Source organism: Stenella coeruleoalba (genome assembly GCF_951394435.1).
Source record: "Stenella coeruleoalba genome assembly, chromosome: 15".
NCBI lineage: Eukaryota > Metazoa > Chordata > Mammalia > Artiodactyla > Delphinidae > Stenella > Stenella coeruleoalba.
In genome coordinates, this window is record NC_137161.1 from 55,646,761 (window position 1) to 55,718,849 (window position 72,089).

Sequence of the window (72,089 nt, forward strand, 5' to 3'; positions counted from 1 at the left end):
AGCAGAGGGTTTAGAAAGGGATGAGAATGAAGCAGCCAGGTCTCAGAGAGCCTTGATTGTCAGGTGAAAAGATTGTATTTTATCTTCATAGAAATGGGAACAATGGGAGTTTGGGGGACAGGATGGTGTTTTAGAAATACAAAAACAGCAGTCAGAAGAATGTATTGGGAGGAAACATATACATTCCTTCCTAATTTCAGAAATTGTTTAAGGTTGCTCACAAGGATTGGTTAAACCCATAAACCAGCAAGAATTAAGAGTTGAGTAGGGCTTCCTGGTGGCGCAGTGGTTAAGAATCCGCCTGCCAATGCAGGGGACATGGGTTCAAGCCCCGGTCCGGGAAGATCCCACATGCCACGGAGCAACTAAGCCCACGCGCTACAACTACTTAGCCTGCGCTCTAGAGCCCACGAGCCACAGCTACTGAGCTCGCGCTCCTAGAGCCCGTGCTCCACAACAAGAGAAGGCACTGCAATAAGAAACCTGCTCGCTGCAACTAGAGAAAGCCTGCTCAGAGCAACGAAGACCCAACACAGCTAAAAATGAAATAAATAAAATAAATAAATTTATTAAAAAAGAGTTGGGTAAAAGTATAGATAATATCAATAGGCTATATAGATATTATGTAGATATATAGAATATATATGGAAGATATATACATACACACATATATATATGACAGAAGATATCAGTTGATAAAAATGTGTCTCTATGAAAACTGGCTTCAGAATGCCTTCCCCCTCCAACCCCCTGGGGGTTTCTGGTCCCCTTGAACCTGCTTTGATCAAGAAATAATAAGAAAAATAATAATAAATCATATAAGCACCAGGCTAACTGCTGCAGTGACAAACGAACCCAGAATCCCAGTAGCCTAACAGCAAAGACTTATTTCCTACTCATGCTCTGTGTCCCACATGGTCAGTGGGGGGACACCTCTCTACAGAATCCCTCAGAAACCAGACTCGTGGAGACTCTACTATCTTGTGATGCCACCACAGCAACACGGCTCTCACACCAGGAGAGGAGAGGGCTTCAGAAACCCACACGCACTCCTACCTGGCTCTGCCTGGACTCACATCATTTCTGCTGGCAGCCCATTGTCCAGAATGGGTCACATGGCCCAGACCTATCTGCAAAGGACACTGGGAAACACAGAGGAGCACCTGGGATGTTCGATGATCATTGCTGTCTCTGCCAATAGTACACGGCTGCTACGACTACTACTAATGGAATAGTTCATCTTTATGGAGTGGATGCCATGCCCAAGGCACTGTGCTTTACACATGCTGTTTAATTTAATCTTCCCCAAAGGCTCTGAGAGCTAAGCAACGATTCCTACTTGGCTAGCAACTAGAGTTAAAGAATGTGCCTGCAAGGAAATGAGTGAACAGGGAGTGAATCCCAGTGTCTGGCTCCCAAGCCAACACTCTCCCTGTTCTCCAACCCTATCCCTACCTCCCTGCAGCCCAATTTCCTGACAAGACAAAAAATTGCTACAGATCTTGTACAAGACCCCAAGGCCCCTGCTCTGCCCCTCACCACCCTCTCTTGGGAAGGACGGGATCAGACCGCTCCAGTGGGTCCAATCTTTTCTTTCCCCTGGACATCTAGACGTTCTTCAAGAAGACAGTACTTAGCTGCTTCATTTTTTCACTTGAAAAACATGCATTATTTAATAGCAGAGTTTCAGAAACATGGAAATGACCCTTGTAAACACGGTTAAAACGTTTTCCTTTCAAAACACCCTGCTTCCTTTTGTAGTGGTGGGATTTCAGCCTGTAGAAGTAGCTTTCTCTTTTTTTCCTTTGGTGCCAGATAAATCTTGATTTTGTTTGGCATGTAGTAAATATTTAGCTTTACTCTCCCAGTGCTGAAAGACATTTATACAAGCTTTGGGGTTATTTGGAAATTGTCTTGATAATTGGCTATGTTTTCATAGAGATCAAGAGGGCTTTACATTTCTTCTTCAATTAAATTTGTTTCTTTTTAGTGAGTATTTAAAAATGATCAAAGGTGGGATGCTTTCCTTACTCAAATGTTTTAGGTGTCTAGACTAAAGCAAAATTTCATCTAAAGGAGAGAAAGACTGGCTAGATGGTAACTTCAAATGCCGTGGCTTTTCTCCTTAGGTGTTCATCCTAAAGATATGAACGTGTTGTTGGTAAACAAACAGAGGAAGCAGTGTTTGTGTGCAGAGTGAGAACCTAAGGTATCCATCCTTTCTTTCAAAGATGGCTTTGGGTGTGGGATAGAGGACGGACTGGAATGAGAGACATCTCTCTTGTATAAGTTTCAAAGATTTGTAGAAAAAGCCAAGGGCAACAAAGCTCAAGTTGATATAACAAAGAAAATATCTAGCGGAGGGTAGAAGCCAGAGGAATGGTTGGCTTACTTTCAGTGCAGAAAGTAGAAATATTATTTCAGGAAACCTTCATCCACGTAAGCATGATAACCAACAAGGCAGTGAGTGATCATAGGAAAAGGCAGAGGCTGTAGAGTCAAACAGACATGAGTTAAATCTTGGCTCTCCTTCACTTGCTGTGTGCCTTTGGGCATGCCAGTTAACCTCTCTGTGCCTCAGCTGCTTCCTCCAAACAAAGAAGAGTTGGTGATCACTAAAGTTCCCCTTCTTCCCTCCCTCCCTCCCTTCCTTTCTTTTCTCAGCATATGTCAAGTATTGTTCTAGGTACCAGCAATGACCATGAAAACAATTACAGAGGTTACAAGGAAAGGAGTAAGCCAGGGAACAAATTGACAACAGAATAAAGGAGGTAATTTCAGATAATGATCCGTGCTATGAAAAAACATAAAATAGGTTAATGGGCTACTGAGTAACGGAGAGGGGGAGTTACTGTTGATCAGATGTCTCGGGAAGACCTCTAGGAAGATGTGATATTTCAACCAAGAGCTGGGGGATGAGAGGAACCAGCGATGCCAAGATCTGAAGGAAGAGCATGGCGAGAACAGCGACAAGGGTCCTTGAGGTTGCCACTGGCTGGTGACGCTGCTCGGCTGTGACCGTCTCTGATCCAGGCACAGAACTGGGCTTGGAATGCAGCTTTCCTGCCCTGTGTTCTTTCTGTTCTCCCAGCAGCGTCTCACTCAAAGGTCTCTGCGGCCAATGGAATTGTCCACTTTCCCGGGATGGCCGCCCCTTGGGCACTCCCCAGCGCTTAGCTGTGCTCTTGTCTCTGTTCACTATTGGAGCCTCCAGAGCAATCCATGAAGGATGGGCATCTTGTTTTGCTCCTCACTCATTGGGATGGATGGGAAATCTTTCTGCCAGCTGACTGCAGCAGGGCAGCTTCTACCCTCCTTGGGTGTTGCTGGCAATGTGTACCAAGGACACCAGGAACAATAAATATTTCTCTCTACAAAGTGTTAGACTCTAAGGCATGTGAACGTAGGAGCAAGAACCCATGATACCCTGGACTGTACTCTACCTTGGAGGCACCTATAGCCTAGTTCCTAGGGACATAGTCACTGGATGTGGAATCCCTGAGTTCAAATCCTGGCTCTGTTCATTGCCACCTGGGTGGCCCTGAGCCAGTTAATCAATGTCCTGTGCTTCAGTTTCCTCTTACTCAAAATAGGAATGATAATAGTTAAATAGTGCCTACAGCCTATAGGAGATCTTTACAGTCAATGAGACAATGAGAGTTAAGTGCTTTGCACAGAATATAGTAAGGACTCTATAAGTATTAGCTATTGGTATCATTTTATTCATCTTAAGAAACAATATTGGGTCCCAAATTTAATCTTGTTTTTTGGTTTCTTGCTTCCCACCCTCCCTCCCTCATTACCATCAACTGTTCATTATTAAATAACTTTTGACATCTCCCATTCCCTGGGCCCTCTGTTTGATGCAGAGAAGGCAGAGGCCATGGAGAAATAGTCCAGGAGCGTGGAAGAGTGAAGAAAGATGGATTGAATGTACAACTTTTTGGTTCCGGTCTGAGTGTCTTTGAATCGCTTATTTTTTTCTTTTTAACATCTTTATTGGAGTATAATTGCTTTACAATGGTGTGTTAGTTTCTGCTTTATAACAAAGTGAATCAGCTATACATATACGTATATCCCCATATCTCCTCCCTCTTGAGTCTCCCTCCTACCCTCCCTATCCCACCCCTCTAGGTGGTCACAAAGCACCGAGCTGATCTCCCTGTGCTATGTGGCTGCTTCCCACTAGCTATCTATTTTACATTTGGTAGTGTATATATGTCAGTGCCACTCTCTCACTTCGTCCCAGCTTACCCTTTCCCCTCCTCATGTCCTCAAGTCCATTCTTGACGTCTGTGTCTTTATTCTTGTCCTGCCCCTAGGTTCTTCAGAACCATTTTTTTTTTTTTTTAGATTCCATATATATGTGTTAGCCTACAGTATCTGTTTTTCTCTTTCTGTCTTGCTTCACTCTATGTGACAGACTCTAGGTCCGTCCACCTCACTACAAATAACTCAATTTCGTTTCCTTTTATGGCTGAGTAATATTCCATTGCATATATGTGCCACATCTTCTTTATCCATTCATCTGTCAATGGACACTTAGGTTGCTTCCATGTCCTGGCTATTGTAAATAGAGCTGCAATGAACACTGTGGTCCATGACATTTTTTCAATTATGATTTTCTCAGGGTATATGTCCAGTAGTGGGATAGCTGGGTTGTATGGTAATTCTATTTTTAGTTTTTTAAGGAACCTCCATACAGTTCTCCATAGTGGCGGTATCAATTTACATTCCCACCAACAGTGCAAGACGGTTCCCTTTTCTCCACACCCTCTCCAGCATTTATTGTTTGTAGATTTTTTGATGATGGCCATTCTGACTGGTGTGAGGTGATATCTCATTGTAGTTGTGATTTGCATTTCTCTAATGATCAGTGATGTTGAGCATCCTTTCATGTGTTTGTTGGCAATCTGTATATCTTCTTTGGAGAAATGTCTATTTAGCTCTTCTGCCCATTTTTGGATTGGGTTGTTTGATTTTTTGATATTGAGCTGCATGAGCTGCTTGTAAATTCTGGAGATTAATCCTTTGTCCGTTGATTTGTTTGCAAATAATTTCTCCCATTATAAGGGTTGTCTTTTCGTCTTGTTTATGTTTTCCTTTGCTGTGCAAAAGCTTTTAAGTATCGTTAGGTCCTATTTGTTTATTCTTGCTTTTATTTCCATTTCTCTAGGAGGTGGGTCAAAAAGGACCTTGCTGTGATTTATGTCATTGAGTGTTCTCCCTATGTTTCCCTCTGAGAGTTTTATGGTGTCTCACCTTACATTTAGGTCTTTAATCCATTTTAAGTTTATTTTTGTGTATGGTGTTAGGAAGTGTTCTAATTTCATTCTTCTACATGTAGCTGTCCAGTTTTCTGATCACCATTTATTGAAGAGACTGTCTTTTCTCCATTGCATCTCCTTGCCTCCTTTATCAAAAATAAGGTGACCATATGTGCATGGGTTTATCTCTGGGCTTTCTATCCTGTTCCATTGATCTATATTTCTGTTTTTGTGCCAGTACCATACTGTCTTGATTACTGTAGCTTTGTAGTATAGTCAGAAGTCTGGGATCCTGATTCCTCCAGCTCCATTTTTCTTTCTCAAAATTGCTTTGGCTATTCGGGGTCTTTTGTGTTTCCATACAAATTGTGAAATTTTTTGTTCTGTTTCTATGAAACATGCCATTGGTAGTTTGATAGGGATTGCACTGAATCTGTAGATTGCTTTGGGTAGTATAGTCATTTTCATAATGTTGATTCTTCCAATCCAAGAACATGGTATATCTCTCCATTTGTTGGTATCCACTTTAATTTCTTTCATCAGTATCTTATAGTTTTCTGCATAAAGGTCTTTAGTCTCCTTAGGTAGGTTTATTCCTAGCTATTTTATTCTTTTTGTTGCAATGGTAAATAGGAGTGTTTCCTTAATTTCTCTTTCAGATTTTTCATCATTAGTGTATAGGAATGCAAGAGATTTCTGTGCATTAATTTTGTATCCTGATACTTTACCAAATTCATTGATTAGCTCTAGCAGTTTTCTGGTAGCATCTTTAGGACTCTCTATGTATAGTATCATGTCATCTGCAAACACTGAAAGCTTTACTTCTTCTTTTCCAATTTGGATTCTTTTTATTTTTTTTCTTCTCTGATTGCTGTGGCTAAAACTTTAAAACTGTTGAATAACAGTGGTGTGAGTGGACAACTTTGTCTTGTTCCTAATCTTAGAGGAAATGGTTTCAGTTTTTCACCTTCAGAACAATGTTGGCTGGGGGTTTGTCATATATGGCCTGTATTATGTTGAGGTAAGTTCCCTCTGTGCCAACTTTCTGGAGGGTTTTTATCATAAATGGGTGTTGAATTTTGTTGAAAGCTTTTTCTGCATGTATTGAGATGATCATATGGTTTTTCTCCTTCAACTTGTTAATATGGTGTATCACATTGATTGATTTGTGTGTATTGAAGAATCACTGCATTCCTGGGATAAACCCCACTTGATCATGGTGTATGATCCGTTTAATGTGCTGTTGGATTCTGTTTGCTAGTATTTTGTTGAGGATTTTTGCATCTATGTTCATCAGTGATATTGGCCTGTAGTTTTCTTTCTTTGTGACATCTTTGGTTTTGGTATTAGGGTGATGGTGGCTTCATAGAATGAGTTTGGGAGTGTTCCTCCCTCTGCTATATTTTGCAAGAGTTTGAGAAGGATGGGTATTAGCTCTTCTCTAAATGCTTGATAGAATTCACCTGTGAAGCCATCTGGTCCTGGGCTTTTGTTTGTTGGAAGAGTTTTCATCACAGTCTCAATTTCAGTGCTTGTGATTGGTCTGTTTATATTTTCTATATCTTCCTGTTTAAGTCTCAGAAGATTGTGCTTTTCTAAGAATTTGTCCATTTCTTCCAGGTCGTCCATTTTATTGGCATATATTGTTTGTAGTAATCTCTCATGATCCGTTGTGTTTCTGCAGTGTCAGTTGTCACTTCTCCTTTTTCATTTCTGATTCTATTGATTTGAGTCTTCTCCCTTTTTTTATTGATGAGTCTGGCTAATGGTTTATCAATTTTGTTTTTCTTCACAAAGAACCAGCTTTTAGTTTTATTGATCTTTGCTATTGTTTCCTTCATTTCTTTTTCATTTATTTCTGATCTGATCTTTATGATTTCTTTCCTTCTGCTAACTTTGGGGGTTTTTTGTTCTTCTTTCTCTAATTGCTTTAGGTGTGAGGTTAGGTTGTTTATCTGAGATGTTTCTTGTTTCTTGAGGTAGGACTGTATTGCTATAAACTTCCCTCTTAGAGCTGCTTTTGCTGCATCCCATAGGTTTTGGGTCGTCATGTTTTCATTGTCATTTGTTTGCAGGTACATTTTGATTTCTTTAGTGATTGATCTCTTGGTTATTTAGTAGTGTATTGTTTAGCCTCCATGTGTTTGAATTTTTTACAGATTTTTTCCTGTAATTAATATCTAGTCTGATAGCATTGTTGTCGGAATAGATACTTGATATGGTTTCAATTTTCTTAAATTTACCAAGGTTTGATTTGTGTCCCAAGATATGATCTATCCTGGAGAACGTTTCATGTGCACTTGAGAAGAAAGTGTATTCTGTTGTTTTTGGATGGAATGTCCTATAAATATCAATTAAAACCATCTGGTCTAATGTGTCATTTAAAGCTTGTGTTTCCTTATTTATTTTCATTTTGGATGATCTGTCCATTGGTGAAAGTGGGGTGTTAAAGCCCCCTACTATGATTGTGTTACTGTCGATCTCCCCTGTTAGCATTTGCCTTATGTACTGAGGTGCTCCTATGTTGGGTGCACAAATATTTACAATTGTTATATCTTCTTCTTGGATTGATCCCTTGATCATTATGTAGTGTCCTTTGTCTCTTGTAATAGTCTTTATTTTAAAGTGAATTTTGTCTGATATGAGAATTTCTACTCCAGCTTTCTTTTGATTTCCATTTGCATGGAATATCTTTTTCCATCCCCTCACTTTCAGTCTGTATGTGTCCCCAAGTCTGAAATAGGTTTCTTGTAGACAGCATATATACAGGTCTTGTTTCTGTATCCATTCAGCCAGTCTATGTCTTTTGGTTGGAGCATTTAATCCATTTACATTTAAGGTAGTTATTGATATGCATGTTCCTATTATCATTTTCTTAATTGCTTTGGGTTTGTTATTGTAGGTTTTTCCTTCTCTTGTGTTTCCTGCCTAGAGAAATTTCTTTAGCATTTGTTGTAAAGCTGGTTTGGTGGTGCTGGATTCTCTTAGCTTTTGCTTGTCTGTAAAGGTTTTAATTTCTCTGTCAAATCTGAATGAAATCCTTCCTGGGTAGAGTAATCTTGGTTGTAGGTTTTTCCGTTTCATCACTTTAAATATGTCCTGCCACTCCCTTCTGGCTTGCGGAGTTTCTGATGAAAGATCAGCTGTAAACCTTATGGGGATCCCCTTGTGTGTTATTTGTTGTTCTTCCCTTGCTGCTTTTAATATTTTATCTTTGTATTTAATTTTTGATAGTTTGATTAATATGTGTCTTGGCATGTTTCTCCTTGGATTTATCCTGTATGGGACTCTCTGTGCTTCCTGGACTTGACTATTTCCATATTAGGGAAGTTTTCAACTATAATCTCTTCAAATATTTTCTCAGTCCTTTTCTTTTTGTCTTCTTCTGGGACCCATATAATTTGAATGTTGGTGTGTCTAATGTTGTCCCAGAGGTCTTTGAGACTGTCCTCAATTCTTTTCATTCTTTTTTCTTTATTCTGCTCTACGGTAGTTAATTCCAATATTTTATCTTCCAGGTCACTTATCCGTTATTCTGCCTCAGTTATTCTGCTATTGATTCCTTCTACAGAATTTTTAATTTCATTTATTGTGTTGTTCATCATTGTTTGTTTGCTCTTTAGTTCTTCTAGGTCCTTGTTAAATGTTTCTTGGCTTTTCTCCATTCTATTTCCAAGATTTTGGATCATCTTTCCTATCATTACTCTGAATTCTTTTTCAGGTAGACTGCCTATTTCCTCTTCATTTGTTTTGTCTGGTGGGTTTTTACCTTGCTCCTTCATTTGCTGTGTGTTTCTCTGTCTTCTCATTTTGCTTAACTTATGGTGTTTGGGGTCTCCTTTTCACAGGCTGCAGGTTCGTAGTTCCCTTTGTTTTTGGTGTCTGCCTCCAGTGACTGAGGTTGGTTCAGTGGGTTGTGTAGGCTTCCTGGTAGAGGGGACTGGTGCCTGTGTTCTGGTAGATGAGGCTGGATCTTGTCTTTCTGGTGGGCAGGACCACATCCAGTGGTGTGTTTTGGGGTGTCTGTGACCTTATTATAATTTTAGGCAGCCTCTCTGCTAATGGGTGGGGTTGTGTTCCTGTCTTGCTAGTTGTTTGGCATGGGGTATCCAGCACTGTAGCTTGCTGGCCGTTGAGTGGAGCTGAGTCTTAGTGTTGAGATGGAGATCTCTGGGAGAGCTTTCACCATTTGATATTACATGGAGCCGGGAGGTCTCTAATGGACCAATGCCCTAACTCGGCTCTCCCACCTCAGAGGCACAGGCCTGACACCCGGCTGGAGCACCAAGACCCTGTCAGCCACATGCCTTGATTGACACCTTGTATTGTGATGATTTCCTTATGTGCCTCCCAGTCAGACATAGGAGGGCTTCTGAATTTCTGGAACCACAGAATGCATCTGCAGTCTTGTTTCCTTGTCTTTGCTCATGGCATGTTTTATGCACGGTCTTCCTTCTCTTCATGAGGAATCTTGTCATCAGACTGTCTTTCTGTTTACGTTTTGGAAAATCCCCAAAGGACTATAATAGGAATTATCTCCTCCAGGTCTTCACCTTACAGAGAAGGGCAGGGAGAAGATGGAGCCAACTCAAGTAACTGCAGGGAAACATGCTCAGGTAGTGATCTGGAGGGGGCAGGCCCAGCCTGGCGAGGGCATCCCACAGACTCTGTGTCTGAATCACTTATTTAAAGGATTTTCTGAGCCTAGTTCCTTCACAGGCAAACCAAGAGTGAGATCTGTGGGAAAGAGTTTATGTAAAGCTTAAGCCATGACTTTTTTTTTTTTTAACATTTGGCTGCACTGGGTCTTCGTTGCTGTGCGCAGGCTTTCTCTAGCTGCGGCGAGTGGGGGCTACTCTTTGTTGTGGTGCACGGGCTTCTCATTGTGGTGGCTTCTCATTGTGGTGGCTTCTCTTTGTTGTGGAGCATGGGCTCTAGGCATGTGGGCTTCAGTAGTTGTGGCATGCGGGCTCAGTAGTTGTGGATCACAGGCTCTACAGCACAGGCTCAGTAGTTGTGGCACATGGGCCTAGTTGCTCCACGGCATGTGGGATCTTCCTGGACCAGGGCCCGAACCCGTGTCCCCTGCATCGGCAGGCAGACTCCCAACCACTGCGCCACCAGGCAAGTCCCAAGCCACGTCTTTATTAATTGATCATCATATCCTCGGCTTCTAGTGCAATGCCTTACAGTAATCAATAAACACAGGGTAGCTCAACACTGCTATCAAAGACAATGAAAACAACAATATCACGAGGTCTCACGGTCTGGAGATTTAGGAGAGGAGGTCAGAGGACAACTGCTGTTTCCCTTGTACAGAAATGTGACGTCTATAAACTATCTGTAGTATTTCCCTAATTTGAAAGAGTTGACATTGTTCTCTTTTTTGATCTCCAAAAGTTCTTTGTTTCTCCTTGTCCATCCCTTTGTTTACTCAACAAATATTTTTTGAAGGCTTATCATGTGTCACTGTGCTAGGATTGCAATAATAAATAGATATATAGTTCCAGTCCTTTTGGAACCCTCAGTCCAGTGGAGGACACAGGTATTAATTAAAGAATGACATATCAATAAATACAAGGTGTGAGGAATTACTAAAAGAAAGGCTTGATCTGCGTTTCCCTGATGTTGGCCATTTGTATATCTTCTTTGGAGAGATATCTATCTAAGTCTTTTGCCCATTTTTTTTTTAATTGGCTTGTTTGTCTTTTTGTTGTTGAGTCGTAAGAGTTCTTTATATATTTTGGATACTAGATCCTTATCAGTTATATGATTTGCAAATATTTTCTCTAATCCTATGGATTGTCTTCTTACTCTCTTGATAGTGTTTTTGAAAAGAATGAAGTACTTATCCCAGCTATAACATGGAAGAACCTTCGGCAAAATATTTAAGTGAAAGGAGCCAGACGTAAAATTATATAATTCCACTTACATGGAAATATCCAGAATAGGCAAATTTGTAGAGACAAAAAGCATTAGCGGTTACTAGGGAGTGAGGAGGGGGGAATGGGAAGTGACTGCTTAATGGGCATGAGGTTTTCTTTTGGGGTCATAACATCCTGGAACTAAACAGTGATGATGATTGTACAACATTACAGATGTACTAAATGCCAGTGAGCTGTTTGCTTTAAAATGGTTAGAATGGTCAATATTATGTGTATTGTACCACAATAAAAATAGAGAGGTCTAAGGCATACCGAGAGCATTAAAAGGAGACCCAACCTGATCTGGTGTACAGAGGAAGGATTCTGTGAGCAACAGTGCCTGAGCTGCTAATAGCTGATTGTGAACTTGCTCTACAGTCTTGGAGGAAGAACAAGGGCATTTGGTGGAAATGGATGATGGTAGAGAAAGAGGCTTGTGCATAGGAGACACAGCTTGTGCAAAGCCCCACTCCCTCTTCTACTTTGCATTACAACTGTGAGCTCGCGGCTTTAATACCACCTCAGAGGCTCTAGGCTTTGTGATGGCTCTACACCTTAGCTGTAAAGGTGAAACCGAGCAGGACCCTGTGGGGCTCCTGGACACAAAAGCCTGTCCGTGTCCCCCCATTTCTTGATTACAGGAAATAGGCTTCATTCAGCTTCCACCACCTTCCCTGAGTTCCAACAGGCAGGTTCAAGCAGTTGATAATCAGGGAAGGGAGGGGATGGGGAGACAAGGGAGGAGCAGTTAAGAAACAATAGCGCAGCCTCAGGGCAGAGTCCTGGTTCCCCCTCAAGGGACACACATAACATCCTTGAGCTGTTTTGCAGGTACTGAAACCCCCACCAGGTGAGAGAAGTTAACTGTATGCTGCCCACAAGCACGTAGACCCCAGACCTATTGGAACCAGAAGGTTGATGATGCTGACTCCCACTTACCTCACCACCAACCAATCAGAAGAAGGTCCACGAGCTGATCACGCCCTCCTCTTTGAACCATTACTATAAAACTCCTCAGTATCCCCTCCAGGTTGGGACACACAATTTTGAGGGCATTGCCTACTGTGGCTCCCTTTGCCTGGTAAAGCAATAAAACCATCCTTTCCTACTTCACCCAAAACTCTGTCTCTGAGATTTAATTCAGTGTAGGGGTACAGAGGCTGGATTTGGCTTGAAAGGCAGGCTGTGAAGACACTATGACCACTTCCTTACTACCACTCCTCCAAAGATACCAGCAATAGGGACTTCCCTGGTGGCGCAGTGGTTAAGAATCCACCTGCCAATGCAGGGGACACGGGTTCAAGCCCTGGTCTGGGAAGATCCCGCATGCCGCAGAGAAACTAAGCCCGTGCACCACAACTACTGAGCCTGCGCTCTCGAGCCCGTGAGCCACAACCACTGAGCCCATGTACCACAAATACTGAAGCCCACGCACCTAAAGCCCATACTCCGCAACAGGAGAAGCCACCACAATGAGAAGCCCGTGCACCGCAACGAAGAGTAACGCCCGCTCGCAGCAACTAGAGAAAGCCCGCACGCAGCCACAAAGACCCGATGCAGCCAAAGATAAATAAATAAATAAATAAATAAATAAATGTATTTTAAAAAAAAGGAATACCAGCAATAACAAAAATGGGAACACAGAAATGAGCATTTCCTAAATGCCATAATATATAGTATTCACGTTCTAAAGTCAATACCCCCAAAAGATACTCTGAGGTGGTTATCCCCACTTTAGGCAATCAACTTATTTTATTTTGGTCATTGATCATCACGCAATATTTTCAAACATAGTAAAGAGCACGGAACAATGTATAGGGATCACCCACTTACTAACATCCAGCTTTAGCAAATGTTTGTACAGCCAGTTGAGATATGAAAAAGAAAGAACAGATTCACTGATGCCAGGTTGCTCAGGCTGGAGGGAAGACCTGACAGTCCAGATCTTCCGACCTCAGATGTCCCCACTTCAGCAGTGCACAGTTCTATGGACTTAAGTTGAACTGGGACCGGTCATTAGAAATCAGCATCCTCATCTATGAAATGGGGATAATGTCTTATTTATTAATCTTACATGGTAGTTGGCATGTATGTTGCAGGGGAGGGGGTGGGGAGGGATGGACAAGGAGATCCCAAGAAACCTCCCTGTATGGAAAACCATAAAATATTCTGCAAACAAAGAAATGGTCGATGCTTACAAGATATTAAATGCCCTTCAGCCATCGGAAAAGCATATCCAATAATCCACTTTGTCTTAGCATCTGTGCAGATAAATATTTGTTAAATGCTTTAATGGTGATGATGGTCACTGACTAGGTAGAGAGTCTATTGGGCCCTTCCCAGTACAATCCCAGTGTGAATAGTGGAGCCCAGTGATATTATAAGCCCACCTCCAAATTTTCTGAAAAAATAAAATGGATGGTGGCTCGTGTCCCCAGTGCCTGAGCCAGATCCCAACCAATCCTGTGACAACATTTCCATTTTACTAATGGCTTGTGCCCCAGTGGATGCCCTCCATTGCCCAAAAATATGCAATCACTTAATTGCCATAGCAATCCTATTATATTACCATTACACAGCATCTAGTGGGGAAAGCTCAGAACACATTATTAGTGCTGAAAGGGACAATTCACTGGATTTCACTAAATGCCATCGCTTCCCAAAAAATGAATCAAAATCACTTGATGATGCACGTCTCACTTTAATGTCCCACTCAGAGAGTGATAGGGAAGCTGCCACTATGGTCTGAGCTGCTTTTGGTAAAACCGGCTTTGTGGCAACAGCAGGGATGCAGAGACTTGTCTGTCTCCATCGTCACCGAGGTTCCCCAATGGGACGCTAAGGAATACATGTCATATCACCGTGTTGGGGCCCTTGGACATACTCCCTGGTCATCAAACAATCTTGCATGGAGCTCTCATCACGAAACTTTAGTTCAAAGGAGTGTTGAATTCTAAAATGGTTTCTGAATTTTAGAGGCCATGCCAGGAAAACACAGGCACATCCCAAATTCTGAAAATGAAACTTCCAAAGCAATGGAAGGTAAACAGGGGCTATTGGTCTGGAAAGAGTGGAGATCAGTAAAAATGGATCAGACCAAATCCAGGTACAATCCTGGAAAAGCAGTGCTAAACTCTATGGGTCAGAACATAATCTTTTTACATGAAGAACCGCATGCAGATATATATTCTTCATGTAGAAAGATTATGTTCTGGGACTTCCCTGGTGGTGCAGTGGTTAAGAATCCACCTTCCAATGCAGGGGACGCAGTTCAATCCCTGGTCAGGGAACTAGATCCCACATGCATGACACAACTAAGAGTTCGCATGGCACAACTATGGAGCCCACTGGCTGCAACTAAGACCCAGTGAATCCAAAATAAATAAATTTAAGAAATAAAATTTTAAAAATAAAATAAAATCTGTAAAAAAAAAAAAAAGATTATGTTCTGACCAGTGAGTCTTTAATACCACTTGGCAATGACTCCACTTGTCTCCCTGTTTGACACCTGTTTTCTCACCACTGTAAGTCAGAGCAGTCATAACAATGAACTGCCTTTGGACAGCTACGTTGGGTTAAAAAAAAAAAGATGTGATCTTGCCTGCAATCACTCTTCTCCCAATACATGCCATGCTTTTTACATTTTGGTGGACAGGTCTTTCTTATAAAGCCGTGAAGCAGAATTAAAAGTCATGTGTGATCGTGATTAACCCTTTGCATGCAGAAACCTGCAAAGCATCAAAAAGGAACGAAAGTCACCTCAGGACCCAGGATGCAAGGGCTTACGAGAGTAACGATGTCTACAAGCAGAGTGAGAAGAATTTGTACAAGCCTTTGATTCTCTCTGATTTTTTTGAAAGCGCAAAGAGGCTTCATATTTAATTTATAGGCTTATATAAGCTGCTCTTCGTGTGTGTGTGTGTGTGTGTGTGTGAGAGTGTGTGAGTGTGTGTGTGTGAATTCCCCGGCATAACCCTGACTCTGGTAGTTTGGATTTTGCATTACGGAGGCAACAACTATTCCAGGATCTGAATACTCATCCTACAGAGCTAACTCCAGGAGAGTGAAAGGGTAGCAACAATTTTGCTGACCTGGTGGCATTTCCCTTGCCTATAAAACCAGTTTTAACTGTGCAAAACCCTCACCACGTTGCATTTGGGAAATGCAGCGGCTGCACATTAAGCTCTTATGAATAACGGCTGTTGGAATGGAATAAAATGGAAACAAATCTGCGTTTTATTTGCACTCTTTCTGCAATCCCACGCCATCAAAGACTGCAGTTACAGTTCGTGCAACACCGCTGAAAGGGCAGAGTTCTGCTGAGTGGCATGACGGTCCTCTGATTATTAGCCAGGCGATCATTTGAAACCGCGACCATTCCTCCCTGACACTGGCCACCGAACATTCTAATAGAGATGGCTTGCCTCTATGGAAGAAAATATAATCCAAGTCAAGTCTAATTTGACTCAGACACTATCTAACTCTCCCCTTCTAATTCAGAGGCAATGAACCCAGGGTAAGAACTGTCAGGCCGGCCTCTGGGACTCTGAATATTCCTTTGCTTAAGGCGGCATGAGAGTTACATTGGACGATTTGGGCATCCGGCTGGTAACCGCATAGCAATGCACCTATGCTATGGTGCAAGTGCCAGTGGTGGCAGGCACTTTGCCATGATCCGTGTTGACAGGATGAAGCTGTAACATTCGGCGCAAGAGGATTAGAATGATCCTACATATTTGCCCGATGATAGGGGAATGATTAAGAAAATTATAACACAGCCTAGACTATCTATGCAGCCTTTAAAATGATAGTCATAGGACCATATAATAAGAACCAAGAAATGGTCAGTGTGGCTGTCTGTTGTGGTAATATTAAGGTAATAGTTATTTGTATTTCTCCGGAACTTCTACCTGCCCAGTTTTCTGTAATGTAGAGGCCAGAGACATTACCGTTTTCATTTTCCTCCTCGGCACACCCCAAACTGTGTTTCTCAGCCATGTTACATCTAGGTAAGACCACGTGACTAGTTTTGGCCAAAAGAATACGAGCAGAGAGCGCGTAAGTTACTTTGAAGCCTGGATCCTAAAACATCTGGCGTGATCTGCTGACCCCTCTTAATCCCATCCATGTGGCTAGAAGCAAAGAGCCCCAGAGTGACGTAGCCACAGAATAGAAGGACACTGGCTCCCCACAAGGCTGCATGGAGGAGGGCAGCCCAGGAAGGTCCCCGACTCACTTCTGATTTACAGGAAAGAGAAAAAAAAGTTTATGAAGCTACTGAGATGGGGGGTGAGGGTTAAGTAGTTCGTGTTAACCTACTTTGAATAAGAGACTCAAATGTTATGCATTTCAGTGTTGTGCACAAACGCTCTGCCTTTTAAAATGGAGAACAGTCACATTTTGAAAATCATACCGCGTTCGCAAACAAACCTATGGTTACCAAAGGGGAAAAGGAGGGGAGGGATAAATGAGGAGTTTGGGATTAAAATATATACACTACTACATATAAAATAGATAAGCAGCAAGGACCTACTCTATAGCACAGGGAACTATATTCAGTATCTCGTAAGAACCTATAATGGAAAAGAATCTAAAAAGTAATATATATATATAATATATAAAACTGAATCACTTTGCTGTACATCTGAAACCAACACAACATCGTAAATCAACTATACTTCAATAAACATTTTTTAAAAGAAGAAAACCATACCGAGAAAGTAGGATTGTAAAGTAGAAGTAAAGTCCCCTGTTTAAAACCTGGCTAATGGCTGTAAGAATAAAACCAGCTCCCTTTTACGGAGCACCTGGCACAATTTGATGGCATCCTTGTGACAACCCCGCAAGAAGACACTATCATTCCATTCTAATGCTGGGAAACTCAGGATCTGATAAGGAAGGTCAAGTCACACAAACTAAGCAGGAATTCCAGAATTTGAATTCAGGTGTGTCAGGTGCCAAAGCCGAGGCTTACTTACCAGGACTGGCCCGACGAGACGTGGCATGCCTAAGCTCAGGCCAATGTGGGTGAAGAGTCGTAACCACTGAACCGTTCCGTAACGAGCTTTCTGTGTCCAAGGCACTGTGCGAGGTGGCCCCCTAGGTGAGAAAAGGAAACACTGTGTGTTCTTTAAACGTTTAAAGGACTGTAGGAAATGATGACAGCTTGGAGGCACAAATGGTATCTCCCCTTCCCCAGTTGCTTCTGCCTCTGCCCCCAGCCACTTTTTACCACATGTTACTTCTCAGCTAATTTTTATGAATCAGAGTCCAGCACTTTAAGCAGACACTGGCTTGAGTTACTGGGCTTTAGGGCAATTTTATACCAGAGCAGTCAGGAGAGGGCTTCGGTTTATATCCCAGGCCAACTACTTTATTAGCTGTGTGTACTTGGACCACGAGACTTACTGTCCCTGGGGCTCAGTTTCCTTATTCATAGGATAGGGATGATGATAACAATAGTAATGACTTCATAGAATTGTAGCAAAGCACATAGAACAAGAGTCCGGCACATAGCGTGTGTGTGTGTGTGTGTGTGTGTGTGTGTGTGTGTGTGTGTGTGTGTGTGTGTGTGTGTGTGTGTGTGTTCTGGCATTCTGTGAACACTGAGAAATCTGAGCCATGATCAGCTCTTCACAAGTTTTCCACACTTTCCTGAACATACAGCTGCTGGGTTGACTTGTCAAGGTCATTCTCCATGACCTAGCTCCCTTTCTGTCCTCTTTCTCTTCAGTTCTTCTGAGCATGTTGGCCTCCAGACTCCAAGTCACAGGGCAGAATGTAGGAGTCACCATTTATACCTCCAGATCTCATCCAGATTTTCCTGGGCTTCCAAAACTAGGACTTTTCGGGCAATGATGAGAAATATCTGAGTCTCCGGCATCATCCCATCACAATAGCACCCAAACCTCATTGCAAGTAATTGAAACTGCTCTTGATGTAATTAAATTCCTAAAAACACAGAAGGTCCCCTTTGTCATCAGAAGACAAAACCAGGTATATGTGAAAGTCACTTAAAGGCAATCTAAATCATGCAGTGCATGTTAATATATTTACGTTGCATTTTGTTGTATTTTATTATATATTTTTTCTTTCACGAGGATGGTTACTATTTATCTGAGTGCTTACTATGTGCTAGCTTATTTTTACAGTATTTGGTTTAATTTTTTACAAAACCCAATGGAGTATTATTATTTTTCTAACTTTAGAGATGAGGCTATGGGAACTGGGGGATGGTAAGTCACTTGCTGCTCAGTCAGTGACTGATGGAGCTTGGCTTGGACCTGAGGAATGCCGAATTTCAAAGCCAGTTCCCTTTTCTCTCTATTCCAAGCCACCCAGAGGGCAGGAAACATGTCTTCATCTATCTTTGCCTTCCCAACAGCATATGGTCCATTCCCTGACACACAGTGGGTGCGAACAGTAACAAGATATTTAACAAAGTTTAGCAAAAAAAACAGAAAGAAATCCTTAAGTCTAATGTCATATCACCGTAACTAGGTCAATTTACTTCTGTGTGAACAGAAAGACGTTGCCATCTCTTAAGTGAGGCATTGTGGCTAAGTCCACATCTACTGATTCTGTCCCCAAATTCTGTCCATTTTGGAGAAGAGCATAATTGGATCATATTGACCATCCCTCCTTTAATATATTTCAGTACAACAAAGAGATTTAGATTCTGAAGAGAGGTCTTCACAGGAAAAGCAAAAGGCAAAACCATAATTTCTGGCCACCTTCCTGTTAGCTACATAATGAACCCCAACTCTTCATTAATTCATACATTCATTCACACATTCATTCACTCATTCATTCATTCATATATTCATTGACTCATTCATTTATTCATTTACCCCCCAGGGGGTGTTACCTGCCTGAAATCTTAGTGTTTAGATCTGACAAAGAAATACAACACAATCTTTGATTATGGCAAGCTCATCATACTGAATAAATTTTTTTCTTTTATGATTTTCCCCTAATACAAAATAATATTTGCTGATTATAAAACACAGAATCAAAACATTTAAAGAAGAAGCCCCTGTAATCCCCCACTTAAAGATTAATAATAACTAAGTAACATTTGGTTATATTTCCTCCCAGACTTTTCTATGCATATTTTATAAATATGGTATACTATACATACTAATTTATGACTTTTTCTTTACTTAATATACATTGTTTGCATTTCATCATTTTGTAAATATTCTTCTACAATGCCTTTCTTTGTCTGCAAAGTGCTCCACTCAATTGCTCTGCAGTACTTTGCTTAACCACGTCTTGGGTGTATTATTCTTTTTTTTGTTTTTTCTTTTATTCATTTATTTATTTACAGGCATGCCTCAGAGGTACTGTGGGTTCAGTTCCAGATCACTACAATAAAGCAAGTCACATGAATTTTTTGGTTTCCCAATGCATATAAAGGTTATGTTTAGGGTTTTCCTGGTGGTGCAGAGGTTGGGAGTCCGCCTGCCGATGCAGGGGACACGGGTTCGTGCCCCAGTCCGGGAGGATCCCACATGCCGCGGAGCGGCTGGGCCCGTGAGCCATGGCCGCTGAGCCTGCGCGTCCGGAGCCTGTGCTCCGCAATGGGAGAGGCCACAACAGTGAAAGGCTCGCCAAAAAAAAAAAAAAAAGTTATGTTTACACTATACTATAGTCTATTAAGTATGCAATAACATTGTGTCTAAAAAACAATGTACGTGAGGATACTCAAACAGCCCTATGGAGAGAACCATGCAGTGGGAAACTGAGCTCTCCAGGCAACAGGCTGTGAGGAACGACATCCTCGTGAGGGAGCTTGGAAGCACATTTCCCAGTGCTGCTCAAGCCTTGAGATGACTGCAACCCCAGCCAACACGTTCACTGCAAAGTCACGAGACATCCTGAAACAGAACCAGGCAGCTAAGCTGCTCCTGCTTTTTAAACCATGGACATAATAAGAAAATAAATGTTGACTGTTTTAAGCCATTAAAAATTTTTTTTAAAAATAAAAAACAATGTACATACCTTAAGAAAAAAATACCTTATTGCTAAAAATGCTAAACATCATCTGAGCCTTCAGTGAGTTGTAATCCTTTTTGCTAGTGGAGGGTCTTCCTTTGATGTTGATGGCTGCTGACTGATGCATGTATTATTCTTTTTTTTTTTTGCGGTACACGGGCCTGTCACTGCCATGGCCTCTCCTGTTGCGGAGCACAGGCTCCGGACGCGCAGGCTCAGCGGCCATGGTTCACGGGCCCAGCCGCTCCGCGGCATGTGGGCTCTTCCTGCACCGGGGCACGAACCCGTGTCCCCTGCATCGGCAGGCGGACTCCCAACCACCACACCACCAGGGAAGCCCCGGATGTATTATTCTTAATGGCATCATTGTTGTTCTTTACAAAATACACAATAATGAGAAATTGATGTTGGCAAAAGTGTAGAGAATTAAACTGCCCCCACATTTTCACCTGTTATTTCTTTTGCATTCGTTTTCCAAATTACCTTAGGGTAGCTTGACACATCTTTAATTGAAGTCCTAATTATTGTACATAATGCAGCTCACACCTGTGGTGATAATGCTTTTATTAGCATTAAAACTAAAGACATCAAAGAATCATATCAGGATAAAATGTCTATTTCTAATTTAATAGAATTGCAATTAAAGCAAATTTGATCTGAATGAAATCCCATCATAACTGTTTTTTTTCTTTTCTGCACAGTGAGTGAAAATTATTCTCCCCTAAATTGAAGATTAATAACATGCTTTTAATGTTAAATGTAGCAATTCAAGCATTAGGTTGCAATTCAAGTTCAACATCACTGAACATTTTATAAACTTCACATTTTACCATCTCTGGGAAGCGCTCCGAGGTAAATGCATTAGCGTTCAATGCATTAATGTTATTTTTCTTTATAAATGAGGTTATAACAGTGTTGTTACCTTCATTTGAATATTTTAATGAAGGGATAATATAGGGAGAGTGCTGCATTTTCACAAGGTAATTGTTTCTTCCCTGAGTGGCTAAACTTGGGCAGAAAGTGGAATTTATCTCATTGAAATTCTATTATGGCTGCATGGCTGTTGTTACTTGTCAGGAATCTCTCATTACCTGGAAACTGGGGCTTTTTGTTAAAACTCTTCTTTCCCATGGCATCCAGTCTCTTGCCTTCCTAAGGTGTAATCCTATCCTCTGGCAAGTCACAGCATCAAACCTTTGGTATCTTGCTCCAAGTATGCACTGGCTCAGCACTTAGAACGGAGCCGGATGGAGAATTCTGATTTAGATAAGTTCAGACTGGCTTGGTCACAAGTAATCGAAATTTGCAGTAGAACCTAAAATGAGGGAAAGGTATGCAACTGCTTTCAAGTTACTAAGAGTTGGGTCTGTGCCTATGATAGATTAATTGCAAAAACAGCCCCAATTTTCTGTCCTTCACTGAATCTGCTCCATTCACAATGTAACTTTCCAGATTCTCCCATCAACAGATGGAGTCTGTTTTTCCACTCCTCGAATCTGGGCTGGCCTTGCCATTGGCCTTGACCAGTAGAATTTGGCAGAAGTGACATCTTGCTCTTGGACCCATGGCTCCACGATAAGAACAAGCCCAAGTTAGCCGACTGCAGGACGGGACCCTTTGGGGGAAAACCAAGGTGCTTCTCTCAACAGCCAGCCAAATCTCACAAGCAGAGCCGCCAGCCAAAACACAGATGATAACAGATTCACGAGGGATCCCAGGCAAGGTTAGAAGAACCACCCAACTGAGCCCAGCCTAACTTGGCCACCTGCAGTTAGGAGCCAAACAGCCATAATATGTTACGGAAAAACCGGAACGAACTTTTTGGCCAACCCAATATTTGAAGCCCATAATTTTTGAGTAGTTTGTGACTCAGCACCAGATAACTTAGATAACACCCTACCTCTGCCCGAGTCTACCTGTACGATCATGGATGCGTGAGCTACTAATCTCTTTGAGTTTTCTTTTCCTTCACTGTAAAGTGAAAACAATAAGACTCCTCTATAGGATTGTCTTGAATTAAAGATAGTAGATGTAAAATATTTAGTACAGTGCATGCTACAGAAGAGTGCTCAGAATAAATGTTAGCTGTTATAGTTGCTGAAGCTACTACTGTTCATTTCCGTGACTCAGATCCAAGCATTTCAATTAGTGGTTGACAGCATGTGTCTGGAGGTAGGCTGCCGCCATTGGGTGCCTGACTCAGTCATCACTAGCAGTGTGACCTTGAACAGCTTACTTAACTTCTATGCCTCTGTGACCTCATCTCTAAAATTGGAATAATAATAGTACCTACTTCACAGAATGGTTGGGATGATTAAATCACTTCAAAATAGATGAAGTGCTTAAAAACTGATTGCATATTTTAGACACGAAATAAACAGAATTAATTATTATTTATAATAATAGAGAGATATGTAGTTTACAGATCTCTCTGTACATCTAAGTGGAAAAAATCCCTACCTATAATATTTATCTCTGAGATCTCCATTTGGTCTTTGGGACTAAGAATATGAGTATTTTTCTAAAATGTGCGTGATGGAAATTTGCAAATATGTGCACAAGGAAAATATTCAATAGTATAATAAAACTGATCAATCTATCACTGAAACTCAATAGTCACCAAAACACAGCCCGTCTTGTTTTTCTCTACCCTCATCCACTCCTCATTCTCCAGATTATTTTGTTGAAAATGCCCATTATCATATCATTTCCTCTGCAAATATTTTAGCATCTATCACAAAAATACAATCTCCTTAAAATAAATAACCACATTCCATGTTCACATCTAAAAATTAACAAAAGTTCCTAATATCATCAAACATCCCCTTTTGATCCAAAAGTTTCCCCTCCGTATTCTTTATCTTTGCTTTTAATAACCTAGATTATTTGTCACACACAATTTCCCACAGGGTGGATTTTACTGATTACATCTCTCTAGTGCATTTTGACCTGTTCCTCTGTCTCCTGTGTGTCCTATAAATTTATATTTGGATTTAGAAGTTTGATCATACTGGGTTCAATGATTTTTTTTTTTTTTTTTTTGGTCAAGAATACTTCGTAGAAGGCACAGTTTACTTATACATATGTTGTCTGGTTCTCGCTATTTTTTGTCATATCATCATAAACCACTTATGATTACTGACTAGATCCAAGAATTGATTTTTTTAAATGGTGACAGTTTAATTCTATTATGTCTTCTCTGTTCACTCGAATACAGCTAAATGAAACTTCCTTTCACAACTATTTGCTTATACTGTGATAAAGCACAGTGTGACATAAACATTTACCTCCACCTTGTCTTAATTTAGTTAACAATATATTCCAGAGATAATTACATGGCAACATAATGAAATATTTTCTCATTCCTTTTTATAGCTGTGTAGAACTCCATTGTGTAGATATACATGGATAATTCAATGAACTGCTCATTGAGAACTTTGGGATTGTTTGCTGCCAGTCTTCTGACACTGCAAATAATGCTATAAATGAATAGTTTGGGCATAGAGGGATATTGTTTGTTTGTTTGTTTTTGGTCTTGGTCAATTTTTATAGCCTGAGGCTTTCTGAATCTTGTTGGGGAGTGAGAATGTTGTAGGAGATAAATCCAGTAATGTGTATCTTCACGGTAAGGGCAAGGGTATTCCGACATTCATAGATCTTACAGTTCCAGCTTCAACTGTTTTCTGAGATTGCCAAATCCCTCTGACATGTCTATGTAGTCATTTGCCCTTCTGCAGAGATTTAAAGAATCTGGATTGTGGGAGGGAAAAGTGACTCATGTACCCAGCGAGTAAACCCCTTTCCCTTAGCTTCCTGTCTGGTTTTGCTTATCTCTATTGATCACAGATTATGGGCTTGCCTTCTTCATTAGGAAGAGTCTACAAAAGAAAGCCAATTGCCAATGTTGTTCCGGAAACTGTATAGAAGACAAAAATGTCAGAGCGAGTGATGGATGATGGGGATGGGGGGTGGTTCATTACATCTTTTTGTTACATCCCTCACAAATGTCAGGGACCTCCTCTCCAGGATTTTTCAGTGGTCAGAAACCAAGGGATCTTTGAAATGGAGGAAATTTAGAGAGTTCTCAGTTCTGTTCAGCCTCTCACCTAGTATATTTATTCTCAAACACATGGATCTGCTGTATAAATACATGGGGCAAAAGTGCACTTCCTGGGAGAAGTCAAAATAAAAACCCCGCTTTCAAGATTGAGTCCCTGAGCCCAAGCCTGTCACTCAAGGGTGTTTCTGTCCTCATCAGGAACAATCTCAACTTCAAGCTTTATCTTAGTCTTTCCCAAGGGTCCAGCTACTTAATAGCCCAAATGTGTTTATTGAAAGAAACACCTAACATGGCCCCCAAGGCCATCAGCACAGCAGGCTCTGTTGTATCCACCTGAGGTTAGACTCCAAGGAGAATGAGGAACACATCTCCTTGTCAACACAGATGACTCCTCCTAAGGAGGGGTCAACAGAGATTCAAGGGGTCCAACATTGGTGAAGGAGTTTGATACGTGTGAGTTCATACCTGTTAAATTGTATCACAAAATAGATTACAAAATAAGCAGTATAAGACTCTTGACAGAAAATACTGGGTTTTTTTTTTGTTTTTATTTTACATCTTTATTGGAGTATAATTACTTTACAATGGTGTGTTAGTTTCTGCTGTATAACAAAGTGAATCAGCTATACATATACATATATCCCCATATCCCCTCCCTCTTGCGTCTCCCTCCCACCCTCCCTATCCCACCCCTCTAGGTGGTCACAAAGCACCGAGCTGATCTCCCTGTGCTATGCGGCTGCTTCCCACTAGCTCTTTTACATTTGGTAGTGTATATATGTCCATGCCACTCTCTCACTTCGTCCCAGCTTACCCTTCCCCCCTGGCCTGTGTCCTCAAGTCCATTCTCTACATCTGCATCTTTATTCCTGTCCTGCCCCTAGGCTCATCAGAACCACTTTTTTTAAAGATTCCATATCTATGTGTTAAATGCTGTTTTTTCTAATGTTGTTTACTACCACTACTACTACTGACAATACTAATAGTCACCGGTGACTGAGTCTACTGTTGACAAGAGTTTAAAATGACATTCACTCGAGCAATTCTGCCAGGAAGCTAATATTGGTTCTATCTTACAGACGAGGGGGATTCAGAACTTGCCTGGCTTTAGAGTCAGAAATTAAGCCAGTTCTCTGTGACTCCAGGCTTCCTTTTATCCATTGTTCTGTGACCCTCCAGTAACTTCCACTATGGATTCGATTTGTACTTGGACACCACCCCCCAACCCAGCTGACATTTAAGCAATTAGACTTGTAACCTTAAACTAGGCAAGAGGCTTCCATCAAACGTGGCTGTGTCTCGGCAGTAGGTATCAGGGGGTAACTGAGAAAACAGGTACCATGGCCTGCAATCCACTCACTGCAGCCTTTTAACGCAAAAGATTGCTCTTAGTTAAATAGCTTGCCCATGTTTTGATTTTTAATTTTCTCCTCTAACAATATAATGTGCCATTTAGAGCAAGGTTCAAATCAATATGACATTTCAGTACCCGTTAAATGTCTTGGCAACTAAACTTCCTTGTTATCCAATTACTTGTCATTTAATAAACATGTTCCCACCTTGAATCAGGGAACAGGAGGGGGGCGAGTTGCCCACATCCTTTCTCTCTTTCGTGATGATGCTTAGCTGGGTGTGGGTGCTGATCTCCCTATTTCCGTATTTCTCCTTCCAACCCGACATGGCTCTGTTCTGTTTGCCACTTTCTCGTCTCATTTTGCACAATGAGAAGTCAACCCAGAAATGTGCTTCTCCTGGCCACACAGCTTCGTTCAGTGATTTCGTTGTGGTGGTTGTTACTTAATCACTGGCACTTATCCACCTCACAGCTTATAACAAAGTGTGAAAATAATCTCAGTCCCTAGATTGGCCTGAGCCACCTGGTTTTCCTTCTTGAATCTTGCTTTCCCTAACTCCTTTTTCTCACCTGATAGTCAAGGTTCTTTTAGAAAACCTCTTATCTAGACCAAACTTGCTCCTTTTATCCCCCCACTTCTAAATGCTGAAAAAACAAACCTACACATCACAAAGATAAATTCAGAAGCCAAGTTAGCAGCATCTACTTCTACTGTGGCTTTTATCTTTAGAAGTTTTAAAATTCATTTTTTATCGGAATGCACCATTGACATGGGACGTTGAACTGAGAATGTATCTTGAAGCATAAATTCAACATTTGGGTGTCAGTCCTGATTCTGGTATTAGCTAGCAGAAAGTAAATGACCTCGAGAGAAGAACTACCCCCTCTCTGGACCTCCATGAATACATATTTAAAATGGGATTTGTGGGACTTCCCTGTTGGCGCAGTGGTTAAGAATCTGCCTGCCAATGCAGGGGACACTGGTTTGAGCCCTGGTTTGGGAAGATTCCACATGCCGCGGAGCAACTAGGCCCGTGAGCCACAACTACTGAGCCTGCGCGTCTGGAGCTTGTGCTCCGCAACAAGAGAGGCCGCGACAGTGAGAGGCCCGCACACCACGATGAAGAGTGGCCCCCGCTTGCTGCAACTAGAGAAAGCCCTCGTACAGAAACAAAGACCCAACGCACCCAAAAGCAATAAATAAATTTATTAAAAATAAATAAATAAACGAATTTATTAAAAAGAAAAAAGGGATTTGTGTGGAATAGATCCATGGTTCTCCCCTGGAGTGATCGCTATATTCTCCGACAATGGACAGACTCTGATTCTGCATTTATGAGTAAAGCAGGGGGCAGCCACGATTTAAGACCCATGTCCTTGATGATCCCCAAGTGTCCTTCCAGTCTACAAGTCTGTGGGTACATTGTTTTGTAAGGAGAGAGGATACCTACAAGATCCCAGCACAGCATCCAAAACAGCTTATGAAATGAAGAGAAGTAGCTCAGTCCAACATAAAACGTGCTGTGTTCTAAGTGGAGCAAAACCAGATATTTCATGGGGAGAAGAAACACATTAGCCCTGCTACTGAGGACAGCGTCTTCAGCTACAGAAGCTACCTGAGTTCCATGGACAGGGTAAGCCCCCCTCCGCTCAAGAGCTGAGAGATACTTCTCCAGCCGGGATGTGGCATCAGAGTTACTAAAACTGTAGTGATAATAGCTACAGTTTATTAGCTACTACAACCATTGAAATCACTTGGCATCTGGATTCAATTGTTTTCATTTACCAACTAGGGCTAATGACAATACCTACCACATGAAGCTATTAAGGTTTAATAAATTGATTTATGTAAAGCTATAATATATTTATTTAGCTTTTATCATCATTTTAAAAATTCAGATGAGAGTAGAGATGTGGATGGACCTAGAGTCTGTCATACAGAGTGAAGTAAATCAGAAAGAGAAAAACAAATATCATATATTAACGCATATACATGGAATCTAGGAAAAGGGTTCAGATGAATCTATTTCCAGGGCAGGAAGAGAGACGCAGACGTAGAGAACGGACGTGTGGACACAGGGGTGGGTAAGGGGAGGGTGGGATGAATTGGGAGATTAGGTTTGACATAAATACACTACCATGTGTAAAACAGATAGCTAGTGGGAACCTGTGGTGTAGCACAGGGAGCTCAGCTCAGTGCTCTGTGATGAGCTAGATGGGTGGGATGGGGGTGATGGGAAGAAGGTCCAAGAGGGAGGGGATATATGTATACATATAGCTGATCCACTTCTTTGTACACCAGAAATTAACACAACATTGTAAAGCAATTATACTCCCATTAAAATAAAATAAAAATTCAGATGAGAAACGTCAAATTCAGGGCGATCTCACCCCAAATCCTCTATTCATTTCACCTCATTGAAGTGCAGATACATGCAGGACACACGGGTTTCCTTCTGCCCTTCATCATTCCCTTTAGGATAGCTCTGAATTGTGAAAGGATGAAGTTTAATGCTGGATTAATCCTTCACTGTGACAACCACTAGATGGACAGAGAGCTGCATGCAAGCCATGGGATTTTCAGCACCCGGAGACCCCTAATCTTGTTTAATCAGATTTATTGATCATTAGTTTAAGATGTTTAAGTATCGCTAGGTGGTAAAATGTTTTATTCTATTTTGTTGAAGACTACAATGTCTCCTTGCCCTGCCACCAGTAAAAGTACTGGCCTATCTGAGAGACACGTCCAGAGGGTATGTGATCTTCCCAGCAGCTCCTTCCTCACCCCCGTACCACCTGGCAGTTCTCACATAAATCAAACCTGAGAATGGGTCATTGATTTCTTTATGTAAAGAAATTCAGTAAAAGGGGATTTTAGAAGCATTCTAATATAACGTGTTTTACTATCTACAAAGTCAACTGAAGTTTCCATCTCTCTCTTTTTCTCATAAATCAATTTTTTTTTCTTATCAGGAAAAAAAAAAATGAAAGCATCTGTCACCATCCTTTACTTCCACCAGCATCGACTAAGCATCTGTTGTGCCTATGATGACACAGAGGTACTGGCACTCCTGACCTCAAAACACTCACCTTCTAATAGAGAAGACTAAAAGTAATCAATCCATCAAAATAACATATGAAGAAGGATCATAGCAAATATTTGTTGAGCTCCTGCTTTTCACCCCTAACTGTGTTAAGAGCTATTGCACACAAAACAAGGTGGTAAGTGTAGCTTTGTCTTATTCTAAGATAAAGGTCTAAGACAATGAGTGCCGGGAGTCTTATATTCCTAATTGAGACTTTTGACCTAATGGATGTATATAAAGTACCTGGAGAGTAAAGACTCTTTCCTGGCCCATGAAACATTTATAACAAATGTAACTATGCATTCATGCCGTATTCCAAGTGGAGTAAAACCGGATATTTCATAGGGAGAAGGAACACATTAGCCCTGCTACTGAGGACAGCATCTTCAGCTACAGAAGCTACCTGAGTTCCAAAAGCAAGTATCACCAAGTTCCAAATAATTGGTATTATATGGACCACAGTTTTTGGACTATAATGTAATTAAGTTAGAAAAGTGTTACCAAAATTAACTAAAATAAATATAGATTAAGAAATTTTAGGGACTTCCCTGGTGGTCCAGTGGTTAAGAATCCACCTTCCAATGCAGGGGATGCGGGTTTGATCCCTGGTTAGGGAACTAGGATCCCACGTGCTGCGGGGCAACTAAGCCCACGTGCCACAACTACTGAGCCTGCACGCCACAACTAGAAGCCCGTGCATAGCAATGAAAGATCCCACGTGCCGCAGATCCCGTGTGCCACAACTAAGACCCGACACAGCCAAAAATAAATAAATATTAAAAAAGAAAATAGAATCCTTACCTTATTGAAAAAAAAAAAGAAATTTAAAAAATTACTTCCAAACCACCTATGGTTCAGAGAAGCATACTGGATATTTTCAAAATATTTGGAACTGAATTATAATTAAAATACCAGATATCAAATGATGAAGGATGAAGTGTTAAGCATATATACATATTATATATATACACATACATATTTTTATATACACATATGATATATGATATTCATTTTATATATCTATATTATAAATGTATAACTATATATAATATATACCTTGTTTATATATTATATATATGTAATAAATGAGCTTGGCATCTAACTTAAGAAGTTTGGAACAGAACCAACAGAATAAACCCACAGGAGTTAGAAAAAGCAGAGACAATAAAGTTGAAAGCAGAAATTAAAGAAATAGAAAACAAAAGTTATCACAGGGAGAATCAGAAAGGCAGAAGTTGATTCTTTTAGAAAGACTAATAAAGTTGACAGAAGTCCTTCAAAATTGATCAAAGACAAAGGGGAAGAAAGGTGCCACAAATTGATAATGTTAGAAACCAAAAGAGACATCACTACAGATGCTAGGGATGTTTATTTGCTGTGTTACTACTATTGGTGAAGAATGTGGTCACCACTAGGAAGGGAAGTGATGGGAGTCAGGATGGAACAGAATGTCTCTTCACTGTAAACTCTTTTGTACTGTTTAAGTGATTGCAACCCGTGTGCATTGCCCATTACAAAGTAGAATTAATAAAAGATTTGCCTAAACGTAGATTTTATAAAAAGCATTTGCAGAGTTATTTTCCCTTTACAAGGATTTGAATGTGGAGTGTTACTATCCTCACAATGACCATGTGACATATATTTCATGATTTTCATTTTGTGGTTGACAAAATGAAGGTTTAGAGAAAGCAATGCACATGGCTAGAAGTAGAGAATAAGGATTGCTTTTTACTACTTTTCTTAACGTTTAATTGTAAAAATTTTAAACTTCTGAAAAAATTGAAAATAGGGAATTCAATGTGCATACCACCTAGAGTCTAAAATTAATGTTTGATCATATTTTCTTTATCACATAACTAGAGGATAAAAATTTGAATTTATATTGTATGAGCTATAAATTCCGTGTTCTTTCTACCACATCCAGAGAAAAAGATTCACTGTTACTCAAGCATTTGTGTGTGGCACAAAGTCAAATAGCCGTTTCCAGATGGTGCTTTCAGATACATACAAAGCACTGTTGGCATCTTTGCCATAAGCATATAGCTTCCTAAAGTGACTATCTATAAACCATGGTCCTTTCATTATTTTTGTCCTGCATGTTGATCATACATAATGTTTATGTTTCTCCTTCCTTTCCTTGGCCAATCCTTGACCCTTCTGGCCAGCTTCATCCTCTTCTCTGACTCCCACCTATTCTGCATCTTTCTGCAAGAATTAAGAAAATCCCCTCTGCTCACAGCATTCTGCAAACCCAAGGTGGGCCAACAAGAAAGAACGGCAATATTAAAATGCCTTTGCAGGTTACGATTTAATCTCCCTCAGGATTCAGCCATCATTACATTCTTATGACATCATTTCTATATATTCTTGAAGCAAATGTAGACTACTTTTGCCCTGGGAGCCAGTGGATGCCCAGCTGGCTGGCAAAACATTATTTCTAGATGTGTCTGTGAGGTGTTTCAGGAAGAGATCTGAACTGATAGACTGAGTAAAGAAGATCACCCTCATCAATGTGGGTGGGTATCATCCAATCCATCAAAGGCTGGAATTGACAAAAAGGTGGAGTAAGGGTTAATTTGCTCTCTCCTCGAGCCTGGACGTCCATCTTCTCCTGCCCTGGAGCATCAGCACTGGTTCTCAGGCCTTCAGTCTTGGACCGGGACTTACATCATTGGCCCTTCTGTTCTCAGGCCCCTGGCTTGGACTGCAACTACACCATTGGCTTTCCTGGGTCTCTGGTCTGCAGATGGCAGACTGTGGGACTTCTCAGCCTCCATAACTGCGTGAGCCAATCCCTCCTAATAAATCTCTATCTATACATCTTTCTTTATCCTACTGGTTCTGGAAACCTGACTAATACAAATAACTGTGCTTCTTGGCCACTTTATTCCCCCCGCACCGCGTGGCCTGCGAGATCTTAGTTCCCGGACCAGGATTTGAACCCAGTCCCATGGCAGTGAAAGCATGGAGTCCTAACCACTGGACCGTCAGGGAATTCCCTTCGTTGGCCATATTTCCCAAACCTGTAAGTAGCGTGTTCTTTTTTAAGGTTCTCACATAGATAATGTTTCATTAACATTAATCTCGTCATTCATAGAGCATGTATTGAACGTCTGCTATGAGCTAGCCATTCCTGCAAGTATTAGGATCAATTTTGAACTAAAAATAAAAAACAGGGTTATTGCCCTCAGAACTGTCATGTGCTTTTATAAGGTAGGTATTATTTCCCTTTGTCAGATGAGAAAAATGTGGCTCAGAGAAATCAAGAACTAGTCCAAGAGGACCCAACTAGGAGCAGTCACAGCGGAGAGGAAACGCAGAGCTGCCCATCTCTGAACCCAGAGATTTCTCAACGACACACAAATGCTTTTTATACCATCCTGAACATGAATTTGGTGGCTCACGTTTAAAACAAACATCATTTGGAGCAGGACAAACTGGGGCTGCAGCCCTTCTTCGCAAAGCCCTTGAGCTAAGTGAGAATGTTTTTCCCCCATGTTTAAAAGATTGTAAAACAGCAAAAGCACCAACAATAAGAGCAAAGAAGAGTATGCAATAGAGATCTATGTGGCCCCAAAGAACACGAAATATTTACTCTCTGGACTTTTACAGGAAAAGTGGGCCCATCCCTGACCTGGAGTATATGGAGCAATCCATTCGTCTACTGTATTTTGTTTCTGCTTTTTTTTTTTTTTTAATAGCTTGGCTTGTGTACTTCAGAAATAGCCACTTTCATCAATTATTTCACCCACTGTTTCATGAGTAAATAAATGCCCTCTCACAGCATTCCTTGGGAAGATGGCTTCACACATGGTTATAATTCCTGATGAGAAGAGAAGCCAATCGGAGGTAAAGTGGGCAAAGAAGGAAACCATGCTGTTTGTTTAAAGCAGCTCCATGGCCCGCTAATGGAATTTCTCTTTCCCAAGTTACTGAAATCTGTGTAGGAAGGAGAGGGGCAGTTTGATGGGATCAGCACTTCCAGAGTCATCGACAGCAACTAAATTGGAAAAATGCACCAAACCCTGGGTTTCAGCGGGCTGTGGACTTAATATAGATTGAGTCAGGAAGAAAAATATTGCACAGTGTGCAGTTTGCACGTCTCATCATCTCATTAAAGACTTGGCTATGGATAACACAATGGGCCTTTTTCCTCCCCAGCTCCCAGTCGAGGGAATCAGGCATGCAAGGAGTAATAATATATCATTTCACGGCACTTTGAAGGAACTGCCGTAATTCAGCGTGAAAACCCGCTTTGATCCTTATTTACAAAAATAAAGCCTACCCATGCCTACAAGCACATGGCTTTCCTATCGCTTGCCACTCCTGTCTCTGCCTTCTCAGGGATGACCCACAAAGAGCAGCTTCATAGCCTCTCCCGGCCGGCCAGCCACCCGATTATTTAATTACAGTTTTCTAGCTTCAGCACTTTGCCCTTACCAGGGAATGTAAGTGAAATGTGTCAGAAATAAAGAAATAAATTACAAGCTAAATCAATAGGAAAGAACCATGCAAACTGGCATCACAGTGGATATCTGTTTATCCAAAGGTTTTCAAAGGCATTTAGACCTTCAAGGAAAAAAGAAAAAAAAAAAAGACAAAAACAGGGTTAAGTTGGAGAGGGGCTGGAAACACGAGGGAGATGTCTGTCTGCAGACAGCCCCAGACTGTATCTGTCTGGGCTTCCTGCAGAGCCCCTGAGGTTAGCCTTCATGTTACTCACCAACGCAGGTGCCAACACGCGGTTTCCTAAGTGGAAAATTTAAAAGTAATTTTTCACCTTGAGAGAGAGGTTTCCTTCTGTTTAACGCTTACTCAGGCAAGAGAGCAAATCTCAAAAACAAATTGGAGGCATTTCTGCCAAAACTCCACTCGGACAGAAAAAAAGATGGAGAGATCACTTCTCCCTCTTGGCTGGAGCTGGAGAGACGGCCAGGGTGAAGTTTTGAAAGCCAAGCCTCTTTTTCTTATTCTTTTTTTTTATTAAGTTTTTTTTTTTTTTTGGCTGCATTGGGTCTTCGTTGCTGCGCACGGGCTTTCTCTAGTTGCGGCAAGCGGGGGCTACTCTCATTGCGGCACGCGAGAGATTCTCATTGTGGTGGCTTCTCTTGTTGCAGAGCACGGGCTCAGTAGTTGTGGCACACGGGCTCTAGAGTGCAGGCTCAGTAGTTGTGGCACGCGGGCTCTAGAATGCAGGCTCATTGCTCGGGCTTAGTTGCTCTGTGGCATGTGGGATCTTCCCGGACCAGGGCTCAAACCCGTGTCCCCTGCATTGGCAGGTGGATTCTTAACCACTGCGCCACCAGGGAAGTCCCCAAACCTCTTTTTCTATGCTTTTCTCAGACAGTAACAGCAGCCTCTCCTAATGTCCTTAAGGCATTTTGAATATCATTTTTATAGACTAAGCAGAACTCAAATGTGGAGGGTGTGTCCTCCCCATGTGTGGGCTTTTTGCCCCCCACAGCACCAAGCAATCCTTCAACACCAGCGGGGTGTCCTACAGTTAACTCAATGCTGTTGCTCTCTACCCAGAGACAGCAACAGATTCCACAAGTTGAGGGATACCATCGGATTACACAGTCCGAAAAGACTGCCCACCCCCCTCAGACACCAATCACAAGTCCAGTTTGTCACCTATACATCTGACCCACTGGCTGTAGATGGGCGGTTCCAACTATCCCCTCCTTGGGTTTGATTAATTTGCGAAAGCAGCTCATAGAATGCAGAAAAACATTTTACTTACTGGCTACAAAAGTGTGTAACTCAGGGAACAGCCAGATGGAAGAGAGGCCTAGCGCAAGGTATAAAGAAAAAGAGGGTACCGTTCCCCCCAAACATCCACGTGTTCACCAATCTGGAAGCTCTCCAAACCCCATCCTTTTGAATTTTTTGTGGAGGCTTTATTGTATCAGCACAACTGATTGAATCATTGACCACTGGTGATCAATTCAACCTCTAGCCCCTCTCTCCTCTCTGGAGGTCAGGGCAGGTGGGACTGAAAGTTCCAACCCTCTAATCACATGGTTGGCTCCCCTGGCAACCAGCCCCCACCCTTCAGTACATTCCAAATATCACCTCATTAACATAAACTCAGGTGTGGTTGAAAGGGGTTTGTTATGAACTCTTATCACTCAGGAAATTCCAAGGGTTTTAGGAGCTCTGTGCCAGAAACAGGACGAAGACCAAATATATATTTCTATTATAAATCCCAATATCACAGCTTGCACGTGTGAGCATGTTTCCCACACATTTAAGTTCTACTTAGGAGAAATGAGAGATTGGGGATGCCAACACTGGATCTCCCCAATAAAGACAGCGTATTGGTGAAGATATGATTATCTCTAAGAGTTAAAAAAAAAAAGCACCTCAATTTAGCTAGGAGCAGTAAACAGCAACTGGGGAGCTTGGTTGGAATTCCAGGGGTGTGGTTAACATTATGGAGTTTAGGGATTCAATTTCATCAATTTCCTTCTCCCCTTCTCTCTCTTCCCCCATATTCTCTAGTACTTTCCCTCCTCTTCCCAGTTTGGTATCTCTCTCTGTCTTGATATTCCTCTTTTGTCTTTTAAGAGGGCTTCTACCAAGAGCTGAAGTCAGAGGCACAGAGCCCCAAGCTTACATTATCAGGACATAGGAGTCCCAAAGGAGAGAAAGAACTTTTTTCTCCTAATAGCAGAAGATAAACTCCCAGGGATGCTTGGTGATTCACCCTGCTTGGTTTAATAGCCTCCTCTTTGAACATCCATTGTGGTGCAGGGGATGAATACTCACCTATATGGTAGAATCATAATGTCCACATCATAGGGCAGTTGTGGCAGTTGTGATGATTGAATGAGATCAAAGCTATAAAAAACAAAGTATAACCTACAGTGAGCCAATCCAGGTCTTATTACATTAATTTTGGGCCCTCTTTTTTCCCCTCTAATTAGAGTGACCATCTGTCCTGGCTTGCCTGTGACTCAGTGATTCCCTGGGACCTGGACATTTAATGATAAATTTGCCCAATTTGGCCAGGACTAAAGGTTATCCCCGAATGTGGGACTCAACAGTACTAAAACTGGGACAGTCCTTCCATTAGTGGCAACCCTTCTACTAATTTCTATCTCCTGGAATTTTCCCCTTTGCTCTGGGTCATTTAATGGTATCATAAAGGAAAAAAATAAACAAACATAAAAACAAAAAAAAAACCCACTTTATCCTTTTTTCTTGGTATGAGAACAATGGTAAAATTTCTACTTATAAGAGCCAAGCTTCAAAAAAAACCCCATTTATAAAATTATTAAACCCCTAGGGGATCTTTTCTATATACACCTTTAAAGAACACATAGGAATTGTGTACACACATGCCTTTTTCCTAAAGTGATATATCAATAATCCATTACATAGATCAATACCATGGTGGTCATAACAGCTGCATTTTTAGGAGTTTTTAAAAATAAAATATAAACATTTACCAAAATTTTTAGAATGTAAGTTTTGGGATATAATTTAGAATGGAAATTTTAAAATACATTTTAGGCTTCCTATGTTCAAGGACCTTAATATTTTCATGGAACTCGAATTCAAAATTAAAATGTAAACAACATTTAATGTTGTTGTATCTATTGTTTAAAAAGTATCACCTGCTAGGAATGGCATATAAAACTGTTAATGACGCTAAAGAAAAAGGGATGGGGTAAGAGAGAAAGAAGGAAGACAGTGAGAGGAAAAAGAGAAGAGAGCAGAAAAATGGGAGAGAGAGAAATAAAACCCCTTGACTTCTCTTTTTAAACAAAATTCCAGGGAACACCTTCTTGCATTAAGATTTTTTTAAAAAATTAGATTCTTCTTACAGAAGTTGTAATTTAAATTTCTTGATGAGATCTGGGGGATGCCTTTATCCTTTCAATGGAAACATCATTTATTTGGAGGAGGAGTGTAGTGAAAATTCTATTTAGAAAAAGATGTTTTAAGAAGTCAAATTTCTCAGATGTTCATTTTATCTAAATATTGGAAACTGCCTAAATGTATAAAAGAAGGTAAAATTATATTCAATATTCCCAATTCATAACTCTTAAGAGCTTTTAATAACACTTATGAAAAAATTGAGGAACCATATCCCTGACTTTATTTCTGGAATGCTGCTGCAATGCTCTGAGGGAGAGCAACCACATTGTGACCATGAGGATGATAGCCACATTTTAAGGCTGCATAAAAAATAAAGTAACCTTGTTCTGGATGACACTGGGGAACTAATATATACACATATACACGTATATATATATATATATATGATATGTATATTATATACACATAATATAATATGTATATTATATATATCACAACTATGAAAAAAATATATCACTATATATCTATATCTGTATCACAACTATGGCAAACAATAGATTACACAGGTCTGGGGACCTAGACAGAAGAATAATATGAGTTGAGCCCTAGTTTTCTCCATTCTCCATAGAAGGAATATATAGGGTATGGTGTGTCTGTGTGGGAGACAGAACCCAGAAAGACTCCAGTGGCCTCAATGATTTGAGAAGATGGAGATAACAAATATTTAAGGAAGCTGATGAGCCTAAATATGTGAGAAAACAGTTTTGGAAAGAAGGGAGTTACGTTGTCCGTCAAAGGTTGCAAAGTTTTAGTTCTGTAGAATGAGTAACTTCTAGAGATGTAATGCACAGCATAGTGACTATAGTTAATAATATTGTATTGGACACACAAAACTTGCTAAGAGAGTAGATATTAAGTGTTCTCACTTCACGACCACACACACACAGAAAGGTAGCCACGTGAGGTTATGGACATGTTAATGAGCTTGACTGATAATAATGCTAATAATCATTGCACAATGTATGTGTTATCAAAACATCATATTGTGTACCTTAAATATATAACGTTTCTAAAAGTAATAAAACATAAGTATATTTCGATATGAGAAGTAGAAGTCTATTCTAAAACTGATTTTTTTTCCAAATTAAGTTGCTAGAAGTATGTAGTAAAATCTTTTCATCCTCTTAAAAAATAAGAAGAAGAAGAAGAGAAAGAGGAAGTGATTTATGCTGAAAAAGAATGCCTCATATCTACATAGGGGTCCCTTTGAGTCTTTGCTTAGCATGAGGCCACATATGCACAAAGGGACATCACAAAAGACTGGTCAAAGAACAAGGAAATTGTAAGCAGAAAAAATACCAGAGATCATAGAGTGTGGGTAGATGTTCAAGTTTTAATCAGAAGAAATGGAAGATCCTTGGTGAGTATTTGGGGCATTCAGTGAAGACCCAGAAAGATCATGACAGGAATAAAGCTGAGTTAACTTATGGTTTTCCAACACTTGCCCCAGAAAAGCTGGACCATAAAACAGGTCTCAAAAAATTTAAAGGGATTTGAATCTATAGGTTCAACAATTTCATAACTCCAGCCCTGGTGGGATTTTTTTCATAGAAATTGATTAGATTTTGATTCTAAAATGTATGTGGAAATTCAAAGAAACTAGAATAACCTAAATAATTTAGAAAATGAAGACCAGAGCTGGATGACTTATACTATTTAGAGTTATTATTAAGCTACAATAATCAAGGCATTGAATAGAAGTAAAAATAGAATAGAAATTGGCATAAAGGTGAGTATATAGGTCAATGGAACCAAATAGGGCATCCATAAATATACTGCATATCAACTGATTTTCAACAACTGTGCTGAGGTAATTTAGTGTGGGAAAGGACAATAGTTTCAATAAATGTTACTGGAACAACTGGATATTTATATGAAATGAGATCAACTTCACCCTATATAAAAATTAACTAAAAGTGGATCATACATTAGAACCTAAAAGCTAACATTATAAAGTTTCTAAAAGAATAATAGGATCATTTTTCATGGTCTTGGGTTGACAAGATTTCTTAGGAAACAAAAAGCATGAACCATAAATGAAAAACAATGATATATTGGACTTCAGAAAAATTAAATTCTTCTGCTCTTTAATAGATACTTCTAAGAGAATGAAAGGCAAGTTACAAACTAAGGGAATAAATGTGAAGCATATATGAATATATACACTTGTCATATTGACAAATATTGAAAATATTTGAATATATATATGTACCTTTGTTACATATATATGAATATAGATAGATATGTCTTACTTACCAATAAAAAGATTAGTAACCCAATAAAACAGAGGTAAAATTTTTGAACAGACACTTCATGAAAGAAGATCTAAAAACGACCAATAAGCACAAGAAAAATGGTCATCATTATTATTAGTTGCCAGGAAAATGAAAAATTAAACCACAATAAGATGTCATTCCATATCAATAAGAATAGCTAAAATTAAAAAAAAAAAAAAAAACTGACACCACCAATTGTTGGCAAGGATACGGAGCAACTGGGAGTCCCAGGGAATATAAAATAGTATAACACTTGGAAAAGGTTGTTGAGGTTTCTTATGAAATGAAATGTAAACTTATTATATGACCTAATAATTCCCCTCTTAGAAATTCATCCAAAGAAATGAAAATATATGTCCATACAAAGACTTGTGTGTGAACATTCATGGCACCTTTATTCATAATACCCTCATACCGGAAATAGCCTGATGGTCCATCGATAGATGAATGGGTAAACAAATAGCGGTATGTCCACACAATGGAATACTATACAGTATAAAAATGGAATGAACTACAGACAAACACAGAAATATTAAAACATTATGCTGACACAGAAGATTAAAAACTAAATTAATGTGTTTATAGGAAACTCTAAAAAAGACAAACATAATCCCTACTGACAAAAAGCAGACAGCTAATAGCCAGGGTGGGGCTGCAGGAATTACTGACAAGAGTCACAACTGGAATTTCTGTGATGAAGAAAATGTCTAGGTATTGATTGTGGTGGTGGTTAGATGCGTGAAAATATTTGTCAAAACTCATGAAACGTAGGCTTAAGATGGGCGCATTTTATGTATATAAACCCCACCTCAAAGTTGACTTAAAATGATACGGAGAAACGATCCAGCTGCAAGCAAGTAAATTGGAATGTGAAACAATGTAAAATTTGATCTCATCATTTAGAGTAAACACACCTACACCTATACACACAGAGGTAATACTGAAAGGAGGAAAAAAGAAAGGGGCTTCCCTGGTGGTCCAGTGGTTAAGACTCTGTACTTCCACTGCAGAGGGCACAGGTTTGATCCCTGGTCATGGAACTAAGATCCCAAATGCCTCACAGTACAGCCCAAAAAAAAAAAAAAAGGGAAAAGACTGAAAGGAAAGAATCTAGAACAAAATATTTAAAATTATTTTGCACCAGTGGCAGGATTTGGACAATTTAAAAATGTCCTCAAAAAAAATAATAAAAATGTCCTCATTTTTATATTTTTTACAATAACTGGTGTTGGTTTCATAATTTGGAATAATAATAAAATTATTTTCCTAAACATTTGCATGTCATAGCATCTCATGGTTGGTACCTTCTTTTATAACCTTCCTGGTTATACCCAATTCAGTACTTGGATGACTGTAGTCTCTGAGTAGACTTAACAATGTTAAAAGCCCCTCCTATTTCTGTTGTTTCTGGTGATGTTTTCTCCTCTGGCTCAGGAATCGATAGTTTCCAGTATTACCATCCCAGAACACAGGCTTTCACTGGAGAGTGCATCAGTGTCACCAGGAGGACTTGTGAAAACACAGATTGTTGGGACGTTCCCCAGAGTTTTTGAATCGGTAGGTGCACTGCAAGGAAAGTCAGGGTGTAGAAGATTCACAGATGAAGCACATGAAAAGAAGAGACAGTATTGAGTTCCTTCTGTGTCTCAAGTCATGAGCTAGGGCTTTGCATAAGTTTTCTCCACTTCATCCAGAAATACAGTTTTAATTCAAGAAGTATTACATCCCGGGCTTCCCTGGTGGTGCAGTGGTTGAGAGTCCGCCTGCCAATGCAGGGGACATGGGTTTGTGCCCCGGTCCGGGAAGATGCCGCGGAGCGGCGGGGCCCGTGAGCCATGGCCGCTGAGCCTGCGCGTCCGGAGCCTGTGCACCGCAACGGGAGAGACCACAACACTGAGAGGCCCGCGTGCCGCAAAAAAAAAAAAAAAAAAAAGAAAAGAAAAAAAAAAAGAAGTATTACATCCCTATCATTATCTTCAACAATAGAAAGAAAAACAACACAAAATACAAGTACACATACCTATGTAGCACTATGCTTGAAAAAGCAGAATTAATTCATAATCTGTAGGAACTATGTAAGCAATTTACCATAATTGAGTAAACAATTGGCTTTTTTTTGGAGGAATGTTCTGAGTTCATTATCTTTTTAGTATTTATTATTCTCATTATACAGGAATCACTTCATCAGTAGCATTTTAGGCTAAGCTTTAAATACTGGAATAGTAAGTATAACTCCATTATCTCCTATTTCCTAATAACGTGTTTCCATCTTGAGTTCTCCCATCCCCAACACACACTTGGCACTGACTTAGAGTAACAGTAGATAATATGCATTAAGTGCTCGCTATGCCCAGACAACTGTTCTAAACATTTCACATATATTGATCCATTTAATCTTGATAAGCACATTATAGGGGAGGTACAATTAGACCATCATTATCTCCATTTTCCCTTTTGTTTTTTGACTTCTAGCTCAGTTTGCTGAGCCAACAGCTTACCTAATTGCCTGGCCTTGGATTCAATATGTTGACCTCAAAGCTCATTCTCTTTCCATTTTACCATTTCACCCCCTGAAAACAGCCATGGTAGGATAATTTACAGTTGCGGGAATTCATATTTACTGGGAAATTTGGGGCTTAGATGAGGACCTTTCAAGAGTAATTTTAAAAAGCGTAATAGTCCATCTCTGACTCCCTTGAAATATTCAGAGAACATTGAAGACTGAGTTTCCTAACTTATATTGGATAGAGAGATGAACATGATTTTATTTAAACATTGAAGGACAGAAAGATGAGATCCCCACATAAATGGGAGAGTTGGGGGCCTGTCACTCCTATCACCAGGATAAGGGAAGGCATCTGGCACCTACATTTCTAACATGGTCACCTGATTTCAGAAATGCTGCCCTAGGTTTCAGAATTCAACACTTTGGTTTGGAATCAACTTGAATTAAAATTTTTACATAATATTTTCAGCTTTATTGAGGTATGATTGACAAATTAAAATTATATTTATTTAAGGTATACAACATGACAATGTGACCTAAGTATGCATCATAAAACGATGGCCACAGTCAAGCTAACTAACCTGGCCATCACAAAGTTATCATTTTGTGTGTGTTTGTTGGGGCGTGGGGGTGAGAACTCTTGAGATCTACTCTCAGCAAATTTCAAGTCTATAATACATTATTATTAACTATGATTACCACGCTGTACATTAGGCCCCCAAGACTTATTCATCTTATAAATGTATCCTTTGACCAACATCTCCCCATTTTCCCCAACCCCCCAGTGCCTGGCAACCACCATTCTACTATTAATCAATTTCTCTCTCTCTCTCTTTTTTTTTTCTTGCAATCTCCTTGGCTTGGGTGATTTTTTGCTTGGGTTAAGTATAAGGTATAATTTTCGGTAAAACTTCCCCACCTTTTGTTATTTATATGGATTTCTCTGGTCCCCACTTAAGGAGAGGGAGAGAAGTGTAAAGATTAGATACAGATACAGATATAGATATAGAGATATTGACATATTGCTATATATTGATGTAAAACACTTGTCAGAAGAAAATGCAAGGTGAGGACAACACCCTGTGACTGAGTCCTTAGAGAATGATTTCTCCAGTGGAGAAAATGTGAAATGAGTCACAAAGCATGAGAATGAATCAGAAGAGGAGGAAAAAGGAACACGACGCATGGAGACCCCCAGAGACACAAGGCCACAGAAACAGAAAGCCGCAGCGCGTTTGGGGACTAGAAATTCCATCATCCTGTCTAGGGGGTAAAATTTGTGGAAAGAGGTGAGGCTGGAGAGGGGGTGAGAGCCAGCTCTTGAAGAGCCTTGTGCCCCTTCATCCTGAATCCTCAGCTACAGGACAGGAATGAGGGCAGTGTTCTCTAAGCCAGCCCCTTCCTGACCATCTCTGGGGAGGTGTCTCTAACATAGCAGGTTTGTGTATGCGGTCAGTATTTGAAAAGCTTTTCCTTCGTGTTTCTTGATAAAGGAGGTTTTGCAACATCACTCACTACATGAAAATGCTTTCCTAGCTTCAGGGGACTGAAAGCATTTTTATTATGTCTCAACATTATTCATCCTTCCTGTACACAACAGTGAAAAGCAGAAATCCAAAGAGAAAAATCCTTCTAATGTCTTAACACTGCACCATGGTCCATTTATCTGCTATTGCAGAGGCAGAGAGAAGACAAAAAATGTGGGCGAGGGCAGGTGCTTGCCCCCTACCTTCCCAGGATATATGGACAGGTGGGGACCAACTCTCAGGACATTCACAACTCAAAATTGAGCCTTCCTTCTCACCCATGTCCTGACACCTCATTTCAACAGGACACTTTTCAGTCCTGTTTTCCTCTAAGAAGCCCCATCCGTTCCAGTTACACTGTCTGCAAGCTCATCCAAGGACAGTCTTTTATCAGAAAGAAAATCATCTCACAGGGTTAGCAATTAAATTGTGTCAGTGGACACGAATTCATTTGTAGGAAATGTATTAATTCTTGTTATTGAATAACAGAAACGAATTTTTATCAAAAGTCTCCAAATGGCCTGATGACAGAAACTGAAGACGAATCAATTTAAGGTAATGCAAGTTAAATCAGTGTTTTTCAGACAACTCAGTGGTTGCTCCTATGTATTTTCAGAAGGGTTACATATATATTGCAGAGGAGATTTTTAACATCACTCGGGTGGAGGAGACTGTGGTTGCTTCTTCATCATTGTCTACCGGCACTGGAATCTACTGCAATGGACTTTACCATGACCAGGGCCAGCTGTATGCATCTATCTCAGTTGCAAATGGCTAAGCAGTTTATATTTTCCATCTGGTCCCCTGGTTCCAGGTCACTTTGTGTCTTGTGTGTCCCAAAGTCAAAATAAGACAGAACTGAGTCCTAAATTTGACTCCGCACCTCACTAACTGACTCATTTCTTCTCTTTGACCCATTTCCTCTAAAGTGAATTATTGATAATAATAACAGTGCTTTAGTAAGATAATGTATACAGAATGAAGTTTTATATTCATTGTATATACAATGAAAAATACTGTACATAAAATGTTTCACATAGTACCTGGCACATAGTAAGAGCTCAGTGATAATACTTGTTATTATTTGCTACATTACAATGGCCTATGTCTGACCCACTTCATTGAGGTGTAACTCCTCTCTATAGTGACCTGGAAATGTAATAGGGTGAGAATCTAGTGTATTGTGTGACATTTTGCCAACACAAGTAGAAAAATGGCCTGCTTCTAAGGAAGGGCCTTTACTTACAGAACCGCTTTAAAATATTGTGCCAGACACCGCAAGCAATTCTAACACGTGAAATCTGCGACGTCGAGAAAAACTTGGCAGGGCTATTTCTCTGGGGGCTCTAGAGGATTCAAACACGAGTCTTGACCTTACACAGCAATGGCATGATTTTTCTCAAGCATGAAGCATGACTGCACACTTCATATAAGAGCTGGAGGCCATGGCCCCGGGAAATTGGAAGCTGGAAAATAAGCATTCGAAAGGTGAAAATGTTTCATCTAGTTATTAGAGGAGGAGAATCATATGTTTGCCAAGAGTAGGGCCTTCAACATCCATGTGGATACGCTTAGCGCATCCACCAAGGTGCCCTTGGCGCATTGGTCCAATCGTATCACCCAACAGGAATGGAGATGAGGATAGGAGGTCTCCATCATAAAGATCTGTTGATTCTGAAAGGGGTTTGAGTGGGGTTTAGGGGATGGTAGTTTTTCTCCTGATTATTAAGAAAAAAGGTATACTCAGATGAAAACAAGGAAAACATAGAGAGATGTAAATAAGAAAATAATTTTCCACCATCCTACCAAGAAGGTCACTGATAGCATACTGTCGGGAGCACGCCCTCTCTCTCCTTCCATTTATACCTTTTAAACAACATTATTGAGGTATACTTATACATCGTAAATATCCCCTTTGTAGTTGTGCAGTTCAATGATTGTCAGTAAATTTATTGAGTTGTGGGACCATCACCATAAACCAGTTTCAGAGCATTTTCATCACCCGATAAGATCCTTCATGCTCTTTTATAATTAATCTCCATTTCCTTCCCAACCTCAGGTAACAGCTAATTTCTTTTCTCTATATATAGATGTGTCTTCCATAAAGAATTTCATATACTTGGAATCATACAATATGTGGACTTTTGTGTCTGGCTTCTCTCGTTTTGCAAAATGTTACTAAGGGCCATCCACGTTGTAGCAGGTATCAGTACCTCATCCCTTTTTAAGGCTGAATAATAGTCCATTGTATGGAGAGACCATTTTGTCTCTCAATTCACCCAATGATGGACATTCAAACTGTTTCCAGTTTGGTGTTATTATACACTATGCTCCTAAGAACATTTGTGTGTTAGTTACATGCTTTCATTTCTCTGGGCATGGAATTTCTGAGTCATCTGATAAATTTACCCTTAACTTTTCAAGAAATGGCCAAACTGTTTTGCAAAGGAGCTGTATCACTTTGCATCCCCACCAGCAACAGATAAGGGTCCCCATGTCTCCACCTCCACAAACTCATCATCGCCTGCTTTTGAATGGTCATCTTTCTAGTGGACGTGAAATCTGTTTGTATTTCTATGTGACTTTATTTAATCCAAGGAATCATTAAGATGGAAGCTCCAGAAATCCTTACCCACCTTATCACATAAGTAAACAAAGTCATGCTTTTCTGCTGATCAACAGAGTTTACTTTCTTTTTGCTCAATTATTTTTCCCCTTGTCTGCATGAACATGCTCATGTGTGTGAATGCATATTGCATGTGTCATAGTTTAAATTATTCTGAATAAACCTGGCATAGCAAATTGCTGGCAAAAGTGAGATATTCTCCCTTCTTCTGCCCACACAGACCTTGCTAATCATTTCTGCTGAGTGCACATAGGACCTCAGAATATTTTCCGATGCAGAATTCCAAACAGCTATTAGCAACCAGTTGGTGATGACACGAAGAATGTAACTGATTTACCACGCTTAATATGTAAACGTCTGTATATTGCTTTTTCATCAATTAAATTTATATCGTAAGTATGTACTAGGCATATTTCCTAAAATAATTTTCAACGTTTGTAATAGTCTACCATATGAACACTTGATAATTTATTCAACCTTTCGCCTATTTTGAATACATACTTTCCCCCTGGTTTATTTCTATCATAAATGATACTGCAGTGAATATTCTGTACATTTGTATATCCTAAAAGCAGAATTATTGGATCAAAGAGTAAAAGGTTTTGGGGTCTCACAATGCATCACTAGTATTTTCAGAGGATACATTTCATTTGCCCCCCATTTTTCTGATGGATGGAGGTTCAGGCTGGTAGTGGCTCAGATTTTTCCTGAGATGCCAAACAGGCTGTAGCATCTTAAGTTTCTATTTAACCCTTGGAATTTATGTGACCACCCCCCCCCACCCCAGAAGTTCTTGCTTGGTTTATCACGTAGATAAAATTTTTGTTTGTTTTCCTCTTCAAAATGGTAAGAATATTACTCCTTCTTTGTTTCCTTTTCCCTTGTTAAGTTCCTTGCTCTAGAAATAGCCTTCAAAACCTGGTCCAAGAGCTCAAAACCCAGGATTTGTTGAGAGTACTCTTAGGAAAATGTAGCCAGGGAACTAGGTACAGTGGATAAGCCAGCTTCTTACATGGGAAAGAGGGACCGGGCTTGGTCCAGCATCCTGCCTCCGCCACAGGATTCCAGCTTGGAAGCAAGTTGAAAAGCTGTTAAGAGAAGCTGACGCACCCGATTGAGGGCATGACCATCCTGGGAGGGCCAGGTGGCCCTCTCACACCATACACTACGCTCTGGTTTCACTTCCGGTTTCCAGGAATTATGGCCAATTCTGAGTCACATCCCAATAGCTCTGAGTCCATCCCATTAGGGACTGTGTATGTCACACTCTCCCTGGGAGGTGAACAAGGTGGTCACACACCATACCCAGAGGCAATGTGGTGGGCAATGTGTTTCCATCAGATTTTTTTCCCCTGAAATCCTTCTCTCTTATCGTTGAGTAATAATAGATTACTAGTTCTCCACACCTTAGCTTTTCTTAAAGAGTTCAGGCAGACTGATAGGGCAAATGTCAATTATAAGTATTTCCATCATTATTCTCGACTCTTGGAGGCATTATGATGGCAAACTTTCTTCAGCCATGATTTGGGGCTTATATAGTCCATTGAGGTTATACCAGCAAGCGTCAAGAGGGTAGGGTGCTGTGCTGTTGACTGCTGTACACCCAGCACAGAGTAGGTATTCTAGAAATGTTCTTGAGTGAATGGGACAATGTATGCGAAGGTTCTTAGTAGCCTTAACCCACACCCTGACATACCCCTGACACGATTTCACTCCTGGGTACACACCCAACAGAAATGAACACCAGTGTCCTCCAAAGAACACGTGTGAGAATGTTTATCACAGCATTATTTAGAATATGTGACCCTGTTAGTAACCCTAATGTTCACCCACGGTAGAAAGGGATGGATGCATTGTGACGCATTCAAAAAATGGGAAGATGCACAGCAATAAAGATAGAACTAGGGCTTCCCGGGTGGCGCAGTGGTTGAGAGTCCGCCTGCCGATGCAGGGGACATGGGTTCGTGCCCCGGTCCGGGAAGATCCCACATGCCGTGGAGCGGCTGGGCCCGTGAGCCATGGCCGCTGAGCCTGCGCGTCCAGAGCCTGTGCTCTGCAATGGGAGAGGTCACAACAGTGAGAGGCCCGCGTACCGCAAAAAAAAAAAAAAAAAGATAGAACTAAACACAACAAGAAAACCTCGTTACTGGGAGAATATTGAATAAAAGAAGTCAGACCTAAAACGTGTATGTCTCATTATCCCACATATATGAAGTTCAAAGACAGGCAAACATAATATTCAGTGATAGAGAGCAGAGGTGTAACCCTGGGGGATATTGACCACCATAAGGCTAGAATCAAGAGCTGAAACTGTTCTGTATGTTGACTGCAGTGTTATTTCCGCGGATGCACACGTACATCCAAACTCATCAAGCGATATGCCTAGATTTATACGCTTTGCCCTATGTAGGTGGCAACTCAATTTTTTGAAAGTGTGTTTCTTGATATGGCATCATAGCTTTTCATGACCTGACTCTCACCTCCCTGGACGCTCATATCTCCCTATGCATATTTTGCTACTTATTACTAACCAAGGAGTGCCGGAATATACCAGGTATTGCTTCATTATCAGTATTTGGCAAGTTCTGTTTCCTCCTCACTCCTTTAAGCCTGGAAAACTGCTCTGTAACCTTCAGATACCATTTTAGATGTCATTCCTTTCCAGGATAAGCTCTTGGTCACCTTTCCCCCAAGCCTGCATTAACTAGGTGGGCTTATTTAGCCTTCACAGCACCGAGTATTTACTCTTAACCCAAAATGAATCAAAACTGCCTCACTCCTTGCCTGTCTTTCCTACTGGATTCTGAAGTCACTAAGGGCAGGGGTCCCACTCTGGTTCCCAGCTGAGTACCACGGTGCATTGCCAGGCAGTTCACAGGACCACAATAGATGCTCCTTGAATTGAATTCTGAATTTCTCCTCTCAAAAACCAAGACGTAGCATCAGCAGCCCGGGTTTTTCTCCTCCCCAGAGTGTTGGTGTTTACAGGGCTTCTGCTAATGCCACACCAACACGTTCTTTGCACAGGCCCTGTTAGAAAATTAGATCAGGTGGCTTCCCCACTGTAACATATGACACTTTTCTAATTAGGGCAATGTTTAATTTACTGTCTCATGGCTTTTTGAATAAATATAAATTGTCATACTAAAGTGACAGGTGTAAAACCCAGGACGGCTGTGTTAGAGAGGTTAATCTACTGTTAATCAAATCAGTTCTGCCTGACTTTCTCCTGGGGAGCGAGAGATAATGGGCCTGTTTAACTGGAGATTAGCCAGGTTTTGGCTGGAAATCCCTCCGGGCTCACCTGAGCCTCTTCCTGTCTTGTTCAGAATGAAGATATTCAAATGTGCCCCTAATTAAAGTTGGGACCTTCTCTCTCCTTTGGCATCCCATGAAGTGAGGACACTTTCCATTGGGCCTTTATATTTACCACAAGGGTTTTTCTCTCAATCCAGTTACTTCTGGAATATTCTGGAATATTACTAAAAGTGCCCCCCGCATTGTAAATTCTTGCCAGTGATAAAATTTGGGTGTCTCTACTCCCATTGCCGCTCCCCACAGCAAAGATGGGGCACTCGGGGTGTGATGGGGAGGCGGCCTTGGCCTTGATGTGGTCCCATGAATGTGTCTCTGGCCTAAGAAGAGAAGGGCTCTAGCCAGAAGTCAATGAAACTGCTGGCACAAGGAGCTGGAGATTGGGACACACAAGCAGAATTGATTTGGGGTCTAGGAGACCAAGTAGGGATTCCCCTTAACCATTGTCAGGAGCACATCATGGCTCTGGGCCTCTGAGGAGAACAGCCACGCTTCGTAACGTCAGGGATTTGCAGCCTCAGACCACTGAGGCCCTTCGAGGCGTCAGAGGACACAGCGACATCATGGTGGGCACCAGCTCGAGGCATGAGGGACTCTGATCAGTGGCTTTGCAGACAGAAAGGCGGATACAGATAAGAAGAAACGCTGTACTCTGGGACTCCTGGAATTATCTTAAGATTTTATACGGGGGGAGGGATAAATTAGGAGTTTGAGATTAGCAGGTACACACTACTATATATAAAATAGATAACCAACAAGGACCTACTGTATAGCACAGGGAACTCTACTCAATATCTTGTAATAACCTGTAATGGAAGAGACTCTGAAAAAGAATATATAGATATATATGTATAACTGAATCACTTTGCTGTACACCTGAAACTAATACAACCCTGTAAATCAACTATACTTCAATTTTAAAAAAAGACGAAAAAACTAGATTTTGGAGAGATTGACAGTTTCATCGTGCAGATCGTGGAAGAGTAAACGAAATATGAATCATTACCATTAATTTGAAACACCCATTAAAGGAAGGTGATATGATGGTGTGATTAAGGCTGAGGGATAAAGAATCAGAGTGCTGGGTTCAAAATCTGCCTTATTACACAAGTTATGCGATGATGAGCAACCCCTGTGAGCCTCGTTATTCTCATATGTAAAATGAGGTTGTTGTGATTAAGTGAGATAATATGCATAATGCACTTAAAACTGTACCTGGCCAGAAAGAAACTAAATAATCATCAGTTATCATCATTATGATCCCCATCATCATTATGACCTCAGTGTTGTTACCATCATTACCGTCAGCAGCAGCATTACCATCAACACCATCACCATCAGAATCATCCCTATCATCTTTATCACAATCATCATCACAATCATTACCATCATCACCAGAATTGGTGCCTGCAGAATAATGAGGACTGAGGAAATTAAAATTATACTGGCATTATTATCACCTCCACTTTATAGAGGAGGAGAGCATTGATCCGAATTAGAGGCCTGCCTGAGACCACAGTTATTCAGGACTGGGGCTAGCATTTGAACCCAGTTCTTACATGTACTAAAATCCAGCACTCTTCCAAAAAGTGTGTTGATACAGAGCAAAGAGCCTAAGAAACAGGTGAACAACAGGAAATACAGTCAGATTATATACCTCTATTAATTTAAGATGTGACATTATTATATGGTTGGCTGGTTTCCAAAGAGCATGTTCCTAATTACTTGAATTTTGAGATTAAAAAAAATTTTTTTCCATGTACACACTGCTATATTTAAAATAGATAACCAACAAGGACCTACTGTATAGCACAGGGAACTCTGCTCAATACTCTGTAATAACCTAAATGGGAAAAGAATTTGAAAAATAATAGATACATGTATATGTATAACTGAGTCACTTTGCTGTACACCTGAAATTAACACAACATTGTTAATAACCTATACTCCAATCTAAAATAAAAATTTAAAAAAATTTCCCACTTACAGATTAATGATGTGATAAGGCCAGACCTATCCTTTTGCATCTTTCCAGCCAACATCCCATTGTTCATTTCCCCTGTGACCCTGAATTGTCTCTGGATTTTGGAGAGACAAAACAACGTATCCACTTATTTTCCTGTAACTCACCCAGCATGTAAAACAAATAACAGAGCTGACATATCTGAAGGGCTGTGTTGTGGGCAAAATAAGGAGGCAAGATAGTCTTGCGCTTCTATTTATGGACTATAAACCCTTTACAGTGGCATTGATGAAGGGTTTATAGTCAGTACCCAAGCTGGTTACACCATAAATTGTAATGTTATATGATAAACTGGGACTTTATAGCAGTAGTAGATATCAAAGAAAAAACTGAGTTGGAGTCTGAAAGGATCTATCATGGAAGACACTTGCTGTAAGTTTAAATATTCAAGCTTGTTTTTGTCTTCATTTCATTCAAGCATCGGATAATTCATGTTCTTCTGAGTGGGGATTTATAGATTTACCTAGCGATCGACTGTGTAAAAAACAAAACAAAACAAAACAAAAACAACAGAAAACAGAAAAACAGAAGGCATCCTGAGTGGTAAATGGCACAGTCATGACGTGGATAAGAAACAGAAGAGAAACACTGAATTATTCAAGGATTTAGGCTTTCTGTTTTTACACTGGCAATGACAGGTAAGGCTTCCCACCTAGTCTGGGGCTTGCTAGTATGGCAGTGTTGTAAGACATCTTGGTTACTATATGGAGAAACAGAAAATATTTACAAGGGAAATGTGTTGAACATAACTTAATTGCCTCCAGTTTACATTAAAACTAAAAGCAGGAAAATGTCAACAAATGTTAATTTCCTGCTCTCTCTAATGGGCACACACTCTTTCAGTTCCCAATTCTGTCCTTATTCATTATGGAACCCAAATTGCTGATATTTACTTATTACTTATTTATATTTTCATTTGAAAGTAAAAATAAGCTCATTTGCCATAATAACAGCTTAATACTTCCCGTGCTAAGAAACTGTCTTTTTAAAGATTTCTATTAATGGCCTCTCAGAAGAAGAAATTAGAGAGTTTTCACTTTTTGCATATGCACTATGAGGGAAGTATGGTTAACTTAGATCAGAACCATCATTCACTGTGGTGCTTACTTAGTGCTCTAGAAAACAGGTGCTCTGAATTCACAGAGAGAAGAAATGGCTTGGTATTGGCTGAGAGCTAAAATCAATCTGCAAAGACTGAGCACTAAGAGAATCCATTCCAGAGGCTAGGAGTTTAGCTTTGCATCACATTCACAAGCCCGAGACCATCTGGAGTAGACCTGCTACAATGTCCCAAGGAAACTGGCCAGGGGCTGGAGGAACTGTCTGCTCCGAGTTAGATGTGTCAAGTTCCTCCAGTTAAATCACTAGATATTTTGGCAGATATCAGAGCCACAGATTGCTTGGTCACAGATTGCTTGTACCTGGATTCCTAGAAGCTCCGGGGCTGCTGCTTACACTCTCCCTATTTTCTTAAAGAACTTCCATAGACTCTAAGCTGGAGATCATCCCCCTTGGCCTTGGCTCAGTTATCTGACTTTTCTATTAACAAGTAGCTTTGGCAGGTCACTCATGCTCTTGTTCACAGTGATCCCTACTAACTCAAACTGCTGCTAGAACAACCAAACCTCCCAGTTTTCCTGGGATTAAGGGATTTCCTAGGACATGGGACTTTCAATTTTAAATCCAGGAAATTTCCAACAAACTCAGATGTGTTGATCACAATACTAGTGACCCTGAATTACCAGGAGTGACGGAGCCAGAGAAATTCAGTGAGTAGCTGTACAAGTCTGAGTGAGACTCAGGAGAGAATGAGGACGTAAGAAAGATACAGAGCTATCTGTGCAGAGGTGAGCTGTGGGCGATGGGTACATCTCTCACTGATGGGGTGTGGAGCAGGGAAGAAAAATCAACATCACCTTGCATGACAATGCGGATGAATCGGAAATGGCTGCCTGGGGTTATGTGTTGAGAAGTATTCTGAGGTTGTTTAACAAAAGAAACATGAATAATAAACTTCACAAAGTGAAAGAAAATGATAGCAGCAAGTGTATTACTTAATACCCAGACATGAGAGAATTGACTAAGAATTGGACGTGATGACCATTCAAACATTAATTTAAAAATGAACCTCTAAAACATCTTAACTAAATAAACTAGAAGCAGTCACAGCCAGTGAAGGAAATGAGAAACAGAAAACTTACAAGACTTTGCTATAAACTATGTTTTGTCTTTTTTCCTATGCATAGATATACTCTAAACAAATAACACTGTTTATACTGCTTGCCAACCTATTTCTTTTGTTTGTCTTGTTTTGTTCAAAAAGACTATATTTTGAATAACATCTGTCATTAAATGGTATTCCATAGCTTTATTGCAGATGGCTGTGTATTGTTACATAGAATTTGCCCAAATTTGCTCTTATTAGATATCTGATTGCTAATATTTACCCATTTTTGACCCACAAACATGGTAGTTTCATGATACAACCTAATAACACACTTGCTCCTACCCCAAGCTAATAAAAGCTCCTGTAAGAACAATGGCAACGTGCATTCTTGTAGCTGGGTGTGCACACTTCCATGGTTATTTCCTTGGGGGGGATTCCTGAACTTGAACTTGCTAATTCTAAGGATAAACTCTAATCCTAAGGATGAAAAGGAGTGGCTTGGTAACTTGTTCAAAGCTAGGGATAACTAACAGAGCACCTGGAACAGCACCTCCCAAAGTCACCTCTTATAGTTGAACTGCAGTCCCTCCAGCCACCCCCCACCCCTTGGCGGCCAGTCCTAAGATAGTAAAAGCACCTGATCTTGCCTGAGATGCAAATCTGATGAGACAAGTAGGGGCATTTGTGTTCAACATCAATAGGGTGCAGCTGAGAAGAAAGGGCGTGGTTGGATCCTTCTGTGATGCTGGATCAGAAGGAGGTTTTTCCAAGTTCAAGCGCTAATCACTTTCCTTCCTCAGCAATGTATCACTTCACTTGTACTCATTACTGTTACAGTACAGAGAAATGTGCAACAAGGTCTTACAGCTGGTTTCACTCTTTTCATTTCAATAAATGCATTCAAAAATATCATTTTGTATCACCACCAAAAAATCCACCATTGTTCTCACATGTACTTAGGCCACCCCAAATCATCCTATATACCAATGGTACAGGGGACATTCTGGTAAACAGTACATTCAAAGATATTCTGAGGTCTCTTTTTATTCTCCTAGTGTTTAAGAAAAACAAAATCTGATGAACATGGTTTTCGCTTTCAACAAAATTGCATACTACAGGTATTTAGAACTGAATTACAATTACAGTAATTGCCTCGGAATCTTCTCCAGCTTGGAAAAGCCTGCGCCGCCCCAAGGGTAGAGGATTATTAACAACTGTGCCTTGCTTTGTTACAGCTTCCTATAGCCTTTACAGATAACCCACACACGGGCCACTTCCCTTCATCCTTAGGAAGGTGTTGGTTTGCAAACTGGCCCTGTACAAGGAGGACAAGGCGAGACCCCAGAAAGAGGCAGCCACTCCAGATTGGTAGGTGGCAGGTCTCATAAGCGAGGGAACTTACAAGGCTTATCTTAACTTCTTTTTTGTTGTTGTTGTTGCGGTACGCGGGCCTCTCACTACTGCGGCCTCTCACGTTGCGGAGCACAGGCTGAGGACGCACAGGCCCAGCGGCCACGGCCCACGGGCCCAGCCGCTCCGCGGCACGCGGGACCCTCCCGGACCGGGCCACGAACCCGCGTCCCCTGCATCGGCAGGCGGACCCCCCAACCACTGCTCCACCAGGGAAGCCCATCTTTCTTTTTTTTTTTAAGTCTTGGCATTTTTTTACTCGTAAAAAAAGGGGAACTTACCTACAAGGCTTGTCTTGGGTGGGTGCAAGACGAGCAGATCTCGGCATCTGTCCTCCAGAATCTTAACAGTTTCAACAAATATCCTTTCCAGATGGTCTCAACACCTTACTCTCTCAAGGTTGCATCTTTGGAAAGCTCCCATTGTGGAAACAGTGGGCGGAGTGTACATTTCAAGAACAGAGGAGCCTCCGAATGCCCGGGTTCAGCTCGCGGGTCAACCTGAGGTCTCACCCTCTCCGTGACCTCCTCTATCACTTTCCCAGTGGTACCGCCCCTTGGCGTCCTAATCAGGCTGCCTCACAAACACCTGGGCTGTAATCCTTCGTGGCTCGCACCCTCGTCGCTTTGTAAAACGGCTCACTGAGGTCTCCAGCTGACCATCCTACTCCCCCCAATTTTCTGCCAGCCCCGGAGCGAGCAGAGCAGGGGACACCGCAGCCCTTCTCTAACCCCAGTTCTTCTTCCCACTTTGTAACTTGAGTTTCAGCCACGAGTTGGGCATCTGTTGCCGGCGGACCCAACCACAGAGTAGGCCAGCCCAGAGCGCACCGGAGCCCGGCGTCTGCCTTCTCCGCCTGCAGCGCCCTCTGCGTCGTTCTGCAAACAAGAGCGTCCGATCAGACAGCATGCTGTAGGCATCCCCGCACTCAAGCGGCGGTCAGCAAGCATCTGACATTCAGGACACCCCTCCCCACATAGAGGTCTATGGTCAACCCGGGATCTCCCAGCAACGGATGCCTCTTTCCCAAGACCCATTTCTTCCATCTTCTGGGTGGCTTGTCAAGCATTGGTTTGCCAACTGCCCCATATGCAGAGGACAAGGAGCGACCCAAGAAAGCTGCAGGGTCCTCCAGATCGGTAGGTGGCGGTTTTAATAAGCGAGGGAACTTACTAACCAGGCTTGTCTTGAGCGGCCACAAGACGAAGAGATCTCGGCACCTGACCGCCCGAATCTTAACAGTTTATATACGGAAGCCTTCACTTGGGTTAGGCTCATATTAAGTCTAGGTGGTCTGAACACCTCGCTCTCTCAAGGTTGCATCCTTGGAACGGCTTCCGCTGGGGGAACAGTGGACAGAACGTATATTCCAAGGACAGGGGAGAGGGTGAGGACCCTTCGATTGCCCGGGTTCAGTTTGTGGGTCAACCAGCAAGTCACGTCCCCTTGATGACCTCGTTCATCAGCAAGTAACGTGTTAGCTACGTTTTACATAGGAGAACACTGAGACCATGGACGTTTAACAGCTTGTCCGTTTCGCCCAGAAAATTTGGGATGGAGCTAAGTGGGTAAGTCATGTTTTCCTACAACAGCGTGTGTACCTCACTGAGGAGCAGTGGGAGAATCAGATAGTGTATAATCTAGGGAGGTCTTCATTGTTGTCTTGTCAATGAGAATGTCTTTTATCTGCCTGCTTTTGCTCTCCTGGTTTGTGTCCATCATATAACACTCGGCTGACTTGTCCTGCTGAGATTTTTCTTTTTAAGCCAGTGGTTCTGAATGTGTGGTAGAATCACTTGGGATGCTTTTAAAATATACTGAATCCTGAGCACCCCCCTCCAGAGATGCTAGTTTCATTGATCAAGATGGTGCCTAGAAATTGGTGTTTAGAAACACAAACACTCCAGGTGACTCTAAAGTGCTTCCTGGTTTGAGAACCACTGCTTTTCCAGCCTTGATACTACCCACCATCTTGTTAGAAATTCAGAGTCCCAGGTTCCTCTTACCCTTTTCAATAATATGGATAACAAGCTCTCCATATTATTTGTGTGTATGTTAAAATTTGAGAAGCACTGCACCATAAGGGCAGGTGTCTACCTTGTGCATGGAGTTTATGTCTCATAGCATTCTACCTGAGGTTGAGAACTGAACTGACCCTGAAAAAAAAAAGCAATTAATAGGTGAATCCTTATATGAGTCTTACCATTTAGGCCTGAAGAGGCACGTATGACCTTCTTGGTCTCATCCAAAGGACGTGAATATCATGATAGAACAATCCAAAATTTAGGACATGATTTTGAGTAGGATGGAGTCCTTGTAGACTATGCCTTCAACCTGAACGTTAATTGGGACCCTAGATGGTATTAGTCTTTATAGCAGTGGAAAGAGGTTTGGGAATTAAACAAACTCTGTACTTGCTGCATGGTCCTCGGTAAGTCCTTAACCTCAATGAGCTTTTCACTGTTCTTGGGAGAATGAAATGAATTTATGCATGCAGAGTGACTGATGCTGGCTAAAAGCTCAATGAATGGTAGTTAAGATGCTACAAGTTGTGTCATCTGGGGAAAACGTTTAAAATCGGTGGAAACTATGTTTCTCATCCTTAAAATGGGGAGAAAGATGGTAGAGATGCCTCAGTATTACATAAGAAAACGCTCTTGCAGAAACATATTTAACAGGATGCCTGGCATTTGAAAAATGCTCGATAAAGGTTTGTTATATTCATAGGTATTATCATCATCATTACTTCCTTCTATTTATGGCATATGTGCTTAGAAGGGTCTTGACTTAGTAATTCTGGCCTAAAAGAAAAGACAGACAAAAATTGGAAACACTTATTGCTTCTGGTCGTTTCTGCTTTTTCCTTCCCTTTTCCCCTAATTGGTCGAGCTATATTTTCTTTGTTTCCTGCTTTTCTCTGATGTACCTAGAAACCATCACCCTCATTTCCTTCAGATTTCACATCATTATTGTGTTCTTAATGTTCATCCCCCCCAATGTCTGGCATCAGGAATGAAATGGGATTTGACCAGGGAAATAATCCTGGTGATAGGCCAGGATTTTAATCACCAGGAAGAAACCAGCAGTGATCAGGGTCATCAGGGAAGCACGCCTGAAACGCACATGAAAATGACACCATTTCACTTAGTAACAAAAATGCTGGTGGGAACGGGGCCAAAGTGTGGAAGTCAAGTTTAGGGATGAAAGATGGCAGAGACCCATCTCCCTGCAACTTCCCAGCTCTAAGAAGCAAGATCTCACTCCAGGCAGCTGCCTAACACATTAGATTGCATTTCTCAGCCTGTATTCCTCCTGAACGAATAGTCCTCGGCCTTGAATCTATGGCTTTTATAAAAATAGACATTTCCAAAGGAACAAATTATCTAGCCTTTTCCCTCCCAGCCCCTTAACCTACCCAATGTTGGAGAATCACTCTGCAGCCCCTCTCTCTTGCACAGGATTACCCAATTATCTTCTAAATTATTAAAGGGAACTCTTCCCCACCAACTGTTGGTGGCAGGGCCAGGATGCGCAGTGTTGCAAAACTGTAGCAAAAAAAAAAAAAAAAAAAGTAAACAAAAGAATCCCATGGAACAGGGGGCAAGCTGTCCACATATGCTGATCCCAGCGGCTTCAATCGAAGGCGAATTGCTTCCCCAGTAAATGAAGCCAGTGCAACTAATAAACTCAGGCACTAATTGCTGGCTGCAGATGTATTAACTGAAGCAAATGCAATGCCGGCAACCATTAATGATCTGATGAGGCCAGTAGTCTTCCGATGAGGTGGGGACTGATTACATATTAAAGGATGGCATATGGAAAGTGCCAGGAACAAAAGATTTCAAGCTGGAAAAAAAAAAAAAAGAATGAACGAAGGGGAAAAAAAAAAAGAGTTCTTTCTTTCTGTTTTTAAAGACAAGAGCCATCTCTGTGTCTGAGAAAGGTAATTAAAGTCCCATCCCTAGCACAGGTCTCAAAGTGAGTTCAGTGAAATCTGACTTCTGAAGCTTTAGCGCAGATGAAAAGGTTTCACATTAAAAGAGGGTGACAAAAACATTCCGATGTAAAAGCACTTGCCTCTTTGTTTAACCCTTAGAGCTGGGGTGAGTGCCTGCTGTTTAGCTGTTTCTTCTGCTTTTCATTCAGTGGAAGTGAACTTCCTGACTGCATCAAACCACGAGGCAGGTTCATGGATAAGGTCCCTGTGGAAGCTGTTCCCAGCTTGGTCTTTAAGCTTTCTTGTAGGGCTTGCATATTAAATCATAAAAGAAATTACTCTTTGCAGGGCACTAGCAATATGCCTGGCACCCTGCCAAGCCATTGACACGTGTGATCTCATTTTATCCACACAGTACCTTGCAAGATATGTAGTTATTCACCACCATTTTAAAGGCAAGGCATTTGAAGCTTAAAGGAGTAAAGTGACCTGCTCAAGGTCACATAGCTGGTAAGGAGAGATCTAAGTATTAAATCCAGGACTTTTGCTCTAATGTTGAGCTCATAATCATTGTACCATATGCCCCCTCTCCCCCAAATAAGGGCAGTTTAATTGTCAAATGATACACAAACTATTTGACACCTGCTTCCAGTAAAAAGTAGGGAACAGATTTAAGTGGTTTTCTGATTGTCCCTTGCGAGGGTCCAACTTTTAAGAGTGATTGAAATGTAAATATAGTGATGTCTTCTATGAACCTCTGACTCCTGAGAAGATTTGGTGTGACCAGCTGTACAATTTTCTAGGTCTGAAGTGTTTCCTGGGGTAGATAGCACTTTTAGTGCTTAAACCAGGCAAACTGGGATGGCTGTTCGCCCAAATAGATACAGATAAGAGTTTTCCCAGGTCCTCTTAATTAAAAACCAAAGTTATGTTTAAGTGACATTTTTTAAACAGGTTTAAATCGAACTAGCATTCAAGAAGGATGTAATTGACTGGCAGGGATGTAGAAAAAGATGGCATTCGGAGGGACTTGAGTTATGACCCCAGATGTGCCTCTATCAGCTGGTTAGTCATTTTTTCCTCTATGTCTGCGCTCCTCATGCAGAGATGGAAGTGACTGATGAACTGATCCATCTTTACATTTTCTTGCAACTTTAAATTCCTAGGAGTCCAAAAGGGGAAACAAAGAGTATTTAAATCATTGTCATTCGTGATAGTAACCAACATTTAGGGTACTTCTGTTTGTAGAGTATTTTATCTTGCATGATTTATTTATATTCTCAGACAACCTTGAGGTGTAGGCAAGCTTTTGGGTATTATGTTGAGAAAAGTAACACTCATTAATTTGGAGTTGTTATAGAAAGGTTATTGAAGTGACTTGCATTAAAACTAAATCAAGGTCATAAGTTAAAACCATAGACATTTCTTTCATGCCTGCCCCAGTTATCAAGCATTGCATATCTTAGACATTTTAATGGAGGCAAGATATATTTTTAAAAATCCAAACTTAAAAGTGTCTTATTGCTTCTTTGTACTGGAGACAAGACCACTTGTTCTTGTCAAATCAATTCTCTGCTCTTCCCCAAATTCTGTAGCCCAGTGTCCCCTAAAATGTATTTCATACTGCACTCCTTCAGCAGGATGCTGCAGAAGAAAAGAAAAAAGGTTTTATACAAGTATAGGTGCATGCAACAACATGGATGACTCTCAAAACAGCAAAATGGGTGAAAGAGCAGATTTGTTTTCCAACAGGCAAAACTAATGTGTGGTGAGAAAATAATCGAACAGTGATCGTTGTTAGGATGGAAAAACATCAGAAAAATGACTTCCTCTGGGTGAGTGGGTGGGAGTAGAGATTGACAGGAAGGGGAATTCAGAAAGTTTCTGGGGTGATGATCTTGAGTCATTCAGATCTTTGCATTTGTCAAAATTCTTTAAAAATTCAAAATAAAAAATTTAATTTAAATTCTAAATTCAATCTAAGTTTAGCAAATCTTTAAAAATCTTTAAAATGCGCACCTTTTGCCTTATGTAATTTCTACTACAATAAAAAACAGTCATAAAATAGGTTGAAGTCTAGTTAATAATATACATGCTGAAGTATTTGGAGAGTACTGGTGTGCTGCAATTTACTTTGAAATTCTTCCAAATATAAGATGGGTTGATGAATGGATAAAAGAATAAATAGATGGATAGATAGATACATAGATGGATGAATGGATAAAGGGACAAATAGGTGGATAGATGGATGAATAGATAGATAGATATTGTAGATGATAGATAGATATTGTAGAGGATGGATAGATAGATAGATAATAAGACAAATACATCAAAATCTTAATTGTAGAAGCTGAGTGGTGAGTACATGGGTATTCACTGTACAATTGTTTCAACTTTTCCATTTGTTTGCAAATTTTCATGATAAAATGTAAAAATAAACTGATAGTAATCTTAAAAAGTGTTCTCTATTTAGGAAATGCCGAGTTCTAATTACCTCATCTTCCCCTGGGAGTGTTTAGAGCTCAGGAACATATTAAAGACTTTAAGTTTTGTAGTTAAAACAAAATAAGTAAACCTTATTTAGCCTAATATTTCTTAAAATATTTTGTTAGGAAATTCTTGGTTTTATTTATATTTTTTGTTTGTATTGGTGTTGCATCTTTAGCTCTTTACTACTCTTTGTGGTACACTAGACAATCAGAATGAAATATTAACATGTAGAATTAGGTATCCCGTAAGAATGTATGTTGTCTAGAATGCATTAAATCATGGTTAGGGTATGGCAGTTATCAGAGTTGGGGTTCTTCCCAAATTGCGCAGAGGAGTTTCATATTTTGAGCCAGAGTTTGCTCACCTGTAAGTTGGGTAACATGGTCCTTTCTTCGCAGGAATGTTGTGAGCAGTAAATGAGTTGATTATGAGATGTGGCTACCTGTAAGGAAGAGTAAATGATGTCAAGAACATCCATAGTTGTTGATGAAAGTGTCTGAGTGAGTAGGGTAAACACAGATAAATCCATACCAAGACACACTATAGTGAAAAATCAAAACAGCAGGTATTCAGAGAAAAATTTTAAATCCCTATAAAGAAAAGGTAGTTATGTGCAAGTAGCAATGTTCAAACCAAACTTATCATCCACCTTAGTACATACCAGAAGAAAATGAAGTAGCATCTTCAAAATTCTGAGATAGAATTAGAAACTACCCACATGCTTGTCCACAGTGGATAGGTAAATAAATTGCAACATATTCATACAATGGAATAATACACCACTGTGAGGAAAAGATGATCAGCGGCTATATACAACAATGTGAATGGAGGAAGCCAGACACAAAATAGTACACACCTTGTTATTTTATTTACATAAAGCACAAACACAGACAAAACTAACCTATGCTGTTAGAAATCAAAATATTGGCTGTCATTATGCTAGTGGTAGGAAAAGGAATGGGAGCTAGTGATGGAGAGAGATAATGAAGATAGCTTTTGCATACTGGATATATTCTGTTCCTTGATCTTAACTTTACACTCATAATAGTTGCACTTATCAGGCTAGCTAGCTTTATGTCACCAGTATAAAAGTTAAGAGACTTGGAGACAGATCCAAAAGTCTTAACGTGCTAACATTTGAAATTCTTAAAGGATAAAAAGACTCAGACCAAGGAGACATGAAACACAGAAATAAAAGAAGAAAACTAACTGAACCAAAGAAAACCATGAATTGTCAGATCACATCTTCTCAGATAGGACACACAGATTCACAGACTTCCAGTCAATCTTAGTGAAATATCCAAATCTCAAAGATAAAAAGAACTTTTTTTTATACACTTCTGATGAAAAGAACAGACTCCAAACAGGACAGAGAGTTAGGCAGTTTTCTGATATCTCTCCACCACACTTAATATCCTTTGAGAAAAAAAAGGACAATGATTAAAGTATTTTAGAATCTAGTCAAATATAATTCTAGTTCAAGAGTAGAGGAAAACCTGTTTAAAAAAGTTGGTTGAGGAAGTACCTTAACCAGAAGAAAATGAGATTAAAAACAAATCTCTCCAGATAGAAAAAGACAAAGTATTCAACAAGTTGAGGTGGGCAATGGATCTTGTAATATGGTAATTGCACCTAATGGGTTAATGATAGTGTGACTGGTAATTATGGTTTGTGCTTTTATGCTTCTCTTTTGAGAATCTGGAAAAATTTAATAATACTCTGGAGTTGAATTTCTAGATGACCTAAATGAAACGTAGGAGTTGAGAGTATCAGGGGGACAGGATGAAGGACTTTCAAGGCCTTGGAAGGAAATAGTTAATCGACAAGGAGAACAAGTAGCAGCATGGTGGAGACATGGCTAATTATGGGTACTTGGTATGATGTATAAAATATATGTTTCAACATGGCTGTTTAGTAAAGAAAAGCTTGGAGGACAGAGCTTCAAAGCAGCAATTCCAAATTTTTAAGAAGGATAGAAAGGCAATATTCTGAATTGCAATATTTTGAATCAAGGTTGGTTGTTGCCCAAACTTTAGAGTGTTGAGGTCGGCCAAAAAGCACGTGTATCTCAGGTGTGTGACAACACATGGGGATGGTACCATTGCTTTCTACAGGGAGTGGGTACATAAGGAAAACAGACACAGGGAGAAAGGAGAGAGTCTGTTGTGTCGAGGGCTATGGTGAGTGGACCTTGGAACACGAATCACATTTTCAGAGAAGGAAGTCACAAACAGACCCCCCCAGGTAGTCGGAGAGAAATGGCTGTGAAATAAAACCCAACAACCCATGGCTGCAAATCCCCTCAGTGTGACCAAGGTGCTGAGAAGTTTTACTGCCAAAGAGGAAAGTGTCACATTCTGGAAAGCACATGGCTCCCCAAACTGATTTGCCTTCAGCGTGAGGACGATCCTTCCCCAACCCCCATTTTCTTTTTTGATAATCCCCCTCTTTATTATAATCTTCTTAATATCCATCTGTTACCCTTTAGGCAGAGACTTCTTAAATTCAAATATCAGGCTATTTTTATCATAGAAGAATATGTAAAGCAATAGAAAACAGTTTAATGGGTTGTGGAGCCCGTGGCCCTCTTTAGCATCATTTCCATAATGAAATCCACTTAACAGCCTCCATGTTGCCACAGTTGACTGTTCACACAAATGAAGAGTGAACATTTCCTTCATGTAAGATATCCCAGCAAAGCAGAGTCTGAGACACCCACCTGTGACAGTCACGGGACCTTCCCCCTCCAGCCTTGCAATGGAAGATTATGTTACCCCCTGTTTGATTCAGCGAAACTCAGTGGCATGTGGGATATCGTTGTGTGCCTGGGTTTTGTGAAATGGAGAATGGAAGGCAAGGCCTAGGGAGGAGAATTCTTTTCCCTGGGGATTTAACATGACCAAAACCCTTAAAGATTTAATGAGATAATATTAGGGAAAGCTGTAATGTAAAGGAATTGGAGGCCATGATGCTTCACTGCAGTACTTCAGGTCACATTAGATAAGTTGTTTGTTTGTTTTAATTAACAGATTATGACCTCAAACTTTGATATAATAACATAAAGCTACAGAGGAAAATCCATCTTGTGCACCAACACGTAAATGTTGCTTTGTAATGAGGTGGATAATGAAAATGTTCTCCTACATTTTTGAAATCTGTTATCCCTAAATTATAGACAAGATGATGCAAACTTGAAAGAGTGCAGGGATTTAGGCCCGTGCAGCCTGGCCCCTGAGTGTCTGCCCGTCCTAAGAGCCGTGGTGGCACCCAATTGGTCCCGTACACGAAGGAGCCCTCTGGCCCTCTTTCAGAAGAGCCTGACCCTACGAAACAATTATTCATGTCTTGGGGGATTACTATTGAATCTCCAGGAAACTATTGGTAGAATTGCTTTCCTTCTCCTGAACAAGATGGTTAGACCAGGGTGGAATGATTAAAACAGAGGCTAAAATAGAGTCCTTACTGTGTGTCATGGTAAGACTTTTCAACTATTACCTCTCTGGTTTTTAAATTGTGTCTATGGTAACTTTTATTACTACCCCCATTTTAAAAAAGAAAGAATCAAGGCTCAGAGGAACTAACTGATATAGCCAGGTTTCACTGTTTATCAAGTATTGGCACTTGTACTAGAGCTGGTGCCGCCTGACTCAAAATCCAAGCTCTTAAAAATTCTAATCTTAATGCTTTCATAGAGATGATAAAAATCTGACTCCTTGTCTTCAGATTGTGAAACTGATATTCATTGAGAGATGCCAGGACTTGTCTGAGATCATACTGACTTTGGCAGTTGAGGTTGAAACCTAGACCATTTGGTGAAAATTATTCTCTGTAAATGTAAAAGAGTATACAGATGGGGCTAACTATTCCCTGAGAAAGTGTATCTAACAGGAAGTGCTCTCTACGACATTAGTAAATGTGACTGCATTTCTCTCCAAACCTGCAATATTGGTTGAGCCAATCTATATCACTTGGCTTTCAAAAAGAGAACGTGAACAAAAAGAGCCGGGCTTATACTGACCTCTTGGATCAGCTTAAGTCATCTCTGCTCTTATTAAAACAGGCACTAGGTGGATGCAAAAGAAACAGCTGTCTGAATGGTACGGTTTGAGGAGTCCCAGAAACAGTTTTGCCCTCATCAGGATATTTCTTCTGCCTCTCAGCCAAAATATCTGTAAGATTGTTGGGAATTAATCCTCTTAGTTAAAATATATACATTCATTCAGCAATAATTATTTTATTCTATTACAAGTTTTTAGTTTTTTAAATTAAATTAAAAACTTAATGTTATGTAAATTTAAAAATTTACATAAGATAAAATTTATCACCTTAACCATTTTTAAATGAACTGTTCAGTGGTATATTTGTATTTTTGTACAACTATCACCACCACCCATCTCCAGAATTCTTTTCATCTTACAAAACTGAAACTCTACACCCATTAAACACTAACTCTCCATTCCCCACTCCTCCAAGCCCTTGGTAACCTCCATTCTCCATTCTGTCTCTATGAATTTGACTCCGCTAGTGGAATAGAAGTGGTATCAGGCAGTATTTGTCTTTTTGTGACTGGTTTATTTCCCTTAGCATAAGGTTTATCCACGTTGTAGCATGGGACGGGATTTCCTTCCTTTTTAAGGATGAATAATATTTCATTGTATGTATACACTACATTTTGTTTATCCATCCATGTGCTAATGGACAAAAGGTGGGTTTCTTCCCACCTTTTATATGCTGGTATGAATACGGGTGCACAAATATCTCTTTCGAGACCTTGCTTTCAATTCTTATAGGTATACACTTATAAGTGGGTCATATGGCAATTCTGGTTTTAATTTTTTGAGGAACTTCCGTGTTGTTTTTTTAATTGAAGTATAGTTGATTTATAATGTTGTGTTAATTTCTGCTGGACAGCAAAGTGACTCAGTTATACATATATATATTCTTTTTCATATTCTTTTCCACTATGGTCTATCACAGGATATTGAATATAGTTCTCTGTGCTATACAGTAGGACCTTGTTGTTTATCCATTCTATATATATTTGTTGGCATCTACTGACCTCAAACTCCCAGTCGTTCCGTCCCTGACCTCCCTTCCCCTTTGGCAATCACAAATCTATTCTCTATGCCGTGATTCTGTTTCTGTTTCGTAGACAGGTTCACTTGTGCCATAGTTTGGATTCCACATATAAGTGACATCATATGGTATTTGTCTTTCTCTTTCTGACTTATTTCACTTAGTATGATAATCTCTAGTTGCGTCTGCCATATTGTTTTTCAGGTGTAATTATGCACCACCAGGATACAGAGATGAATCAGCCATGAGCCCTCCAGATAACAGTTTAGTTTCAGAGGAAAATGAATACAAACATGTAATGACAGTACATTGGGATAAAAGAATCAATGGAGGGCTGGCTAAGAGAGTGTGGGAGCTTTGAAGAGGGTGCACTTAGCTCTTCTCAGAGAGAACAAGGGATGCTTTCAAGAGGTGGTGGCATTTGAAGTGACTCGAGTGTGTGTTCGCTAAAGATGGAGGCTTTTTATCCAAGAGAAGAGACGCCTCAGGATTCATGACTGCTGCCTTCAAGTCTCTCAAGAGCTATTATGTAAAGACTGAGCAGATGTCTTCTGTGTAACCCCGATATGGAAGGGAGACAGCCTTCAGATCAGTAGAAGAATAAGATTGCCAAAAATCAGAGCTGTCCAGCAGTAGGACAGGCTGTCAGAAGGTAGAGAGTTCCACATCACATTTCCAGTGACAACCTGTCAGTGGATGGCGGGGAAGATTCATTCAGCATTTAGGTTAGAACTGATGATTTCTAAGACCTCTTCCAACTTGTGGATTCGATTATTCTAGCACTGGCTCCATCAAAGCATCTCTTGAGATTCAAATTTATCCTCATATTTTCCCTTTAAATTAGCTCTTACAGATACCTATACCCATTTATCTATCATCTAGCTAGCTAGCTAGCTATCATCTATCTATAGTTCATATATATATATATATATATGTATTACATAATATCATAAGAAATAATACTGTATCTGGGGGCGAATAAATAGATAGACAGATATAGATCAGAATGCATTTTCTGTGTGACTTACCAATAATAACAACTATCATTTATCAAGCAAACTATTTTATTGTGCCAAGTATTGTCTTATTTTGTTTTTTTCATTGAATCGTCATATTAACCCTCTGCCTTGTGTACTGTCATGAAAACCACTTCACTAACCTGAAACCTGTGTCAGAGAAGCTGACTAACCCATCCAAGTTCACGCTGATGGTTGAGTTGACATTTGAACTTTGGCCCCAGTGAAACCCTATACTATATAATCTGTCTTGATAGAGCTGTGCTTTTTTTTAAATAATGGGTTACTGTATTGCCATTATTACATTGATCCCCTTCACAATCCTTTGACGCCTATATTATCATATCCTCTTTGGACCGGTGAGAAAGTGGAAACTCAGGGTCGTCTAGCAGCATGTAGGTAAAGCCAGGAATGAGGGCAGATCTGTCCGCCTTCTAAAACCACTGACTGATTTTATCCATCCATTCCAAAGTCCTATCAAGGTAGTCTAGCATCCTAAGAATGGACAGGTCATCTGGTTTTCTATTATCTCGCAAGATCAGGTTATAAATTAGAAAATGGCACACGGTGACTCTGGACAGATGGTTAATTTTATCTCCCCCCAACTCCCCACCAAGAGAAACATGTTCTTTGGAAGCTTTGTGTGTAGATGAATTGCCATTTAAATGCCTTTTTCCCCCTCCTCATGCATCACACAAAAGGCATTGTAGAGGGATTGATCATAAAACGGAATTGTTTTATTTTTAATGTTTATTGCGGGAGAGGACCAAGTTGAAAATCAAACACATGGGCCTCATGACTTTAATCAGGAGGAAACTTGCTAATAGATTTTTTTTTTTAACTTTAACAACTTAACAACTTGGCAACTTAATTAACTTTTTAAACACAACATAAACCAGCCTGTGGGACTTTCTGCTGCCATACTTAATTGTGGCAAATAGCCTAAGAAGTGGCAAGAAAAACAGATGAGACACCTTTATGGTGAAAGAGGCACCATCTGTAGTTACCAGCGATGATGTTTTGTCACAATCCATACCCGGGAAGTGTAACTCAAGACTTTTAAATAGCCCTCTGTTGGCTTTTCCTTGAGAGTTTAACAATGGCATCATGCAGCCATTAGGGAAAAATAATACTACAACGCCCCAGTAGAAGAATTTATTCCTGGTGAGTGCTAGGGAGGACCTGCATATTCTTCTAAGTAATTAATTAACTTGACAAATAGATCTTAGGTACTTTTGGAATTATTTGAAGGAAGCAACAAATAAGCAAAGCCATGCTTCCAAGGTACTTAATGTCAAGAGGGAGAATATAGGCATTGATCTAGTAAACAAAAACACAACATTGCTCCCATTTACAGAACATCATTATCACCATGCTGTCTGCCAGGAGATTTACACGTGGTTTTATCACCCTGAAGCCAGGTAGATTTTATTATTCACCCATCTAGGAGAAAAGGAGTCAGACACAGAGGGGTTTATTGAAATCGCTGGAGGTCCCAGAACTAAGTTACCTGATAGTCAAACCTAGGTTCACTCATCGAAAGCCAGGAAGCCGATGTTTGCCAAATTTGAGTTATTTGTGTCCCACGGTTACCTCTTATGCTATTTCATGTATTATCCAAACCAGTATTTATCTTTTTATTTTTCTTAATGAGAGGTAGCCCTATTTTCAGTAGCAAGGTATTTTAGATTCGTGGTTTGATTTATCCAAGGTCACGTGGCTAGTGGGGGACTGGTCCAGGGCTCAAATGGCTACCTCAAAATTTCATGTTCTTTACTACTTTTTTCCCTTTGCCAACTCAAAGGGGGTCAGAAATTTTAAAACAAGAACTTCTACTTTAAGAACCTTATAAAAATTTCAGTTGGTTTTATGATTTCCCGTGTCAATAGATATCGTAAGAAAAGCAAAATAAAGTGAGAGTGATTACTTTGGGGAACTAATAAGAAAGGTACAGCTGGAGAGTCCTAACTATTAGAGTTGTGTAAAACTAGGACTAGAGGAGTTAAACAAGATTTTCCAGGATCCTTCAGATAAAACAGTTTTGTCCCACTCCTGAACCCTTGGTCTAAGGCTCTGTGTTATACATCTTGTCATAACCTCACCATCTCTAACATCTCTTATTGCATCTTAACTTTCTTCCATCAGATCAAACCTAGGTGCATTATCCTTCTCTGATTGTCACCTCCCTGGGCAACACTGACCAGTTTTACTGGAAATATAAATAGGTTTTACTCCCCCAAAAGTTGCTTGGAGAGACATTTTATCGGTGAAGGGTCTTCCCTACCATATCACAAAACTTGTGGTAGATCAAGAGTCTATGACTTGGGACTTCCCTGGTGGTGCAGTGGTTAAGAATCCCCCTGCCAATGCAGGGGACATGGGTTCGGGCCCTGGTCCGGGAAGATCCCACATGCCACGGAGCAACTAAGCCCGTGCACCACAACTACTGAGCCTGAGTTCTAGAGCCTGCGAACCACAACTACTGAGCCCGCAACTACTGAAGCCCGTGCACCTAGAGCCCGTGCTCCACAACAGGAGAAGCCGCTGCAATGAGAAGCCCGCGCACCGCAATGAAGAATAGCCCCCACTCGCTGCAACTAGAGAAAAGCCTGTGTGCAGCGATGAAGACCTAACGCAGCCAAAAATTAATTAATTAAAAAAAAAAGAGTCTATGACATTCTTTCAAATAGAAATAGCATGGTTCAATCATGGCTCTGTGGTTCTTGTTACTTTTGTTACAATAATTAGGTACTTAATTTTTTTATTGAAGTATAGTTGATTTACAATGTTGTGTTAGTTTCTGGTATACAGCAAAGTCATTCAGTTTTACATATATATATATTCTTTTTCTGGCTCTTCTTTATTATACATTATTATATATTATATATACATTATTATCAGATATTGAATATAGTTCCCTGTGCTATACAGTAGGTCCTTGTTGTTTATCTGTTTTATATGTAGTAGTGTGCATCTGCTAATCCCACACTCCTAATTTATCCCTCCCCCGCCCCTTTCCCCTTTGATAACCATAATTTGTTTTCTATGTCTGTGAATAATTAAGTACTTAAAAAAAATGGTTGTCCCTAGAAGTCATTCTGAATGTCAACACTGTAAGGGATGTTGGTTGAAGTGACAAGGCCAAGTGGTCAGGGATCAGAGTTCCTGCCCTGGATCCAACCCAGATACCTCAGCCTTCCTTTGTTTTATGTGTTCAGTTTCCAAGAAAATTAATTATGTTGTTGTTGTTAAATCAGTATTCCAGGTCTTAAATAATACAGTTTGATGAGTACCTACCTAACATGATCCTTTAATTTTCTGGGTTGTTTTTTTTTTTTTTGTCTTAGAATCTCTTTTGAATTTATTTATTACTTTAATGGTTTTTAATCTTAATGGGATCCTTTAATTTTCAAAAGCGTGGAAACTGATGACCCAAAAAGAGAAACGGACTTGCCCATGTTGACCCATGATATTGTCAGGCAAAGCTGTAACTTAAACCGGGCGATTCTGCAGCTCTGATCCACATTCTTCCATGACACTAAAACACTATTGCGGAGTCTCCTTCAGAACAGGGAGGAAATGGCACTCTTCTGCATGGCCTATTTTTCTTTGACAGGGAGTCGATTTCATGGGTAAAATGAGAGGTGTTCCTGATGGTCTCTGAGGTCCCACTCAGCTCTCATGTTCAGTGATTCTCCCTTTGTCTCTCTCTCTCTGAACTTTTCCCTTATCCCCCGGAGGTATGGGGATGTAATGCGATGTGCTACAGTACGAGAAAAACTTTCAAAGTCTTAGTGGATCCTAAATAGACTCGTTTAATCTACACGGGGATTTGAATCCTCACATAAGACATTTTGCTTAATTAAGCCACATTCAAACATGAAAAAGTCATGTTCATACAAACCTGAGGATCAGATTTACAACCGCTGAGCACCTCGATGGTGTGGGTTAGTCTCAATTAGCCACATCCTGATTCTTGCTGAGGAAAGGTCACCAGATTTTTTAGTCATTTAGTTCCTTAAAATTCAAGGCAGCCAGCTCAACCATGGTCAGATGTTTAAAGGGAGACCTGGTTTATCATGAAGCCTTTGTGGAGCAGATAGGATTCACTCAGTCATTTAACAAATATGTATTGAGCAACTGTGCCATCTTGTATATTAAACACAAGGGATATACATCGATAATGAAGACCAGTCTGCTTCCTGACTCTTCAGTGTTGCAGTTTAATGAGGTTTCAGGAGGCTGGAGACAGATAGAAGGGACTAAGCATGATTGTCTGGAAGCCTTAGAGAAGAGAACTTTGAACCAAAGACTGAGCTTACTGTAGTAGAAACAGGACGTGTGACCTTAAGATGACTTACAGCTTTATTGCTTTTATAAAATAAATGCATACTCATTTAAAAAATACTAAGTAAAATAGAGAGAAGGCATTTGCAAATCACCCCATATATTATCATCCTAAAGAGCCATCATTAATATTAGGTGAATATCATACTCAGTATCATTTTGTTCATTGACACAGATTAAAGAATAGAGAAACACATTCACCTAACAGGCTATTTTGTTTTTTACATCTTTATTGGAGTATAATTGCTTTACAATGTTGTGTTACTTTCTGCTGTATAACAAAGTGAATCAGCTATACGTAACATATATCCCCATATCCCCTCCCTCTTGCGTCTCCCTCCCACCCTCCCTATCCCACCCCTCTAGGTGGTCACAAAGCACTGAGCTGATCTCCCTGTGCTATGCAGCTGCTTCCCAGTAGCCATCCATTTTACATTTGGTAGTGTATATATGTCAATGCTACTCTCTCACTTCGTCCCAGCTTACCCTACCCCCTCATCCACCGTGTCCTCAAGTCCATTCTCTATGTTTGCGTCTTTATTCCTGTCCTGCCCTAGGTTCATCTAAAAGAATCACATTTCATAGTACTTGGAGTTAAAAATGGGAAAATACACTAACGTGAATTTAATGATATAGGTGAGATTCAAATAAATGTTTTTTCATTGCAGGAAATATAATTTCCTAAAAGGCTCCTCTAATGTAAAGAAACCATGTTACAAAAACATTAAGAAATTGGAGTTGTTACTGCGTTTTAAACTACTTTTGCTTTTTAGATGATGTCATTTGGTTCTCTGTCGTA

General features: G+C 40.4%; 1 long non-coding RNA gene across 1 annotated transcript; it reads right to left on the bottom strand.

Annotated features, from left to right (window-relative positions):
- Positions 1–17,183: 17,183 nt before the first annotated feature.
- LOC307197903 lies at positions 17,184–54,877 on the bottom strand. The gene is made up of 3 exons (XR_013831535.1): positions 54,706–54,877; positions 35,460–35,531; positions 17,184–17,290 (listed from the first exon to the last, which is right to left on the bottom strand). It is a non-coding gene; the product is annotated as an uncharacterized lncRNA (long non-coding RNA).
- Positions 54,878–72,089: the final 17,212 nt, after the last annotated feature.